General features: G+C 38.7%; 2 pseudogenes; one reads left to right on the plus strand and one right to left on the minus strand.

Moving 5' to 3' along the window:
- Nucleotides 1-45,794: 45,794 nt before the first annotated feature.
- LOC116635743 lies at nucleotides 45,795-46,679 on the minus strand (annotated as a pseudogene).
- Nucleotides 46,680-48,358: 1,679 nt separating this feature from the next.
- LOC116635744 lies at nucleotides 48,359-49,080 on the plus strand (annotated as a pseudogene).
- The last annotated feature ends 23,009 nt before the right edge of the window (nucleotides 49,081-72,089 follow it).

Genomic DNA, 72,089 nt, shown 5'->3' on the forward strand with positions numbered 1-72,089 from the left:
TACCATAATCAATATGGGCACAGGGAGAGACAAATAGTTTGAAATCTCAAGGTCTATGAGAAGTTTATATATTATGAGTGGGGGTTCAATTTAGTGGGAAAAGGATGGATTATTTAAAAAATGGTTTGACACAATTGCCTATTCAACTGGAATGGAAAATATGGGGTTGTCTTTAGTTATCCAGTCTGTAGCTTTTCAAGTGGCAGACCAAAAAGCCAGGCCATTGGCAACAGCCCAAGAGTTAAAAATATAATGAAGTTCATTAAAAAGAATATTGGCTCAAGCCATGAGAATCTGGAGTTCTACTTACTCAGTGGAGCAACCATGTCCACTTTTAGTTTGCATAGCTGGCATTGAGGTTGAAAAGTCATGCAGCCCAACAGACACTATTAGGTTTCAGCTTACCTAAACCCTTAGTCAACTAGGTTCAGGCACTTAGGTGAACCTCCTTGAACTGAAGGTGCCAATGAGCCAGCAGTTTCCTTCAGGTGGGAAAGTAGGGGATAAAGTTTCCCCCCAAAGGAACAGCTGTTATTCTTTTTTTTAAGGTAAAGCTGAGATGTTACTCAAGCCATGCTAGATGTGTTCTTGAATATACCATTTCCACGTGAGAATCAAGGCTTGTTAGGCCCTTCTTCTGTTGTTAATTGAGTCATCCTCACCCCCAAATGAGACTATCAGGCTGTGGGGAGGGTCACAAGGCCTCCATGGGTCAAGTGTTCAGTTTCAACAAGTCCTCAGTAGCAAGCTAGCATCCTAATGGGTATGTCAGGGAGATGACAAATTTAAAACTAAAAGAGGCACTTTTGGGTGGTGACTGCCTCTCTTTACCAGAGGCTCAATTGAAAAAAATCATCAGTAACAGAAACTTGTAGCTCAAAGGTGTCTTTGGGATGTGGGGCCAAAGGTTGAGAGCGTCGCACAGCTTGCCAGACAACTTCCAATGCAACCTGTTCATCTGGGCCCCCACCCCATGGATACTAATTTGTGAATTAGCTGATATAAACACCCAAGTGGAATGCCCAAGTGAGGCACATACTGTCTCTAGTACTGAAGAGTCAAATAAGATGTTGATCTCCTTTTTGGTGGTTGGAGGCCAGAAACAGCAGTTTTTCCTTGACTGCCAAAGGGAATGAACATTGTGATTCCACCCACATAGTCCCAAGAAACTTTACTCAGCAGACCCTTGAATTTCATCAGTGTTTATCAGCCACCCCTGCTGGCAGAAATGTGATAACATTGCAGTTAGAGTAGCTGAAACTGAGCCTTCTCATTTATCAACCAAAGGATATTATCTACCCAGTGAAAGCTTTGGATATCAAAGGGTAGAAGCATTTGTCCTGATCCTGACTCACCCACTGCTGGCAAATGGTAGGGGACTTTAGGTAGTCATAAAGATATTCCCAAGGAGAATATTGTAAATGTATGTTGAAGGATATGCTACTCATATGAATGTGAATTGATTTTGGCCAAAAGGTACCAGTGAGCTAGAAAAGAAGGTGTTGTCAATGTCTAAGACATCATACCAGTTTGCACAGTGGCTTCAGTTATAGTCACAATGTCTGTAAAGCCAGTGCATTGGGAACAGCAGTTGAAATCAGTAAGTCTGAAGCTCCCATTAGCCTTTTTCACTGGCTATATAGGGTTATTATTGAGATATATTGCATCTCTTACTACTCCTGCTATCTCTAAGTCAAGCCTTCGGGGCTGTCATTTCCCTTTACCCCTGGGATCTTATAACTGTTTTTGTTGGACCATGTGGGAGGGGACAGGGAAATGATATGAAGAGAAATGTAAGGGTCTTGTTATTACTTCTCTCCATGTGGCCATTTGCAATTGGGAGACTTCCTCGTGGCCTTTATGAGATGGGGAAGAACAGTGATCTAACACCTCAACTCTTGTTATATATTCAGATATAGAAGAAATAGCAACAGTACATTGAATTGGCCCAAAAGTTCCCCAGGATGCCACAAAATCTGTTCTTTCCCCACCGTGAACCCAGCTCAAACCCCATTAGTGAAATCCAAGTGCCTTTTCCTTCCACATGTCCAAGTAGGATAGTGACTTGGTTGTCTATAGCCAAGACAGCCATACAAGTTTGAATCCCTCCCACTCTGAAATTCCTTAGGGTATTCAAATGGTTGTATTTGACCTTGATTTGCCTTTGGTGACCAAGAGTCCTCAGCATCACCCCTAATCATTTTTCTTAAAACAACTGAGGTGGGGTAGAGCGGGAGGAAAGGATCCAGGAGCACCTAGGAAGAGAGCTTTATGACTTTAAGACATTTATGTTTGGTTTCAAGCAGTGTAGCCACTGCTAGCAACTCAACCAGATGAATATCCAATGTTTTGCCTCCCGACCACCATCTCCTCCACAGCCCCATGTTGAGTGACGAGGTTCTTATTTGTGACTGTTTCTGTCTATTTCTGTCTTGAGGACTCCTTGATTTAGCCATATTGTTTTTAGGCTAGGGCTATGGGGTTTGCATATTTTGGTGACTTGTTCTTGACTCACACAAAATAATTCTAAAAAAAGAAATCTACTTTAGTCTAAGTCACTTGCTGCCCCATTATTATGCTAACATTACTTAAGTTTTTGCCCAATTTTAACAAAAGAGCTAAGGGAGTTTTCCAAGGCAATGAGGCTGACAGTAAAAATATATCTAATGTCCTTTGGGTTAGTTTCTCATTCTCCATTGATTCACTTTCATCAGCATTGTAACCCAATCTGGGCAGTAAGAGCCTGAATACTCGTCAGTGACTCAGCTGTAGTTCCCCTAAGAATTTATCTCTTTCAGAGAAACCTCTACGTGAGGGTTAAAGATCACCCAAAGCCAGCCAAGACCCACTGCAAAAACTCTGAGACCTTTTTCTATCATCTCTGAATGGATCTAAGTTTGGATTGAGAGCCTGCAGAAGGAAGTAAGAAATAAGGTGTCCCAGCTGTTGCCATTCTTTTTAAACAATCATTAAGTACCCCACCCTCTTGTCTCCCAAATGATCCAGGCAGAGCCCTAACAATTAGCTGGTTTCTGCCACAGTTTCTGCAAATTTGCCTTCTCTCACACCGCGTAAATGCTCATCTCTGTAACTGTTGGGATGGAACTTTCTGCAATTCCAGGATAAATCTTAATACTAGTTGTCACAGTGTGGAGGACTTAAGGTTGATAGCCTAATTGTTGAGAAAGCATACCCATCTGGATGAAGGTTCGTAACAACCTAGGCACCTTTTGGGCAACTATCTTTGTTTTTAAAATGTTTTTATTTTAATTCCAGTTAGTTAACATACATTGTTATATTAGTTTCAAGTGTACAATGTAGTGATTCAACAATTTCATACATCACCTGGTGCTCATCATGACAAGTGCACTCCTGAATCCTCATTGCCTACTTAACCCATCCCCCACTGATGTCTCCTCTGGTAACTATCAATTTGTTCTCTCTAGTTAAGAGTCTGTCTTGGTTTGTGTCTCTCTCTCTTTTCCCCCCTTTGAATTAACATTTTTATATTCTTTGGATAAATACCCACTAGTGTGATTGCTGGGTCATAGGGTAGTTCTATTTTTAACTTTTTGAGGAACCTCCATACTGTTTTCCAGAGTGGCTGCACCAGTTTGCATTCCCACCAACAGTGCAGGAGGGTTCCTTGCAACAGCCTCACCAACACCTGTTGTTTCCTGTGTTGCTGATTTTAGCCATTCTGACAGGTGTGAGGTGATAACTCATTGTAGTTTTGGTTTGTATTTCCCTGATAAGTGACACATTTTCATGTGTCTGTTGGCCATCTGTATGTCTTCTTTGGAAAAATGTGCATGTCTTCTCATTTTTTAATTGGATTATTTGTTTTTTGAGTGTTGAGTTTTACAAGTTCTTTATATATTTTGGATACTAACCCTTTATTGGATATGTCATTTGCAAATATCTTCTCCCATTCAGTTGGTTGTCTTTTAGTTCTGTTGATTGTTTCCTTTGCTGTGCAGAAGTTTTTTATTTTGATGGAGCTCCAATAGTTAATTTACTTTTGTTTCCTTTGCCTCAGGAGACCTATATGGAAAAAAAATTGCTATGGCTGATGTCAGAGAGATTACTGCTTATGCTCTCTTTTAGAATTTTGATGGTTTCAGGTCTCACATTTATGTCTTTAATCCATTTTGAATTTATTTTTGTGTATGGTGTAAGAAAGTGGTTCAGTTTCATTCTTTTGCATATAGTTGGCTAGTTTTCCCAACACCATTTGTTGAAGAGACTCTTTTTACCATTGGATATTCTTTCCTGCTTTGTTGAAGATTAACTGACCATATAATTGTGGGTTTATTTCTGGGTTTTCTATTATGTTCCATTGATCTATGTGTCTGTTTTTGTGCCAATACCATTCTGTCTTGATCACTACAGCTTTGTGATATAACTTGAAGTCCAGAATCGTAATGCCTCCAGCTTTGCTTTTCTTTTTCAGGATTGCTTTGGCTATTCAGGGTCTTTTGTGGTTCCATACAAATTTTAGGATTGTTTGTTCTAGCTCTGAGGAAAATGCTGTTGGTATTTTGATAGGAGTTGAATTAAATGTGTAGATTGCTTAAAATAAATATTTTAACAATATTTATTCTTCTAATCCATCAGTATGGGATGTCTTTGTTTCTTTGTGTCATCTTCAATTTCTTTCATCAGAGTTTTAAAGTTTTCAGAGAATAGGTCTTTCACCTCTTTGGTTAGGTTTATTCCTAGGTATCTTTTTGGTTTTGGTGCAATTATAAATGGAATTGTTTTCTTAATTTCTTTTTCTGCTGCTTCATTATTGGTGTATAGAAATGCAACAGATTTCTGTATATTGATCTTTGTATCCTGTGACTTTACTGAATTCATTTACCAGCTCTAGCAGTTTTTTTTGATGGAGTCTTTTGGGTTTTCTATATACACTAGCATGTCATCTGCAAATAGTGAAAGTTCTACTTCTTCCTTACTGATTTGGATGCCTTTTATTTCTTTCTGTTGTCTGTTTGCTGTGGCTAGGACTTCCAGTTCTATGTTGAATAAAAGTGGTGAGAGTGCACATCCTTGCCTTGTTCCTGACCTTAGGGGAAATGTTCTCAATGTTTCCCCATTGGGGATGTTAGTTGTGGGTTTTTCATATATAGCCTTTATTAGGTTGAGGTATAGTCCCTATAAACCTACTTTGTTGAGGATTTTTATCATGAATGGATGTTGTACTTTGTCAGATGCTTTTTCTGCATCTGTTGAAATGATCATATGGTTCTTATCCTTTCTCTTATTGATGTGATGTACCACATTGATTAATTTGCAAATATTGATCCACCCTGACAACCCAGGAATAAATCCTATTTGATTGTGGTGAATGATTTTTTAAAATATATTGTTAGATTTGGTCTGCTAGTATTTTGTTGAGGATTTTTGCGTCTATGTTCATCAGAGATATTGGCCTGTAGTTCTCTCTTTCTGTTGGGTCTTCATCTGGTTTTGGTATTCGGGTAATGCTGGCCTTGTAGAATGAATTTGGAAGAGTCTTTCATTTTCTATTTTTTTGAAATAGTTTGAGAAGAATAGGTATTAACTCTTCTTTAAATGTTTGGTAGAATTTTCCTAGGAAGCCATGTGGTCCTGGACTTTTGTTTGTTGGGAGTTTTTTGACTACTAATTCAATTCCTTTGCTGTAATCCATCTGTTCAAAATTCTATATCCTCCTATTTCTGTTTTGGTAAGTTATATATTTCTAGGAATTTATCCATTTTTTTTATATTGTTCAATTTGTTGGCATATAGTTTTTCATAATCTCTTATAATTGTTTGTATTTCTATGTTGTTGGTTGTTATTTCTCCTCTCTCATTTGTGATTTTATTTATTTGGGTCTTTTTTCTTTTTTTCTGGATAAACCTGGCTTGAAGTTTATCAATTTTATTGATTTTTTTCAAAAAACCAGCTCCTGGTTTCATTGGTCTGTTCTATTGGTTTTTTTAGTTTCTATATCATTTATTTCAGCTCTAATCTTTATTATTTCCTTTATTCTGCTAGTTTTAGGTTTTGTTTGTTGTTCTTTTCTAGCTCCTTTAGGGGTAAGGTTAGGTTGTTTGAGATTTTTCTTGCTTCTTGAGATAGGCCTGTATTGCTATAAATTTCCATCTTAGAACTGCTTTTAGTTCATCCTGAAGGTTTTGAAACGTGTTTTCATTTTCATTTGTTTCCATGTACCTTTTTATTCTTTTTATTTCCTGGTTGACCTATTCATTGTTTAGTAGCATGTTATTTAACCTCCATGTATTCGTGGTCTTTCCAGTTTTTTTCTTGTGGTTGACTTCTGGTTTCATAGCATTGTTGTCAGAAAAGATGCATGATATGGCTTCAATCTTTTTTAATCTGTTGAGCCTTGCTTTGTGGCCTAATATGTGATCTGTTTTAGAGAGTATTTCATGTGCACTTGAAAAGAATGTGTCTTCTGTTGTTTTAGGATGATGGAATGTTCTGAATATATCTGTTAAATCCATCTGGTTCCAGTGTGTCATTCAAACCATTGTTCCCTTGTTGATTTTCTGTTTAGATGATCTGTCTATTGATGTAAGTGGGGTGCTAAAGTCCCCTACTGTTATTGTATTTTTATTGATTAGTTTCTTTATGTTTATTATTAACTGTTTTATGAATTTGGGTGCTCCTGTGTTGGGTGAATAAATATTTACAATTGTTATATCTTCTTGTTGGATTGTCCCCTTTATTAGTATGTAGTGTCCTTCTTTGTTGTTACAGTCTCTGTTTTAAAGTCTATTTTGTCTGCTATAAGTATTACTACTCTGGCTTTCTTTTGATATCCATTTATATGATAAATGTTTCTCCATCACCTCACTTTCAATTTGCAGGTGTCTTTAGGTCTAAAATGAGTCTCTTTTAAGGAACATATAGATGGGTCTTGTTTTTTTATCCATTCTGTCACCCTATGTATTTGATTGGAGTATTTAGTCCATTTACATTTGAAGTAATTATTGATAGATATGTATTTATTGCCATTTTATACCTGTTTTGTGGTTGTTTCTGAATATTTTCTCTGATCCTTTCTTGTCTTTCTCTCTTTTGTGGTTTGCTGCTTTTCTTTAGTGATATATTTAGATTTCTTTCTCTTTATTCTTTGCATATTTATTAGTGGTTTTTGATTTGTGGTTAGCATTAGGTTTGTATATAACATCTTCTGGGGGCACCTGGGTGGCTCAGTTGGTTAAGCATCTGTCTTCAGCTCAGGTCTTGATCCTGGGGTCCTGGGATCGAGCCCCATGTCAGGCTCCCAGCTCATTGGGGAGTCTACTTCTCCCTCTGCCTCTGCTTCTCTCCCCTGCTCATGCTCTGTCTGTCTGTCTGTCTCTCTCTCAGGTGAATAAATAAAATCTTTTAAAAAAACCTTCTGCATATAGCAGTCTATACTAAGTTGATGGCTGTTTAAGTTTGACCCATTTTTTGCTCCCCTCCTCCCCATGTTTTGGGTATATGGTATATGTTGTCATATTTTACATCTTTTTATTTTGTGAGTTCCTTGACTGATATTTTATGAAAATATTCATCTTTACTGCTTTTGTCTTTCCTACCTTTATACTGTCATTTTTAGTGTTTCCTTTCCACTCAGAGTCCCCTTTAATATTTATTGAAGGAATGGTTTAGTGGTCATGAACTCCTTTAGTTTTTATTTGTCTGGGAAACTGTTTCTCTTTCTGTTCTGAATGATATCCTTGCTGGATAGAGTATTCTTGGCTGCAGATTTTTCCCATTCAGCAGGTTGAATATATCATGCTATTCCCTTTTGGCTTGGAAAGGTCTGCTGAAAAAACCCCTGCTAGCCTGATGGGGTTTCCCTTACTGTCTTCTTTTGTCTTGCTGCTTTTGAATTTTTTTCTTTATCACTATATTTTGCCAATTTAATTACAGTATGTCTTGGTGTAGATATGCTTTTGTTGATTTGTGTTGGGGTTTTCTGTGCCTCCTGGATCTGGATATCTGTTTCCATCCCCAGATTAGGAAAGTTTTTAGCTATTATTTCTTCAAATAAATTTTCTGCCACCTTTTATTTCTCTTCTTCTGGGACTCCTATACTATGAATGTTATTACATTTGATGGAGTCACTGAGTTCCCTGAGTCTGTTCCCATTTTGCATAATTCTTTTTGCTCTCTTTTGTTCACCTTGATTATTTTCCATTCCTCTCTTTTCTATGTCATTAATTCCTCCTCTGCTTCCAGCCTGCTGTTCCTTGCATCAAGCATGTTTCTAATCTTGTTTATTGCCCTCTTCATCGCTGATTAGTTCTTTTTTTATCTCTCTGTGAAGGGTCTCACTGATGTCTTCTACTCTTTTCCCAAGTGAAATGAGTATCTTTATGATCATTGTTTTTTTTTTTTTAAGATTTTATTTATTTATTTGAGAGAGAGTAGAGCGAGAGAGAGCGAGAAAGTACAAGTGGGGTGAGGGGCAGAGGGGGAGGGAGAGGCAGACTCTCCACTGAACAGGAAGCCCAATGTGGGGCTCGATCCCAGGACCCTGAGATCATGACCTGAGCCAAAGGTGGACGCTTAACCAACTGCACCACCCAGGCACCCCATGATCATTGTTTTAAATACTCCATCAGACATGTTACTGATACCTGTTTTGCTTCGATCTCTGGCCATGGCCTTTTTCCATTCTTTCATTTGGGACAAATTTCTCTGTCTTCTCATTATGTCTAAGTCTCTGTGCCTGTTTCTGTGTGTTAAGAAAGTCAGTTATGTCTCCTGTTCTTGAAGGTAATGGCCTTATGAAAAAGAGGTACCATAGTGCCCTACCGTGTAGTGTCCCCTATTCCCCAGTGCCTAGCTCTTCAGAGAGTATCTCCAGTATATGCTGTGTGTGCTCTGCTGTTGTGTCCTGGCCACTTTATCCTTTAGGCCAGTTATCTTCGAGCCTCTCTTTGCCTGTTGTAGGCAGTGTTTGGTACCTGGCCTGAATGTGGCATGTTTTAACTATGTATGCTCTGGTCTGCTTGTGAAATGAGACCTGACACCACCACCACCAAAACTCCTGGATCAGGAAAGACTTTGTAGGCAGGGGTTTGTGCCTGTTTTCTGGAGGAAGGGGTCCATTGCACTGGGACTGAGGCAAATGTGACTGGGAAGAGCAGTTCCACTGGAGTGTGTGTGTGTGGGGGGAGCTTGGTGTAAGCAAGTTAGGTAACAAGTGTCTTCAATGCACTGGTTCCCGCAGGTGGCCCTGTGGTTATGCTGAGGGGTGGGCGAGGGAAATGGTACCTGCCTGTTCCTTTGTTCTGGGAAAGGTCTCTCCATGAATGCTACCTCTGTGGGACATGCTCCAAGATGAGCAAATAATCACTCTACTGTGTGCCCCCAATCCTCTTCAGATTGCCATTTCCACACTGAATGTCCACAGGCTGTTTGCCCTGCCTTTTCTCCAAGAGCAGCCCCAGTGCCTCTAGGCTCTCCCTGACCCAAACACATTGACATGTAGAACTCTAGACTTTAAGCCCCACTGGTTGCAAGAACTCATGAAATTCAGCCCCTCTCACTTTCCAAGCCAATTGCTATGGGAGTTCATTTTCCCAATGTGCTCCCATGTGTGGTTAGTCTGTCTCTCACCCTTCTCCATGACCACAGTTCCCTCCCCACCACAGTGGTCACAATCTATGTCTCTCCCAAACTGTGTCTTCTTTGATGTGGCCTCTTCTCTACTTTTAGTTGTAGAGTTTGTTCTGCCAATCTTCAGGTTAGTTTCTGGGGTATTTAGGATGAGTTGATAGTTATCTAGTTGTATTCATGGGATGAGGCAAGTCTAGGGGCCTCTAACTCTGCTACCATCTTCCCTTCTGGGGAGCTATCTTTGAACTGATTTCCCAGTACTTAGTTTACAACCATCTCCTCAATTCTTCCTCATTAACAGGTGATGAATTGGAGGATCATTTATTGCCAGTTGACTAAATAAGTTATGGGCTTCCCTCAAATTCCTTTAATTGACCCAAAAAATTCTCCCTCCTTTTCTTCTACAAATTCATGCCTCTATCAGCATGCTATTCTCATCACACCAGCTAGCAAGAACTCTGGCAAAGTCTGAGTTTGACCTTATTTTCAAGCTCAAATGTTGGCCTGCCAGTTTTATGGATGGTGCTAGAAGACATGAGCCTCCTGGGTCAGAGATGAAGGACAGTTTAGTATTTATAACAATAGTAATAGCCAGAGTATTGAAATTTTTGACATTAATTCCCTGAGCCCCAATTCATATCTCCCAAATCATCTCATATCTGATGCAAAGAGCCCCAGAGGAATACTGCACCCACAATGAGTTGTATTACAGGAGAGAAATCTTGATGTTAGAGGGCCTGAATCTTTTATAATGGGCAGTAAATATGCCTGAATTTTGCTTCAGAGAGAGATACTATTTTTATTTTCTAATACTGTCCTCTGCTCTGGAGGGAGACATTATCTCTATCTTCCAAGGCTGTTCTTTATATAAGCATACTTGAAAAGGTAATCTAGAACAAAAGATAGTCACTTGTCACTCTGAAGACATGCAATAATGTGGGATACCCATGGAGAATTGTCTTTTAACAATGAATTTATATTCTTTGTCAGAATGGAATAAAATTGAGGAAAACTAAAATTTTGTAGCATCTAAACCAGCTGGAACTTTAAAAAGGATCATAAATTTAGAGAACTCATTTGATGAAAACTACTGTGACTGACAGAGAAGAGTCAATTGAAAGTGTCAACAATTTCAAATATGTAAACTGAATAAATTATGCATCTTGAAGATTGCAAGCAATTTCATGAAAAAGAAATTCTAGGATATTGATTTTTTTTTAGAAAAATACTAGCAATACAGTAAGTATTTAGAACAAATACAGCTCAGACACTGGTTGATTATTCTGCTTGTTTTTGAATATTCAGATTATCAATACAAAGTTCTGAAAAATTGGCTTTAAATATACATGTCTTTTTAATTTTCATAAAGAATTTTAATTTTGGAAATAGCTTCTAAGTACAACTATTTATAAATCTGCAATGAAATTTAAAAAAACAATTTATTTTCTGTAAATAAATGTTTTTCAGAACAATATATAATTTCAAATTTTTGGTCCCCTTTCGGTATCAAAAATCTCCTGGTGTGGATGACAAATTGTTTGTTCATCTAAGAATGAATGAAAGTTACCTAGTGAGAGGAAGGAATTCTGAGTAATTGTAGGAGACTAATGGGGAGTGGAGAAATTTTAAAAAGCTTCCATGAGAAATGTGAAAGTGATCTAATATAGTATATACACAGAACAGTGCTGTTCAATTCATTTATTTTTTCACCAATGATTCTCTGAATCATTTGATTCAGATAGAATGAAGGATAGAAGGAAATTCTATCCTTTTGAGAGGGAAGGAAATTTAAAATTCATTTATTTTAATGCTCAACTTAATGCAATGTCTTTTTACTCACCCTTTAAAGATTTAATTTTTATTTTAAAAGCATTAATTATATTTTTAAATAATTTAGGGGACATGTGAAAAATAATATGTCAGATATATTCAATATAAAAGTATATTCTATTCATGCTGCTACTGTTCAATTGGAAGAATTAACTATATTCTCTCTGAGGGTTGACTTTCCTCCTTTCAGCTGAGTATAGGTTTGTTTGACTCTTAATTTAAAAGCTGCTTTAGTTTGGGGCATTTTCTACACCAGCAGTAACATCAATTTCTTGATGTCTTCTTTGTTTCCATAAATATTTCCTATTTTTGGTTGCTGTGTAATTTAGTCACAAAGACTAGCATAATGGGAATATAGAAAAGTTATTAAAAGCTGGGTCTCTGGGGCCCCTGGGTGGCACATTCGGTTGAGCAGCTGACTCTTAGTTTTGACTCAGGGCGTGATCTCGTGGTCATGAGATCAAGCCCGTGTTGGGCTCCACACTCAGTGTAGAGTCTGCTTGAGATTCTCTCTCTCCCCACCCCCCCTCTGCTCATGCTCTCTCTCTCTCTCTAAAATAAATAAATAAATCTTAAAAAAAAATGGGTGCTTTAGTCAGTTGAGCATCTGACTCTTGATCTCAGCTCAAGTCTTCATCTCACAGTTGTGAGTTCAAGCCCCATGTAGGGCTCTGCCATGGGTTTGGAGCCTACTTAAAATAAAATAAAATAAAATAAAAATAAGAAAAACATTTAATTAAAAAAAAAAAGCTGGGTCTCTGGGGTCAGTTAGAACCGAGTTTGCAGTCCAGTTCCACCTCTTACAAGTCCTGTACTTCAAGTTATTTGATCCTTGTAAGCCTCAACTACCTTCCCTGTAAAATGGGGATAATAATGACAATTCACTCTCTGCATTGTTTTGAGGATTAAGTGAGGTAGTCCAGTGCCTGGCAGCTGGTTCACATTCAATAAACATTGATGATGATGAGTATGATGACAATATTGACATAATACAAAAACCAGGAGTCTAAAAAAACTCAGTGTAATCTTAATAAAAAGAGGCCATTGGTATCAGAACCTAATTCTAACTTTGTCTTAGTTACTGATTTAGGTATCGCCTCACATTTCATAAAATTATTTCAGAAGGGGTGACCTGATGACATCCACCCTTAGGCTATTTTCTCACCTGAGAGAATCTATTATGTGGGAGAAGAGAATGAATGCTTTGAGTGGGAAAGGATGGTATTTAGAAGGATGGGCAGAATAAGTACATCCTTTGCTTGAATGTGATTTTTGCAGCCTGATGATTTTTGAAAGCACTTTGCAAAGCTGGGATAACTAATCTGAACCATAGCCCTATTAGTAAAGTCAATATTTTTATCCCTGTTTTACGGATCGAGGAACTGAGCCAAGACATGGTAAATGTCTTTGTCAAGGTTATGTAGAAAGTCAGGGGTAGAACTACACATTTATTTCAGAGTCCTGATTCTAAAGCCATAGGTTGTATAATTATGGCAATGTGCAAAACAACTAAAAACACACTCTATGTGGTAGTTCTTTCTAAAATAATGCAAATATCATCTTCACAATCTCCAGATCAAAGTCACAGCTGGGTAATCATTTATTTCTAACATTATTGTTTATGCCAGTGGTAGTTGAAGCATGAAAGAAAACATATTTGCGAAAAGAAACTACTAATTATATTGATAAAGCAGTCTTTGCAACACAGAACTGGAACTAGAGAGAGAAGTACTATAGAAGAAGGAGTTGACTTAATACATTTAACAAATGTATACCTGGTGCATTTTAATATTGAACTGAAATTCATGGAAAAAAAAAAAAAAAGGTGGGATTTCCCCCTGACATAATGGCAGTTCTGAATTTCCTTCCCCTTCTGCAAAGTAGACCCAGCTCATCTGGGTCTGTATGGCTAAGTGAAGGAAAGAGTCGGCAAGCCAGAGTGAATTCATCAGAAAATGTAGTAATCCTTGTCCAGCAGAAAAGAGCTATTTATTTCTTCTGTATGTGTGCATAGACACCTTAATTAGAAGCACATTTCGATGCAGGGAATAACTACATTTCCTTTCTCTATTTTGGTCCTCTGTCTTTTGCTGAAATGTGTGATCGGGCAGCTCCTGGGAACCATTTTAAATTGGCATAGATGGATCTTCCTTGGCTAAATTTAGTAGGATAGTCAAAATTTTAGTAGTCTGTCTCACCCACTCTAAGTTAATTTCCCATTTAGCATTTGTGCCTGCTCGCCGGCTGTTGTTTATGTGGAAATGTATAGTTTTGCTTTCGAAGAGAAAGGAGGTGGGGGTCGGGTATAGTCAACCCTGGAACAGTTCCTATGCCAGGATTAGATATTATTTTCTTCTTCAAGGGGGAGATAAGCCAGGCAAGTACAGGCAAGCCCTATATGGAAGGCCGGCTCGGAAAAGCCCTCCAAAGAACATATCTACTTTCAGTATCGCTATTTCAGAGAAGTTAACATTCCTAAATGTATAAACATTGTCCAGTTGCTAAATTTGGTTTAAAAAAATCATATTCCATTTGGATGGTGGATAAATGGCTGTCATCCTTGTGACATCTGATACAATAAAAAAGTCTCATGTGGATTGCTTAAGGAAAAAAACCTGCTGTGCTTGGGGCTAATTTCAAGTACGGCTTTTGTGCTTGAACAACAGTCATATCAGCAAGCCAGGTTCTATCACCACCTACAATAGGAATTTGAAATGTACTTGGTCAGGAAACCTGTGCTAGTAATGATCACACTGGAATCCGGATGGTGTGCTGATCTTTTTTCTCATTAACCAGATGATTTCATGAATAGGAAGCCGCCCCCATTCCAGCTCCATGATAGATAGAGGCCCTGTGTAGTCTGGTTCCCACCTCCCTCTTAGGGTTCATGTTCCAAAGAGGTGTCCGCGGCCCACCAGCTGACACTTCTTGAACCAGCCACATCCACCTTGGCTTGAGCCTGCAACGGGACTTTTTCCCTTCCCCTGGGGTAGTTCCTTCAGGTGGGTTTCTGGGTTGCACCCTCATAGTCCTTGTTTCTACTCTTGCTCCTTTTTTTTTTTAATCTCTGTGTAATTGTATCTTCTTTGGTAACAGTATTTGCTGAATCCCCTCTGCCTGCCCCCAGCTATAATCTCTTTAAGAACAGAAAATATCATTGTCTCCCTACCTCTTAGTTCAGTGAGTGGCCAGCAGCAATAGAGAGGAAACTCAGAAAGTACTGGGTGAGTGAATGACTGAGTAAATGAATTTTAGGAGAACTTTCTCCAAATCAAATGTCAGTAGAATGCAGAAGAGCCACCGACGTCTGGAGCCAGGATCAGTGAGTGGCCTCACTGACATAACGGGAAACAGAAGAGGCTAAAATGTTGAAGACAGATTTCTCCAACCTCACAATTTTGCTTGAGGGCTCACTGTGTTACCAAGTGCCCAGGTGCCTTGGGACAAGTTTACATCATTAGTGTCAGATTTTGAAGACCCTGATCTATAAAAGAACTGTTTCTGCAGGAACTTCCCAGATAAACGAAGTGATTTTTTTTTTTTCCCAAGAGTGCTTGATAAACTTAACTACAACCCAGAGTTAGAGAACTGAAAGGAGCCCCAAGAGAGAGGCACAGCCACATGGAAATAAGTTTGGCGTGGCAGTGCATCCATGAGATTTGAATTACAGGGTCATAATATGTAGAAAGTACGTAGGATGTAGAAAGTATGTAGGATGCCCATCCTAACTGGCAGGCCTAGCTGGCTTCCTGTTCCTTTGCTCCACTTCCTCTCTGTGATGACTAGGGTCAGGTCTGAGCAGTCATCTTTGGTCCCAAACCTCTCCAAACCAAGACAGCAGCAGCAGCACAGTGGCGGTTGAGATCACGTGCGGAAGATAAGTGAAGGTATGCAGCAGGAAGGAGATCTCTGGCAAAACACACAGTTCTCTTTGGTAGCTGCCCTTTTCAAGACATAACCCTAAGAGTGCTGGCATGGGATTTACCCTTGTGCTTTTAAAACATTCAGATTTACGCCTGCCTAGCCTCAGCTGAACCAGAATTTTCTGTTGGTGGTGGCGGTGGGGGTGGTTACTAGGGAGTTGTGTTAGTTTGCTCAGGCTGCAAAATACTACAGGGTGGCTTACAACCGCAGAAATGTGTATTCTCATAGTCCTGCAGGCTAGACGTCCAAGAAGAAGGTACTGGCAGGGTTGGTTTCTCTTGAGGTGTCTCTCCTTGGCTTGCAGATGTCCGCCTTCTTGCTGCCTCTTCACAGGGTCGTGCCTCTGTGATTATGTACTCCTGGTGTCCTTCTGTGTGTCCTAATCTCCTCGTATGAGGACATGAGTCAGGTTGGATGAGTGCTCACTCCAAGGACCTCGTTAATTGTTTACATATTTGTCTTTTTTGCCAGCTAGTAAATTTCTTGCAACCAGGAACCAACACTAGACCTTATTGAGCTTTGTTTCTCTAGAATAGTGTCTGGCATAAACGTTTTAAAAATGAATGAATGATGAATTTGCTTGGGAACTCTTTGTATTTGAGATTTGTCTGAAGAGGTACTTCCTTATCCCTTTACTAATCTCACTAAATTACACGTTTCATTATTTTAAATTTCTGTCTATGGAGGTGAAATATGTTTAACAGAAAGCATTTTATTCCAATATTTAATATAATATGCTGTATTATATTTTTATTTTTAATAGTAAACCAGTAAGATAAAAGCAAAGGAATAATCCTATTCTGGAAAACACAATATACCTGTATTAGTCATTTACCTTGTTACCATGGGCTCAACAGAAATAAAGTGGCCCTCGAATGGGATGAGTCAAATCTTCGAGGGAAGGGGTGCAGAGCCCCCAGCCTTCTCCCTCTCCTGCCACCACATGCAAACACCACAGAGTGATTTGTCTCTAAAGAGGGGGCTGCTTCTGGAAAAAGGATCTCTTTTCTTTGAAGAACCCATCTATAACAAGTGTTATGGAGAAAAGCTGGTTACTGAGAATTTCCGGGGTGTGAGCATATTCTTTCAATGTGCTGCCACAAATAAGCAGGTCTTCATTTGGGACTAGGATTTTTTTTTTATTTCTTTGTGGGAGTTTCTCATTTTGAGCTATATTTGGGCTTTTCATTTGCATGAAGTAGAATCTTTAAAAAGTTATATTTTGAAAGCCATTTTTTATCTTCTTAAAACAATGTCTTTTTAAAAAATATTTCCAGTTTAAGACTGAAATGTGAGCATTTGCTGGAGAGATAAAAATATTACAGAGAGCAGGCAGAGGACTCAAAAGAACAGAGTTATAAAAAGAGTGTCTTAATAGTATAATATCTCACTAATGGGGTCTCCCATGATAACGAATTTTGATCATTCTGATAGAATTGAAACTGAAAATATCTTATATGCTTCTATAGTGAAAACCAAGATTTTTCCTTATTAAAGAGAGCATAAATACAATAGTTCAGAAAGAATACATAAAAACCTATTTGATGAACACACCATTTTCAAGTAACTTAGAACCACAAACCTATGTATACACGACGTAATAAATTGTTCCTTTTACCTCTTTTATTCTTTTACCTCTTCATTAAAAGTGGTGGTGAGTTCTTCCAGAAAAATAATGCAGTAGATCTTGCCTTGAGAAGTGATGGGTATTGGCAAAAGGAGGGTCTTTTTTGTCTTTTACATACCCTACTCTGAAAAATAAAGAATCCACCCTTGCTCTCCCAGAATGGATCCAGGAATGGCTTTGCGTGGCTTTGATAGCAATGAGCAGTAGCTGAAAGAAGCTGAGATTCTATGGGAAGACTGTGGGAAAATAGATTTTTGGGTGCCCAACTGTGGATAATGCTAAATAACCTAACAGGGACCTAGAGAACACAGTAAAGGGATGCTGTGACTGTCTTTTGGATTTGGCAATGTTTGGAATTGGCTGCTTACAAGATTGTGTTCTTTCTGACTGGGGATTTACTGGCATGCCTTTCTAGGTAACTGGTCATGTAGGCAGGATTGCATTTACCTCTTTGTTAAAGGTTTCATTTATTGCATAATTCTCTTTAATCACCCATAAACAATAAAAATGTATTTCTTTAAACATATTTTAGGAATCAGACTTTTAATTATTTTTTACTGGCCTTCATTCCAGTAAGCCCATCTCTGACATCCTCTTGCTCTGATATTTTCCAACAGTTGGCTTCTCTAATTTTCCATGTCTGGTTACCTGCTCTGGTTCTGCTGTTCGATTGGGGTCAAGTTCCCTCACAGTAACAAGGGGACCTTGTTTTACATTCCTCTTATAATCTCTAAAGAGTAGAATATAATACAGGAGCAAACAAGTGCTTAATAAAAATATATTGCTTGTTTGGAATTTTAAAATACTGATTGCATAAATCAAACAAGGTTCTTCTGATTTCAACTCAGTCTTTTCTCAGCTTTTCTTAAATCTCTTCTTGACGGTTTTTTTTAAAAGCTATGAATATTAAAGTTACCAGTTTCTTTCTTTTTTTTTTTTTTTTTTTAAAGACCTCCCTTTTCTGCCAGAAGCAGACATGTTATAAACAGTAGCTCACTGAGTCTTCTTACCCCATCACTCAGGAGATCTTGTTTGTAAGTTAGTTTCAGGCTGAACTCTAGTGCTGTTCAATTGACTAAATATGGGACATATTTTGTGTTGGCTACAATTACTCAACAGTTTTTCATCTACTGTGTGTTCTTGATGCATATCAGCCGCCTTTCCCCCAACCCCCATCTGAGAACCTTTATAACAATTACCACCCTGCCTGTCCTCCATCCATTACTTACCGTACAGCTTTAGGAAATAGTAACTCTCATTTTAGAGAAGAAATGGGTAGTTCTTTTTTCCCTTCCATTCTCCATTCTTGGTGTTCCCACAGGGCTAGCCTGCCACTGGTCATCCAGCTTACTAATGTGAAACCACAGCAGTACCTTTCAGTCATATTCTTTCACCATCTGCCCTGTGTCGTAATGAATTTGCTTGAATATGTACACCATTGCTCTCCAGAGGAATATAATGGGCCTGCTTAAAAATAACCACTCTTTTCCCATGCTGTGCTAGCTCATTCTCAGTAAACACTCTACATTACAAGAGACTTTTTGCTTTTGTGATGATTGTTGGAGGAAAGATCTGGCAAACACTGCATATTGTCAAGAAAAAATATGGAAATGAAGTTAAATTTTTTCCTAGTTATTAGATAGGCATGAAATTGAACAAAAAAAGTTAATAGTAATATTACTGGGCTGTTAATGCCAATAGTCTTAGGATTTTTTTGCTTGTGATAAATTTCTTGGCAGATTTATGTCATGAAATCACAGAATTTTAGAAATAGAAGTAACCTTATAAACCTCCTATCCAACCCCATCAACTTAGCTTGAGAAAAAGTTAAAAGAATAAAAGAATAAGTGATCTTAATATCATACTTAAACATTTTTTTAATTAAATAAACTTGTAATTTTAGAATGTCAATTCATAGGAAGTTGCAAATATAGTACAAAGAATTCCCACATACCCAAACATAGTTTTCCCTATTATTATCATCTTACATTGTTATGGTGCTTTTGGAACAATTAATGAACTAATATTCCTATTATTTACTAAAGTCAATATTTTATTCATATTTCCCTAATTTTTATCTAATGAATATCCTTTTTCTGTTCCAGGATCCCAGCCAGAATGCTACATTACTTTTAGTTGTCAGGTCTTTTTAGGCTTCTCCTGGCTGTGCCAGTTTCTCAGACTTTCCTTGTTTTTGAGAGTTTTGAGGAAAACTGGCCAGGTATTCATTCTGCAGAATGCCCCTCAGTTGGGATTTGTCTGATTTTTCTATGATTAGGCTGTAGTTACGAGTTTTGGGGAAGACAGAGGTAAATTGTCATTTTTATGACATCATATTAAGAATATATACTATCAACATGACTGTTGATGTTGTCCTTGATCACCTGGCTCAGGTAGTTTTTCAGGTTTCTCCACTGTAGTTCATGGGTTTCCCTTGCTCCCTACTGTTCTCTTTGTGGGGAAGTCACTATGTGCAGCCCACGGTTAAGGAGTGGAGACCTATGTTATCCTTCTTTAAAACTGGAGTGTCTACCTAGATTATTTGGAATTTTTTTGCATGGGAGATGTGTCTCTTTTCTTCCATTTGTTTATTAATTCAGTCACTTCTTTATATCATTATGGACTTGGGGATATTTATTTCATACTTTGAGATGGAATCCAATACTTCATTTCGTTGGTTAAACTGTTCCAGCTTTGACCATTGGGAGCTCTTTCAGTTGACTCCTATTTCTTCTGATGTAATTCCACCATTGTGGGTTTTGTTTTGTTTTTAAGCATTTGCTAACTTTCTGGCACTACTAGATGTTGTAGTAGTTCATCTTGCATGTTTCCTGCTCCAGTCCTAGAATCAGCCATTTTCCCAAGTAATCTTGGCTCTTTTTATTGGAGAGTGGTATTAGGAAAGATCTAGATGCCAGTTTTGCTTGTTGCTACTGGAGTATTGTTGCTTCTAGGCACTATCAGCTGGCAGAATAAGGGAATATATGAATATATATACCAACCCATGTGTATACATATATCTATAAATATTTTTATATGTCATCAATTGGGTCTATATTAAGCTAAACATAAATTCATATTGATGTCTCCCACTCTAGTCCATTACTGCATGGATCATTCTAGACTTCTCTCCTTGCTTGTGTGTAACCTCCCACTCCCATAGTGAGATACCCTGCTTTTATCATCTGCTATCCATTTATTTAATTATTCAGTTCCATATATACTGATTTTAGAGTTTTTAACATATATCCCTGTGTGAAACAACTCTATCAACTGTAGAGTAGTGCTGGGGCACAGTTCCTTCTGTCTTTAGTCTTATAGACTTCCCTTATTTCCAAAATTACACAAGTAAGCACCTCTGATCCCTTCAGTGAGTTTCATACATTTTTAATACAGTTAGATTCTTTTGTCACAGTCTGCATTCCATCCTGTGATCCTCTGACCTCTTAAATGATTTCTTTTTAATGTGCATATAATAAAATTCACTCTTTGTACTGTAAAATTTTCTGGGTTTTCATAAATACTTTGTGTCGTGTATCCACTGTTATGATATCATACAGAATAGTTTCATAGCCGTAAAAAATCCCCTCTGCTTCACCTATTCAGCCCTTCCCCAACCTTCTCCTTCCTAAACTCTGAAAACTAGTGATCTGTTTATCATCTCTATAGTTTTTCCTTTCCGGAATGTCATATAAATGGAATGATACAGATTGACCTTTTCAGACTGGCTTCTTTTACTTAGCAATGTATATTTAATATTCATCCATGTCTTTACATGGTTTGATAACTCATTCCTTTTTACTGCTGAATGATATTCCATTGTGGGGGTCAACCACAGTTTATTCATCCAATCATTTATTGAGGAACGTCCTGGCCGCTTCCAGTTTGGCGGGATTATAGTCATTCTTGTGCAGTCCAGTGTGTGTTAGAGTGAAGAAGTGGGAGCTCTTCTCCATACAACCTTTTAACCCAGGTTGATAAATAATCTGTCATCTTCAATGTGTAGCTCTCAAGTTTTCCCTGGTTGTTGACGTCCAAATGGCAGCGGTGGGGAAGGGGAGAGAAAGTAGAAGATTCTGCCATAGATTTTATGAACTAAGTCTGAATGTAGTGTTTATATCAATTCTACCAATATTTCTTTGGTCAGCACTGTTGGATGAGCCTATTATCTGTGAGGGAGGCTGGACTGTGTGCCTTGGAAGAAAAGGAAATGTGTTTGGTGAGCACAGCATTGTCTTTTCCTTAGTACTCCCATTTGGTTACCAAATATCTGTTTTACTATTCCTTCTATACACAGCTGCACGACCCCAAGCTACATAATCTACAATCCTATCCAGCCACTGCCTCCACTCAAAGTCTAGGACCTCAGGCTGGTATGGGCATATGGATGTGGCATTTCGTGACGTGCTGACTTTTGAACTCTAAAGACACCAGGCAATGATAAAGCCGGGGGAGGATGGCAGTAAACACTCCCATTCTGCAAAGGGAAGAACGGAAGCCACAGCAGTCACTGGTGCAGAGCAATGTGGTAATCCCTTGGGGCTGGTGTTATGAAATTTTTCAGGTCCTCATTAGCCCCTGATTAAACTTGATTCTGCTTTCCAGTAGGTACTTCGTGGCTCCTGGATCCATTCTCTAGGGGATTCTTCCTTTTTATTCTTCTTCTTGGCCACATCTAAAAGTGGCATTTGGTAGGCCTTTGTTGGAAGCTGTAGAGCTCCCTGCATGTGGAAGATCAAAGATTCAAGGATTATTTTAAGTCCTAAAGAGTCAAAGACATTCTAAGTCCATGCTATGTTTCCTTTAGTAATGAAATTCCCTTAAAAACTTCAGTAACCTCATAACAAATTCTTTACTAGATATGATTTGCAAATTGTTTTATTTCTTGGATTCCCCTCTATCCTTCCCCAATCCTTTCGCTCTCAATTAAATAGTGAATATTTTGAGGCCATTAATCTCAAGAGGGAAGGCCACATTCTTAAGGTGATTTTGCTGTGGGACTGGGTTTTAAAGATTTCTTTGGCTCAAAGGCTGTTTTGAGCTTAATCCTCAAATCTTAAATTGGGATAGAAAAGCAGTTGGCTTTTCCAATCCTGGCCAAATTTCTACACACTGGCCAGTTTTCTCCTATGTACGTCTTTTTTTTTTTTCCTTAACTTTCCTACCAAACCCAGCCAAGTTCATCAACACACACTAATCCACTCATTCTTTCTAACCATTGCCTCCAGAATGGCCATGTTAGTAGGCAAATGAACTGTTTTTAGTAATATTGCAATTTTCCCAAATGTTTTGCCACAGTATAATATTGATTGCCATTCTTCTGGCATGTTTAGTTTCTTTGCTAATGCCACATATTTTGTGTTACAGCAGCATCTTGCAACAAAAGTATTAATTTCTATATTAGGCAGGATAATTAACACTGCTATTGGTTCTTAACAAGAATCCCAACATAAAAATATCATTAAACATATATTAATTGCTCTCATCACATTGTAGTGTGGGTCGTCAGAGGGATCTTTTTCTATATAGTCATTTAGAGAACAAGATTGACAGATGTATCTCCTGTCTTCAGCACATGGCTCACAAGGTCATCGTGGGCATCAACATCCAGCAAACAGATAGGAGGAGAGACCCCACAGCTTCCTATATTTCATTGACCAGAACTCACTTATGTGATCTTAGTTAAGCACAAGGCAGGGTAAGAAACATGGTCTAGCTATGGGTCTGTATGTCCAAGAGGATATTTCTGTTTCTAAGTCTGATTAATATAGGGTGTTGACTTTGCCACAATATCCTGGAGCTTCTGTCACCTTATCAATGAAATGAGACCATTAATAACCTACTTTGTAAGGTGTTGTATGTGAATGCTATAGTTTATATGAGCAACATTTGAGTTCCTGGTATATTTTCTCATATTTGAAAAATGGGAATAATCCTACTTGCCACCCCCCAACCTTCTCTCCCTCCCTTCTTCCCCACCCCTACCTTTCTTTGGAAAAAGTAACTTTAATTGTGCCCTTCAAATTATGAAGTTAGCACTTGGTGATCTTATACTGTGCATCCTATGATCGATGGCATTAGATAGTAGCTGGTAATAATTCAATAGTTAAATTTGTTTTTGCCACTCTTTTGGTGTCTCTCTTCCTTTAGCTATACTTAATCCAAAAAACTTGTGAATTTTTATCAAACTAAGCTTTATGTACTGCAGTTTTCTGATATATGGGTATTAGAGATGAAGAAGAACTTCCTGGTCTTGTCTTAGATCATTGGATTTTTGTCCTCATCAAAAATCATTAGGGTCCTGGAATATAAACTATCTGTAATTGAATTCACTAAGACTTTTATTAATTTATAAGCCAAACACTGAAGGTAATGATCATCCTCAGATCATCACTCCAGATATGTCAGGCAGCTCCTGGTGATAGGCTGCAAGAAATTACTATCTTCTCCCACGGTAGGTACCAACATGTCAAGCTCTTTTAAACTAATACATCATGATAATCAGTGCTTTAAAAAAAAACACTGAGTGCTGCATAATGAAGACACAGAAACACTGGAAAGTCTCAGCGATGCTTCACCCTAATTGTCACACAACTGAAAGCCTGGGATCCCCCAACAGCTAGCATCTGCTGCTATGGAAACCTTAATGTTCCATCATCTGAGAGATTAAAATTTGAGGCTATTAATGGACTCAACAGTAGTTTGCACGTTTCATTAGTAAAAAAAAAAAAATGCCATTATTCTAGGGCTTACGGGAATTGGATTTTTGGATGATGTTTTTTATTCTCTATTAAAATGATCCAGGCATAATTTGAATGGTATAACAAAAGAAATAAAACAACTGAGGAGGAATTAGGACATTTCGGCAAATCAGTCCTTCCTCTTCTCCCTGATCTTCCCCTGCTGGCTGATTGTTTAACTGCGCACAGGTGAGGTTTGGAGGATGGGCAGGAAATGAGAGAGAAGCCTATTTCAGCCTCCATTCAATTCCAGGGCAGGTTCTTTATGAATCCCAGGCTCTTTTGTTTGGGAGGCAGCATAATTAGTGCAGTGTTTGGAAAACGAAGGACCCCAACCCATTACTGAGTCAGAAAATAAATTCAGTCTCAATCAGCATTTCTTAAAAGCTGAATGGAAAAGGATAAAAAGAAAAATACTGAAAGGTATTCCCAATTGTTAGGATAAGTATTATCTTTAAAATTCTTTCTACTAGTTTACAGGATAGTAGTACTTTCTACTGAGTCATGGCCAAAAAAAAGTTTGAAAAGCATGGTTAGAGTGCATGATTAAGAGGCCAGGCTATGAAGCTAGGCTGTCTGAATTTGAATCTTGATTATACCACCTTGCTAGCTATATAAGCAAGTCATTTAACATCTCTGTGCATCCGTTTGCTTATCCATGCTGCAGGCACGATGGTAGTCGAATCATAAGGTTGCTGTAAAGAGGAAATAATTAAAACAATACGAAGTACTTGGAATACATCTATCGCAAAGAAAGTGTTCAAGTGAGAGTTAGCTATTGAAAAATGTCATCGATTACTTGGAGGAATTACATTTTTAGATCACTGAACATGTCTATCTTCCCACATTTGTATTTCTAAAATAGGGCCAATTCTTGCCAGTTTAGAAAAGCATCATTATAAATTGTCCTGTTAAACCACACAGTACATCACCTCAGTCGCCTTGCTCTTAATACCATTGTGCCAGTTTTATTCCTTTCCCTTGATACCAGAATCATAATGGATTCTACTGCATCATGGGGTCAGTAGAGAACTGTTGTAAAGACAAATGCAAATATTAAGGGTCTTTTTTTCTAGGAAACAACAAAGTTTTTGGCCCAATTTCTCCTTAAAGGCAGCATCATATCTGAATGGACCACTAGGGTACTATTTAGTGCATCAAAACATTAATCCACTAAATGGTGCCTGAAAGGTTAATGCAGCTTCTGAAAATGACTGACCTGCTCCCAGAAGCCTGTCCTGGGAGAACAGGGTTCTCCAAGTCAGACATGGGGCATTGCTCTGGAGAACCAGTCAGAGGAGAGCAACATAAAGTCCGGGAGACAGACACATGGACTTTGCTTGTAATGGCACCTTTGGGATCTGAGTCTAGGGGTTGCCTTATTTCCTAAAAGTAAAAGATGTCTAAATGGCTCCCAATGTCCTCTTTTAACTGATTGACACTTTGCTAAATGGAACTTACTGGGGATAGAGGTGTTATGAACACTAATATGTGATCATAGTTTTGTGTGTTTGAAATTCTTTACCTTCATCCGATCACTAGATGGGGGAGAGTTAACTCAAAAGGGCAATCACATTCTAATTTCCATGGGTGTTGCGTAAGTACCGGTCAAGAGACCTGTGGCCCAGAGAAATTGAAAGGGCGTTGGAAGGTGGTTTATTATTATAAATTATTTCATTTCCTGAGCACTTACTAAGTACCAGGCTCTTCAGGGAATGCTTTATATACATGAACTAATTGAATACCAACCATGGCTCTGTAATGTAGGAATTCTTACTCCTATTTTCCAGAAGAAGAAATTGAGACTTTGAAAAATTATTGAATAATTTACTAAAAGTTAGAATGCTGGTACCTACTCTAACACCTGCATGTCAATGTCTGATAATAGAGACCTTCAATCCATTGATTTCCATGCTTCTTTACTCTCCATCACCCGTCTACCTGTATCCTCACTTCTCTCCTAAGATTCTAGGCTACTTTTGAAGATTCACCGTCTTGCACAAGCCCTGACTCTTGCCCATCTCTCCTCTAATGTATTCACCTGGGGAAATGCCAACACTGTTTAAACACCACCTTCTGCCTACACCCAGGCGGTCTTTGAGCAGCCCTCCATCGTCTCACACATCCAGTTCTTCCATATAATATATATCGATCTTACTCCAATGTAGAACCAGAATTCATCCCATTCTCTGGCTCTCCGTTGCTGCCACCCGAGACTGAGCCACCATCATCTCTTGCCTAACTGCTGCCATAGGCTTTAAATAACCTCCTTGCTTCCACTCATGTTCCCTACACTATTCCCTGAACAACAGCCAGAACAGTCTTTAAAAATATTATTCACTTCATGTCCTCCATGTGCTTCAAGCCCTCCAGGGGTTTGCCATTGATTATTGGATAAAACCCAAGGCCCAATGTGATCAACCCCCTGTGTGCTTTTGGACCTCAGTTTGAATCATGCTCCCAGCTGCTCACGATGCCCTAGCCCCGTGGGCCTTCTCCTTGTTCCTTGAACACTCTGCACTTTCTCCTGCCCCCAGAGCCTTTGCAATTGCTATTTGCTCCATCCTGCAGGCACTTTTGCCAGCTCATTCCGTACCTGGTTCCTTCTTGTCACTCAAGTCTCAGTTCAGATCTCCCCTCCTCTCAGAAGCCCTCCCTGGATACTTGGTTTAAGGGGCTTTTCACGTGGTAAAGAGAGCAAAGAAGTCCCCAGGATGGCACAGAGAGCTAGTGGCTTAGTTGAGGCCAGAGGACATTTTCTACTCCTGCGCTCATGTTCTCCCCATTATCTGGTGCTATCTCCAAAGGTTTGTTTTGTTTTGTGGGAACATAAACAACCTGGTCCAAATCTTTCAAATTATCACTTTGATAAGGGATTATAAAATTCCAGTAGCACACAGGCAGGATTTCCTTCCATGACTTCTCGGTATTGTGGCCTGGGCTGTTGACTGTGGCTGGAGGTCAGGCCTGCTCCCTGGCTGACGGGCAGTGTGGGGGGCCAGCTATACAAATACATGTAAATACTGGGCACCTGGGTGGCTCAGTTGGTTAAGCGACTGCCTTCAGCTCAGGTCATGATCCTGGAGTCCCAGGATCGAGTCCCGCATCGGGCTCCCTGCTCAGCGGGGAGTCTGCTTCTCCCTCTGACCCTCCCCCCTCTCATGTGCTTTCTCTCTCTCTCTCATTCTCTCTCTCAAATAAATAAATAAAATCTTTAAAAAAATAAAAAATAAAAAAAAATAAAAAAATAAAAAAAACAAATACATGTAAATACTGTTCCCAGTGCTGTGTGGAGGAGAAACTTGGTGCCCCACTGAGGCATCTGCAGTTTTTATATTCACAGGGTCAACTATTATGTCATAATGACCAACCACGCACTTTGTGTTTATATATACATCGTAAAAAATGAATGCTGCCTTTTATCAAAGGTCTGCTCTGTGCCAGGTGATTTTATATATATTATCCCTAAGGTTCCAAGAAATGAAAAAATCGTGTTTAAGTTCCCGTCTGAGTGACGCCAGAGCCTGTGTTCTTTCTGGAACATCATGTTGCCTTTAAAATACTATATGTATTTGATGAGCTTCCCTTTAGGCATAATTTGCAATTAATGCTTTCCATCTCTCTGTACCACCCCTTTCTCAGTCCTAGCATCCCTGACATAACTAGCCCCTGTGGCTTTTCCCTGTTTCTTAGCTACTCAATATGTAAACCTCACAAATGTATTACTTGATATGGCCCACTCTGAAGTATTAAGTGGTTGAGGGGAAAAGTGGGTTTTTGAAATTTCATTAGGGAAATGAAGCTTAGTCATGTTGAGGAGGGACTTTGGCAAGAGGATGGAGGAGATTTTAATGAGTGTCAAAGACCCTCAAATAAATGGATATGTCCCTACCACATTAGTGGCCACCTACTTCTATTTACGTGCTAATTCTTTCCAACCCATCTACCCACATCCTTGTCTGAATCCAGCTGCACCTGATCCTGCAAGTGTATTTCTCATGTGAAAGTAACCAGCCCAGTTAAGACTTAACTCTGTATCTTACTTTCATTTGCACAGATTCTAACTAGAACTAACTGCTTCAGACCTAATATCAGGACACAGTTTTGGTAATGTGTGTCTAGTAGCTGCTAAACATCTGAATGAATATTCTCCTCACATTGGTTCTCAGGGCCCTTTGAGTACAAAAAAATATTTAAGAACTAGGTAGGAAAAGTTTGTGACTTGCCTTTTTTTCTCTCCTGACTGCATAATGAGGCTGTGCTGCTTTGCCCCTGGTCGTGCTTTCCCAAGGCTGCTTTATGTATCTTTTGGGCAATAATCATTACCCATTATCATTTTCTTGGCATGGTTTTTATTTGCTGGGGAAGCTATTCACAAGCTTCCACACCCTACTCAGTGACCCAGATAGATAGGGGGGGATCGACACCTCTGCAGTGTTCATTACCAAGACAGCAAACTAGTGGCGTTGATTAGTAGCCTGGATAGAGTGGCGTTTTAAAATTCTACTGCAAACATTAGAATTCTCTCATTTTAAAAATCCTTTTAAGAAATCCTCCTTGGAAACTTCTAATAGAGTCTGTGGTGGTGTTCGTGCCAAGATAAACACGAAACTTAGCTGAAACAAAATCAACTATCCAGAAACAACAAAAAGTGGGCAGGAAAGAGAACCTTTACATTTGTATCTCCCAACTAGAAGTTGAATTAAATTATCTTGACGACCCTTCAATTCTGATCTGATCATGGGTCTGAGCAGGTGTTAGTGTCTGTGCTATTTACTTGCTGTCCCTCAGCTCCACGCCTGTCCTTGTCAGCTCTGCTCTGTACTGCTGGGACTGGTAGTCTGCCCACTACACTCCCTTTCTCTCGGGTGCTGCCCATGGGAGGCACTGGGGGAAAATCAGAAGGCTGAAGGTAGAGAGATTTCTGCCTTGGGCACCAACTCCATGGCAGGGACTGGCGGGTGCTGGTGGTTTCTGGGGATGGGAGAGATAATTGTGGGCTCCCCGGCAGCACATCTCTGCAGGTGTCCGGTCCTGAAAGCAGTAGTGCCTCTGGGGCAGTTCTGGCCCCAGTCATGGTGCTTTTAGCCTTGGCTGTGGTGGCAACATCTCTAGCAGCAAGGGGCAAGGGTGAGCGGGCGGGTGCCAGCCCAGGGCACATCACCAGCTTCCTGGTCTCCAGGGGTCCCGACGCCTTCCTTTTTCTGCTGTGCTCACCCTGCCAACTCCTTTGTAGTCAGTTCCCGCTATTTGAAATCCTCAGTGTGGTTTCTGTTTTTCTGATTGGATTCTGACTGATATATTTATGAACAAATTAATGAAACACTTCTTACATTTTATTTCTAATTGTCATCTAATGGGGCTTTTATGTAAACATTTGTAGTAGAAAATTAAAATCATTGTAGCAAATGATAATAAAGATGGCTAACCTTTAATTATCATTTACTATGTGCTGGGTGCTGTTCTCAGCTCTTCAGATCTTATTCAGTCCTTACAGTGACTCTGTGAGATACATACTATTTTTATCCCCTTTGATCCTGAGGAACATAAAAGTCAGAAAGGTCAAGTAGATTGTCAGTGCCCACTACCCACGCAGGGGGGAGAGCCAGGATTTGACCTAGGACAACCTGACTCTATAGCCTGAATTCTTAATCATTATGGCATATTGCCCCTGGCCGGTCTATGTTCTAACTGATTGTACCTATATATTGTAGACAATGAGGTCTTTGGTTAAACCACAGTCTTTTATGACAGGTTTTGCAAATGTGCACCTTGAAGTCACTTCAGAAGTTGGATAATTCTATAAGTAATGTAAAAAATGTAAATTCTAGTCACTTGTAGATTGTAAGCTCCATGTGGCCAGAATTGATTACCTGCCACGTTCATCACTGTATCCCCAGCACCTGGCATAGTTTCTGTCACATCTGAAGCTCTAATATGTTTATACAATAAATGTTTATGTAATAAACAATAAATCATATATAAAATAAATTACACATACCATATACAATAAATCGATGAATTGATAAATCGAAGACTGCATGGGCTTGAGTGTGGTTAACTTTCCACAGCCAGAAAACTTTTTTTTATTGCTAAATACTTCCTTTTGGAAAGAGATCTACATAACAGGAAAAGAAGGTTTTAAGTTCATTTTCTCAGCCAAAATACAACACAGTCAAAACTCAGGAGAGTACATTTTCATAAAGGCAAAAATAACATCCCAAGAACATCAGGGATGAAAAGTAGGAAATTACTTTATGATTAAATATTATCGTTAACAATTTTTATAAGCCCATAAGAGGTGTATAAACAAGTTATGGAGATAAAATAATACTAAGACATAAGGGAAATCTAGCAGCTCTTTAGGGTTATAGAAGAGGCAATAAAGAACAAACTTGACCCCTCTCTATTTCCTTGGGAAGGAAAGTGTACAACATTGAGAGTGAACAGGTACAAAAAGTCTTGAGTCTTTGCATGTTAGCTTCAGCAATATCATGAAAGAAGAAAGAAGATGCCTTTGGGGAGTCATGCACTGACACTACATTGGGAGGGAGATGAATGGGATACAGGTGGGACTCTAAACATGGTGTCCTATTGAGCTGGCCATCCAACTTGAGCTGGCCAAGAATTCAGAGAAGTATGTGTAGGTCCTAAGTAAGGAATGTTTGTGCAGTAGGCTTCTCTGAAAAAACTGGATAACATCATTTGATCTATGGATGGAGGTGGAGGGAATGTTTCAGATTACTGTATGAGCCTGGGTCCATCAAAATTGCAATCCAACATCATTAAATCGGAAGAAGTAGCTTATCAAATTTGGGTGAGTGGGATCAATCTACTCCAGATACAAGCAAAAAGAGGTGCGTTTTGTATAGGGAAGGTAAAAACAATAACAGAACCATGAACGTTGATCTGCTCTGCTATTTATTATCACTATGAGCCTGCAAGTCTAAACACTCTCAGTGGAAAAATACTCCTCCCTGAAAAAATTTTTGTTAGCTGAAGATCTAAACAAGTATACCAGTTACTGTTGTGTTTTAAATATATATGATATATGATATATATCATATGCTTCAAATTAGCTCCTTTTAAAAGACTTATTCCTCACTGAATATTGTATTCCACTTGTAAATTACTTTAGAGAACTGCCAGATGTGAAGTTACCCCCTGACACATGAGACTCAGCTACATGTATTTGTTTTAAGAGTAAGTTTGTAATGATTTAGAATCATTGGTGTTCCCATCTGCCATAGTTTGTATCTTCACATATTCCTGTGTTTAAACTGGGGGTTTTAAATAATAGTTGTAAATACAATAGAACAGAACTTGAATTATTTCAAACCTGTCATCTTATGTGACTACTTGAAGTTTTTTATTTGTGTTTAAGATTTTTAAATTTGCAGAAACTAAAGCTCAAAAATAGAAACTGTAATGGTAATCATTCATGACAAAACAACATAGGTATGTTTTTCTTTTTTTTTCCCCCCAAAAAGTATCTAGAGTAAATCGAGATCACAAGAACATAATCCATTATTTTCTTCCTTTTAGAACCGAATGTTCATCCATCCATCCATTCGTTCATTTCTGGTATGATTATGTTTATTAAGGTGAATAAAGAAAAAAGATTCAGTCTACATTTCTTGACATTCTTTTTGTTTCATGTCATAGTTAATACTGAAAATAATTTTGTCGTGTAGAGGAAAAAATGTTTTCTGTGTATCAAATATGCTAGGGATGTCACTGGTTGGAAATATATGAATTGCTGTTGAATGCGTGGCAGACCTCTCCAAATTGTTATTGCAAATGAAGCCCATGAGACCCTGGGAAAAGAAATGCTATCAATTTTGTCCATCCTGTGCTTGTTAACTGACTCCAATGACAGGCAAGAAGAGTACTGCTGGCCTATGTTTTGAACCTTCTTTCATGTCTCATGAAATTCTTAATGATCTATCCACTTAAGACATTCTGGTGAATCCTTTTAGGTTTCCTATATGACATATAGCATTTCATTCAGAGAGACTTTCTTCAAATGGATATGATGTCTGTTAGCAGTGTATTCCTTTTCATTCTCAGAGCTAATGAGTTAAGGACAATTTGCTAAGGGTGTGCCATCAGTGAAGATTTTTGAGTTGGATACCAGTTAGAAGCTAATAATATACTTGTTAATTATCTATACTTTCCATTGCTAGGAAGAAAACGCTAAAGTACAATAAAGAAAAAAATATTTCCTTTACTCAAATAAACATTGGCATAGCAACCAATAGACTTCATATTTACCTTCCCTTCAGGATTTAAGCGTCCAGGTAGAAGTTTTCATTTTGTATTGTGGAATAAAGCAAAGGTAATAAAAATGAATTTGTTGCATACAATTTTTTCAAAAAAACTGGAAAAATGTAGACACATCATATCTGGTATCTGAGTTAGATTTAGCAAGTATGGTGAGAACAAAGAGGTTTAATATAGAAATTAGGGCTTCCAGGAATATAGGGAGAGTTGAGTGGGTTCTTCTGGTCACCTGGTCATGCTGATCTCCTTCTTATACACGAGTGACATGATCACATCAGTGGGTTCTGTGGTAAGTGATGAAATCTATAATGAGCACAGAACTCAGACCTACTGCAGCTATCTCTTCAACAGGAAGAGACAAGCACCACCAGGTTATCAGAATAGTCTGGCCAACACCCTCCTGCCTGGATACTGTTTGGGTGGTCACTGCCAAGACCTGACTCTGTGATTCTTCTTTTTCAAGCTTTCATGGCTGACCAACACTCTCTTAAGTGGCACCATCTTTCCTTTAAGGTGTAATCTTTAATCAAATGATCACACTGTTGATTCTGGATTTTACCCCCAGTAAAACTGTGTGGGCCAGTTTGCATTGATTTTATAATTTCACCCTCAGAGGACAATCTTATAATTATTATTTTCTGGCAATTTATTATTACATACCAACTAGAGTGACCATAGGGAAGTTTGCCAATCAACCAAGGGTTTTATGAATCTCTCTTCAGTGCACTCACTTCTGAATTTATAGACAAGTATGAAGAATTGGAAAGGGTTCAGAGGAAAGCCATGAAGATGATTAATGAATGTGAGAATGATATGAAAAGACCAAAAGTACTGAGGGAGAGAAAGCTGAACATGAATTTAATAATAGTATCCAAAACTACTGGATTGTTAAACATAAGAGACCAAATTATTTTGCCACATAAGGGAATTAGGCTTGACAGAAAGAAGAACTTCCTTATGGTGAGAAATGTGACCATGAATGGCTACCAAAAAAGGATTGAAATCTGCTCTGCAGAGTTTGAAAAATGATGTATTTTCACTTTTTATAGACTGTAGTCCTTTCTGAAGGCAGAGAAATAGGCCACATAACATTTCCATTTTTTTCAAGATCTGAGATTCATAGGTTAACTTTCTCTGGAATAAGGTAGTGAATCCTTCCACAGTGAAGTGAACCAAGAACTAAAAACTTCAGGTGGTGACTCAAACTAAATTACAAAGAAATTCCTTTTTTTTGTGCACTGGTTCTAACTTCTTTTTGGCAAAAGAACTCTTTGAGATATTGATAGACCACCACATACTTACCTGTGCATGTGCCAAATTTGCATACAATTTCTGGGTACTCATGGACTCCCCACAACCTATACAAGGAGCCCTTTAAGGGTCAAGGGACCCAAGTTAATATATTCTTCTTCAGAGGGGATTTATTCTTTTCTTTTCTTTCTTTTTTTTTTTTTTTTACTGGCTGCTTGTAGTTTATTTTCCACTTGGTGCAAGACACAGGGTTACAGAGTGTCAGGAAGGCTTGCGTGTGGCTTGGCTAGTAAAGAGTGGGGTTCTCTCAACTTCCTTTTTGCTATTTTGCTATTTTGATATAAAAGAACCCAACTGCTTCTGCTTGGAGCGGCTTGCCTAGTCTGCGGGGAGGGAAGGGGAGGAAAGGTGACGGGCTCTCCTGAGCCTAGCACCTCCTGAAGCCCCGTGGTGGCCACTCAGGACAGGAGCCGGCGTGGGCTTTGCCAGGCTGGCCTCCAGGCTGCTTCTTCGTGGCTTCCAGAGCCATGTTGCAGGTGATCGTGCCTCTGGAGGCCTGGGGAGATTCGGAGCGTCCTGGGGACTCTAACACTGTAGCCGTGAACGGGAGAGTGGACTTGCCCCAAATGAAGTTCGCCCAGCAGTGACCTGGGTAGGCCCTGGGGAGACGGGGGTGGTGAGGGATGGCTTCCCCAGGGTTCTCTGCACTTCCGCAGGGGCTCTTAATGGAAGTGGAGCCCAGGTGGTGCCGGTAACAGCCGTGGCCACAAGCCAGCTGCGGGAGGGGATGGCTGCCATGCTGGTGCTTGTAGGCTGGTGGAACCCTCGGCGGTGACCCCTTGCGGGCTTTGGTGCGCGATCACGGGGGGTGGGGCCCCACCCCGACGCTAGCCATGAACCCATTTGCAGAGGAGTCCCATGTTTTCCCATTTCTTAGGATTTTAGGTCTGAAGGGTCTGTAAAATATGGAAGCCCTAAGACTGAGGCGTGGGTGAGATCTAGAGGAAATTTATTCTTATCTCAGACATGGCCAATCCCATTTTTATAGAAAATTTCTTCTGGAATATTCTTGGTCTCATGAATTACCTTCACACCACAGGAAATGTCTGATTGGAAATACCTCTTTTCTTTCTCATCTTTTTTTGTTCTCCTTCCTGTTCTTTTCTCTTCCTTTGCGTGTCCCACATCCTTCCCTGGTCTTCTCCTTTGTTCCTTCCTTTGTGTAAAGGTCTATTAGTTGCCCCCAGGACATAAGGTAACAAAAAGATTGCCTATTAAAGCCCAGAATCTGATTAAAATTACATGATAAACAAAGATCACTTAAGTCCACTCGCATAAGTTGGTCTAAGTCCTTAGTGTCACTCATACTTTATAGTTACCTGTGATGGAAGAACTGTTTATAAGCACAGACTGTAGAATCTGGAAATGGCTCTTGTGCTCCTGGGATTCTTAGAAAAATCTGGGAAGTGGGGTGCCTGGCTGGCTCAGTTGGTTGGGCGTCTGCCTTTGGCTGGGCTCATGGTCCTGGAGTCTAGGGGTTGGGCTCCCTGCTGGGCGGGGAGTCTGCTTCTCCCTCTGCCCCTCACCCCACTCGTGCCCTCTCTCTCTCTCAAATAAATAAAATCTTAAAAAAAAAAGAAAGAAACAAAAATCTGGGAAGGGGGGCCTGGCTGGCTTAGTGGGTGGAGCATGCAACTCTTGATCTGGGTGGGGTTGTGGGTTCTAGCCCCACCTTGGGCATAGAGATTACTTAAAAATAAAATCCTAAAAAAAAAAAAAGAAAGAGAAATCTGGAAAGTCTCCTCTTTTGGTTGGGGTCTGAGGCACTTAGGGAAAGCAAATTTCTCAAACCTCTCCACATAATTGGAATCAGGTTCCCTTAGAAAAGGTTTACATGAGAGGCGCTTGGGTGGCTGAGTTGGTTAAATGACTGCCTTCGGCTCAGGTCATGATCCCAGAGTTCTGGGATCGAGCCCACATCGGGCTCCCTGCTCAGTGGGGAACCTGCTTCTCCCTCTGCCTGCTGCTCTGCCTACTTGTGCTCTCTCTTTCTCTGTGTCAAATAAGTAAATAAAATCTTAAAAAAAAAAAAAAAAGGTTTACATGAAAAGCCAAGAGGAGATTAGGGTAAGACTCACGCTTTATCCCTAACACTTTTTTTCCTGCCCTTTCCCAAGAATGAAATTATGTGAGAAATCATTTTGCCTCATGTTACTTTGCAGAATTTCCACTTCTGCGCAGCCCTTTCTTCTTTGCTGGTTTCTCTTTGAGGAGCTGTTATGGAAGCCATTTTCCTGTGGATCAAGGACAACACATTCATTTAATACTTAATCAAGTGTTTATTCATGGAACTCACCTTCCCCAATTTTGTAGCATTCTATTGCTTGTAGGCCAAAGATGTCCTCGCTGGGATTCAGTTTGAGGAAAATCTTGCTGTAAAATAAACTTTCCGGAAGTAAGAGTATTTTATATATGAGATCTAGAAGAGGAAATAATACCAGGAGACATATTTGGAAGATTTTCTCCTACTTTTAACTTAAAAACATCACCAGAAAGAAGTAAAAAATTTAAATTTTAATTTGAAGTCTTGACCAAGTATCTGTTTTAAAGCATGAGAAACAAAGAAAAAATAAGCTATACTTTTCTTTTAAGCAATGAGCTGGATTTACAAAGGAATCTTTTGCTGTATAGGTACTCAGATCATTTTAATCTAAAGATGGCAAAGTCAAGGGGATGGCATTTCTTTTTTTTTTTTTTTTTTTAAAGATTTTATTTATTTATTCATGAGAGACAGAGAGAGAGAGAGAGGCAGAGGGAGAAGCAGGCTCCCAAGGAGCAGAGAGCCCGATGCGGGGCTCGATCCCAGGACCCTGGGATCATGACCTGAGCCGAAGGCAGACGCTTAACCATCTGAGCCACCCAGGCGCCCGGGGATGGCATTTCTTATTGCCAAATACTACATACTGAGATGCTGTACTACCTTTTTTTTATTATTTTATTTTTTTAATTGAGGTATAATTGACATATAACATTATATTAGTTTTAGGCAAATAGCATAATGAATGACTGGATATTTTACACAGTGTGAAATGATTACCACAGTAAGTCTAGTTAACATCATCACCATATAATCATATTACATTTTTAAGGTTAGCATCAGGTCGATTAGAGCCTGACCTATTTCAGTTGTTAAGTATTTTACATATCACCCCGTGTTATGGACAGCATGAATTCCATAGTTCACTATATTCCCCTTCCAGGTTGGGCAACAGGGGAATCCAGAATTTGCTATGTGGTTTCCCTTATCCCTATGCAGAACCTTGAGGCATGCATTTCTGTGAACTCTCCTGGGCTTTTCTTTTTCTTCTTTTCACTTTGCTCTGATTACTCTATCTTTAGAAAAGCATCTCATTGTGCTACTTCTAAGTCCATAAATGACCTGAGATCTATTTTGTACTATGGTAGGGCATTAAATAAATAACACAGATAATTTTATGATGATATAATCTTGAAACTTAAAATTCAAGAGGAAATCACACCTTTGAAAAATGAGTGAGTTGACAAGTTCTATTTCAGAAAATGTGAGTCAAAGTAAATTGCGCGAACCTGAAGTTTCTGCATAACTCCCCACAATTAAGCCCACAGCAATGACAGGCTCTTGAATAAAAAATATTTTTCCAGGTCCAGATTTATGTCATACCAACAGGTACGTTTGGCAGAACATCATCTATAAGTAGTTATACAGAATTTGTAACAAAGTCCCATGTTTTCCCATTTCTTAGGATTTTAGGTCTGAAGGGTCTGTAAAATATGGAAGCTGTATAGTGGATCTTTAGTATTTTTCCATGGAACTTGGTCATGGAAGAATACTTCTTGGTAGCACTTAAGGTTCCCTGTTGCCATTTCTGGTGGAGCTCTCCAGCTTCTAGAGCCGCTGCTGGTTTTGTGCAAAGGCTGGATAGTCCCCTGGAGAACACAGAGCAGAGTGGTTGAGCAGAGAGGCTGCTACACAGCTGTGGGTGCAAGCTGCAGTAGAGGGCTCACCACAGTTTAGGAATGAGTTTGCTTATTTGTTGTAAAAGAATAATTTGGGAGGAGAGGGCACTTCTCCTGAACAAGGTGTGCAGGAGTTCTTCCAACCATAGCACTTTGTTTTTCTGTTGTCAGCACTTGGCTGCTTATTTATGTATTTTTCTTGAGCTTCACAATTTTCAACTTTGCATTTCTCCTCATAACCCGGGAATCAAGGAAATAACTCTCTTTACAGTCACTTGACTATTCTTTGGCAGATCTCATGGTATCCCAGAAAGTGACAAAGGAGAGGGAGCGTGAAGAGTTGAAGGGAATCACCCAAGAGGATGAAATGAGCAAAGAAACTGAGTTTCTTGTATTCGTCCTTGGCCCCGGGTGATGGAAGAACTTTTACTTCTTGAGACTCCAGCATTTTAAGGGACTCTTCAGATTATGGCTAAAGCAATTATAAGTTGGGAGCCTGGTTAAACTTTAAAAATAAGCCTTCTGCTACAAGACATAATCTTTTCTAGTTTCTGAAATCTTTTGGTAGAATCTTAGAAATACATTTTCCCATTATGTTCTGTCTTTTCCTTTAAAGAATACATTAAATGAACTGAGTTCTGGAAAATATAAGGTGACAAATAAGATCACAAAGACAGGTAACCTAAGGTCCCATTCAGATAAGAAGAATGAATAACTGTGTCCTGCCCTTTTCCTGATGGATGCTGAGCATCCACAGTTACTCTTGTTATGTGCTGGTCATCAGACAGCAGAGTATAGGGAAATGAAGCAATAATACAGGAAATCAGGGAACTCTGTTGGTCCTTGAAGAATACGACTGGAAGACTGTATTTGGGAGCTCTGACATTAGACAGATTTGAGGTTATATTGGGCAGTTACTTCCCCTCTGTCTCTACTTTCCAATATGTAAACATGTCCTAATCTGTAAATAGCAGAACGATGCCATTAAATCTAGTTAAATAAAATACTGTGCAAAAAGCGGAATTCACTCATGTTTTTTTCCTAATATTTACATGGTTTCATATATTATGTTAAGATTCCTGATCTATTTGGAGTTTGCTCTGGTATGTGGAGTGAGGTATGGATCTAATTTTATCTTTTGCCAAGTGACTACCATTTATTAAAAAACCAATCTTTAAAAAATAAAATAAAATAAAAACTCCATCTTTGCCCCACTCATTCAAGATGCACCTTTATCATACACTAAACTTTCATGTCTTTGGATCCATTTCTATTCTTTTTATCTGGTCTACTTGTCTATCATGTGCTCCCACCACTATGTTTAAATCACAGAAACCTTACCATAGGGTGTGCTTTAGGTAGAGCTAGCTTCCCCTTACAGTTTCCTTTTTCAGTGCTTTCCTGATTACATGTTTGTTTTCATATGAACTTTAGTATCATCTTGCCTAACTTCATAAAAAAGCTTGTTGGTGTTTTATTGGGATTGTTGTAAATTTATCAGTTAACTTGGGAAGAGCTAATGTCTTTATAATGTTGATCATTCTATTCAAGAACAGGGGAGGTTTCTGCATTTGTTCTACTTTGGTGTCTATCAGAAGAATGCCATTAATGTTTTAATCCAAAGAAGAGATTAATGATGAAAGATTCAGGGCCCAAGGAGTCACTAGGCACCACCATCAAACATGACGTGGTAGTGATTGCCTCCTTCTCATAATCCATTCAACTAAGATGTAGTGAGCACTTACCGACCAGATGGTAGACTTTATGCTAGGTCCTGTGGATACAAAAGTAAAACAGCTGGTGCCTGCCCAGGAGGCACTCACAGTCTAGTGGGAGAGACAGGTTATTAAATTGACGGTAGCAATTACTCTTCCTTTCTGAGGACAGCCCAGTCCTTTCACAGAGGAGAACTAGATTCAGTGTCCATGAGACATCCAAGAGGATGTTGAAATTGGTTGTATGAAACCTAGCTGGAAATTTGTTTCTCAATTTCATTTATGCGTTCGATAACTTTCACTTACAACTGCGTCTTAGAAGATAATTTAAAAGTCTCATTGTAAAGTGTTGAAGCCCCTCTTGTTCATGCGTGTGTATCTAGTGAGATATCAAGTGGAATGTTGAAATTAGTTGACTCCAGCAGCAGCTGGTACACAGCAAGCTTCTCTCCTCCAATCACTTTATTTTCCCATGGTCATTAATAATTTGCCTAAAAAGGAAGCAAATCCTTTAAGAAAATTGTATTACTCTCCCCCAATTTTTCTACCAGTGCTTGCAATTTAACATTTGGCTAGCACTTTCGGGGGGTAATGGCAACATTGGGTATCATGTTTATATGCTTTTAACAAAATAGAGTTTCTCCCTCAGCTGAGCTAATAGTCACTTCGAAACTTTCTTACTGTGACTCCTTCAAGATTAATTCAATCTTATTTTAACCCTATGGAGAATCAAGCAGAATCTTGAGTCAAGTGTGATCCTGTGGGAAATTACTTAACCCTTTCAGGATTGTCAGTGTTCCTGGAAAAGAGACAATTTACTTTCTGAGCACTTTCTGGCCAAATATCTAGTATAAAATTCTCAGTCACATTCTCTTGTTAGGAAACAATTCTAGGTTTCAAAATGGAAATAAGATAATGGTGACCTGTGGCTGCATGCTTCTAACTGCAGAATTAGAGGTAGCAATTGCTGATACTCGGGGAAGGGGATGTGGTGGGAGAAGGGAAGTAATCATATGCTTTTCAATTTTTTCTCATCTCAGCTTGAAAGTAAAAGGAGACATGTTCACTATAGCTTTTTTTTTTTTAAGATTTTATTTATTTATTTGAGAGAGAGAGAGAGAGCAAGAGTGGTGGCAAGGGGCAAAGGGAGAGGGAGAAGCAGAGTCCCTGCTGAGCAGGGAGCCTGATGCCGGGCTCCAACGGGGGCTCGATGCGGGGCCCCAATCCCAGGACCCCGAGATCATGACCTGAGCTGAAGGCAGACGCTCAACTGACTAAGCCACCCAGGTGCCCCTCACTATAGCTTTTCAAAAAGCAAAGCCTGTTTCTTCGGGGAAACCTAAGAGTCCAAGGGGGAAAGGGATAGAAGGTAGTCTGAGAAGCCTTTCGGAAGGGGAAGGAGGCAGCTATTATTCAAACATAAGCTGAAAGTAACCTTAGATGGAATTTGCTCAGGTAACTCCTAGAATTTTACTAGTGGGTTCTGTTTTCTTTTCTTTCTTTCTTTCTTTCTTCTTTTTTTTTTTTTTTATTAATTTTATCCCTCCTGTTTTCTGCACAGCATTGTAGTCATTCAGCTAAATCCATTCATTCCCCATCCTCCATACCAACCCCCACCGGGAACCCCTTTCTCCACCCTCACTTGCACCTTTGCTCTATCATGTCATTCTGGAGTGTGCTACGGGAGAATTACATGGTCTCTAAGGCTCTGTGGTTTATCACCATCCTCAACGACCTCCACAGCTGTTCTTTTTGATTCTTATCCCACTTGCCCAAGAACATGTTACATCCAGAGATCACCTGAAATCACTGGTCAGACCAACTAATATCACAAGTTTTCTACTAGTCATTCTTCCATCAAACAAGAGTGTCCCAAAATAATAGGCAACACTTACATAATAACACAATTTATGATCAGAAAATTTCAAAAACTTAAGAAAGCGAGGCTACCATGCCAAAGAGTCATTAAATACTGGCTGACAAGCTGGGAAATGTGAAATATGGAATGAAATAGGAATTTTCCCATTTAGTCTTCTTATAATTATATAAGATTAAAACATCTTTGATCTTTTTCCTTTCTTGTCGTCTGCTTTGTTCAGAGTGTTTGACAAGGTACCAGCAGGAGAGGAAGGCATGCCAAGGTAGCTTGCCAGTAGTAAGCTTGCTCCCCCTTTCCCTCCTGCCAGTGTGGACAGAACATCCCCCCAGCCCATGAGAATCTTTTAGGAAGAACAGGAATTTCTCACCACCATTTAGGGACCTCGAGGCTGACCTAGAGGTAGTGTTTAAGCCTCATCCAATGCAACCACATCCACCAATGCACTTCATAGATGAACTTCTGCTCCTTGGACTCCTTAGCCTCTCGCCACCTGGTCACTTCCATTTCATTCCATGTTCAGATTTGACAGAATACGTTATTAAAGGGAGCATTTCCAGATTTGCTTGTTATATCACTGCTCCTTTCCCTTCAGTGGTTTCAGTTTTGTGTTTTGAAAACGTCATGCAGAGAAAACAGAGGGATTATTTGTAAACTGATTAAATGAAATATTAATGTTTAATATTGCTTCCATGCCCTCCCCTGCAACCTCCACTTCCCCCAGAGATTCAGAGTTTGGGTTTTATCATGTTTGGACTAAAAAACAGAACAATGCAGTAGTTATTGGTACTTACTGGTTCATTGTCTTCCGTGGATTTGGAAGTTACTACACCTTGAGTCTTAGAGCAAGTGTACTATGATTTAATTATTGTAATTCAGGACCAACCATGCTTCCAATGGACAGCACTGTCCACATACCCACACCAGTTCTTGCCCAGGGAGAGGTGGAAGGGAGAGAGCAGTTAGAAGGCAAGAGAGAGAGACTCCACTGTGAAATGAACACTTTGTTGCTAAGAGAAAAAAACAACTTCAAATTTTTTCCTGACCCACTTTCTCTCCTACTGGGACTCCAATTATATTTGTGTGATATTATCTCACAGTTACAGATCTGTTTTAAAAACTTTTTTTTCCTTTTTATTTCAGTTTGGGTAATTTTTTTTTTTTAAGATTTATTTATTTGAGAGAGAGTGTGTGTGTGTGAGTAGGGGAAGGGGCAGAGGGAGAGGGAGAGAGAGACTATCTCAAGCATACTCCGCGCTGAGGGCAGAGCCCAACATGGGGCTCAATCTCATGACCCTGAGATCATAACCTGAGATCATGGCCTGGGCTGAAACCAAAAGTCAGACTCTCAACCAACTGAGCCACCCAGGCATGCCTGGTTTGGGTAATTTTTATTGACTTGTTCAAAATTCACTCATCTTTTTTTCTGCAATATCCAAGCTGCTGTTAAGCTCATCTAATAAATTTTGACTTCAGATATTGCATTTTTAAGTTTTAGAACTTCTATTTGGTTATTTTATAGTGTTTACATTTTTCACAGAAAATTAAGAGAAAATTCCATTTGTTTACCCACAATACACATTTTCTTGTAAATTCTTTGACAAATTTATATTAGTTGTTTCAAAGTTCCTGTCTACTAATTTCAGTAACTAGGTTATCTCTGAGTCTATTTCTGTGTCATCCAAATTTTATCTTATCACATTTTTCTGCTTCCTCAGATTTTTGAGAGAGAGATAGTGCGAGCCTGAGTGCAAGCATGACTTGAAGAGAGAGATTTCCAAACATTGTGAATGAAAGAACGTTGGAGCCTTTTGATCTTGAGCTGGGAGGGGTGGACTGCACTTTCAGATATACCGGATTCACTTTGGGCCCTGAAGGCCAATCACTGTTTAAACGCCCAGGACCATGTGATTGCCCTTTGCTCACCAGCCCAGTCATCCAAGAAAGGACTGACTATTTCCCCCTCACCCCACAAAGTCTTCCTATCTCTGACAGCTCACCTAGGGCCCTGGATCCAGGTATGGAAGCTGCTGCCATTCTCTGCTCACCTGTGATGGGCTCATTTCTCTCTGGAATATAGTTTATCAAGGCTTCTTTGCTGTCAGTGTTTTCACTAACCTCACAGAGAAGTATGGTTTTTATTTTGTCTGGTTCTTTTCTTGTAGTTACTATCAAAGCAAAGGTCTTTTGCATCCTTCTACGTCCTAACTGGAAGCAGAAGTCTAAGCTACTTCTTTAATTCAACATTTATATACCCTAGTAAAGGACACAGGACAGTGAGGGATATCCATAAAGTCATCAGAGAATTTCTGTGGCATCAATGGCTTCTGTTACAAAGTAGGAAAAAAAGGTAGAGAATGAGATTTCTTGAGAAGATATAATTTATAATTATCTTTTCTAAATGAAATGACAGAGAGAAGTGCAGAGAAAGGGATGAATAAGCATAGGATCATTAAGTGCTCCACATCACAAGATCAGAGAGTATAAAGAAACCACACCATTACAATCACAGTATTTTAGAGCTAGTAGAAAACTTTAGGTGGTCTAAAGTCCAAACTCCTTACTTATAGACAGCAGTATGTTTTTGGGTTCACTTGATAGAATGAATGTTTGTTTTGCTTTTTCCAATGTATTGGACAACCTGTGACTAAACATCAGCATTTCTTCCTCAGGCCTATAATGAAAGTCAGTCCTCCCTTGTTATTTCTCATAATCAAAAATCACAGGAAGAATATATCTTTTCCTGAGCTCTCAATTTGAAGTCTTTTTTTTTTTTTTTTTTTGTAAAACATCAAACTTAGACCTTATACGTCAGGGGAAAATTACACCATCTCTGTATAATAGAAAACAAGTTGTGGTAGGTGGTGGTATCATCTTTTGACAAAAGAAAACACCTCAACTTAGTTTATCTGAAGCAAGGCAGGATGAAGGATCAAGGGCATTTTGTGATGCATATGAATCTTTCAAGATATGTAGGATATAGAAAAATACGTTAACTAAGAATAGACCCCAAACCCTTTAATACTGACTCACAGGCTCAGTGACGAAAAATTAATGCTTTGGGCATATAAAAACTAAAATTAGAACTCATAGTAGTTGAACTATTTATCCATAGTCTAAGGAGTGATGTCTCTAATGATTCTTATCAGAATATAGTCAATTACTTTGTTTGGTTTTCAATTTGAGCTGGGGTTTGTAACCTTCCTTTCTTAGGCAGTGTTTCTCAAAAGTTTTAGGAAAAGGTGCTTGAGAGTCATCTTTGTGTTCTAACAGATCAATAGTTATTTCCTAAGGGAATTTCATAGTTCCGAACAGCTTAAATAATTCAACCAGAAATAGCCAAAGAAGAAAAGAAAAACTGTACCAATGAAAAATACCCTGTTGAGTCAACATAGAATATAAAAGAAACAGAGAACTTGGGAGGTGTGCATATCTTTAGGGAGGAAAAGAGTGAAGTTTGTGGTTGATAGAGGAGCATGGTCTATGACTGGTTACATCAACTATGAAATGGAAAATCATTCTTTCAGAAAATAATCTGTTTATTGAATATGGCCAGTGCATTCTTCGGAATTTATGGCACTACCATAAACCAAACATCTGTGAACATTCTTCCTTAGTCTCTCACAGAAAAGGTAATTTCATTATTGTAAGAACTTTTAAAAATAGAGATTAAACTCTGCTAGCTTTAGAGTAGCTCGCAAAGGAGATGATTTGGAAGAGCCTTAAAAATAATTTTGATAGCTTCCTCCAACCATTTTCAAGGTTCTTAAGGACGCTTTGTAGTTTGCTGACAAAATGCATTAAGTGTAGAAGTTTTGTTTGCAGACTGTATTCTCTTATCTTGACTTGAGTTGTGGTTCCTTCTATTTGATTTATTTTATTTTGCCTTATTTATTTATTGTTATTATTTTAATTTTAAGAAGATAGTCTTAACCTTCCCTTCTAGTGGTGAGTATTCCAGAAAGCATTGCCATAACGCAAAAGTGGGAAATGGGAAGACTTATAACACTGAGATTTGTGTTTCAGCAACTTGAGGCACACAAGGAAGAGAAAAAGTAGCCCCCGTTTCTTCCTACCCCTGACTGCCAGTGCCCTCATTGATCAAACTCAGCCAGAAACCAGATGGTACCAAAGCCTTTGAAATGCAACCTACAAGGGTCAACATCTGACCCTTACCTCCCTAGAACAGAGCAGAGTGTGGGAAGGCAAAGAATGACTAAAAGAAACCATGCCCAGGATCAACTCAAAGCCAAATTCATAAGGGATCTTATCACTGAATGACAATATGGCGTTCATAGTAACAGTTAAAGATTGCTTAGCTGGCATCAACCAAGAGCTCTTGCTATCCACCCACTTCACATCCAATGTTGTGGGGGGTTTATTTAAAATGGGAAGATTTGTTTATAAACTAGGGTTTTCCAGCAGGATTTAAAGAAAGATAACTAAAGATTAGTAGTCATCATTGTTTTACAATATGTGTTTATTTATTTTTTCACTGTTCAAAGTTTATTTAGAATTTTAGTTGGTGTGACACATGGCTAGTTGCATTGTTTATATACAGATCTTTCTTTTACATTAAATGCATACTATATTCTGATATCTACAGTGCACAAAATCAGATCCTTTAGAACAGTTGTGCACAATACCTGCAATACTGGATTTATGCATCGGATCCCAGCATGTGATTGGAGAAAAAAGTTGGACTGGGCATGGTGGGTGAGGGAACCAGGAGTTCTGTAACGCACAGTGAACACACATCTGCTTCAAAGAGCTGCTGCAGCGGATGCCATGTTGGCAGCGGTGCCCCTGAGGTGGTGGAGCCACTTCTCATTGACCCATCTAGGACCGCACCAGGTAGGGATCATCCAGCATCGGGATAGAGCTGCAGGGGTGTGTGAACCAGGCCTGTCTGTAACTCTAGGAAACGGAAGGCCATTTCAGTATTACCACTTGAGCAATAACAGATCAGATAACAAGGACAATATACACAACCTCCAACTAGAATCCTGCTGTGGTCTAGACAGCGAAGTGGGACGCCACCAGGAAACGTTAGAACTGCAGCTCTTTGGGATCCCCCAGAGTGTACGTGTGCTCTCCTTCAAACGGGCCTCTTCCTCGGCAGTCAGAGTCACCTTCACAGCATCTGAGATTCTACTATTCCATCCCAAGGTGCAAGGAACACTAAGGAAGACATCATCTTTTATTCCACAGAGACCCTTAATCATGGTGGAAACTGGATGCACCCGCCTAAGGGTCTTCATTATACTTTCTGCAAAATCAGCCACAAACAGTCCAATGGCCAGGACGTGCAGCCTTTCAGGTGGCTCACCTTGTAGGCATTGCCAACCACCTGTTTGTGAACCTCTGTCTGCTGATCCTTATCTGCATCAGCGCCTAGGTCAGGGTGCAGATTCTTCAAGGGGACACCAGCAACACTGACTCCACTCCACACAGGCACGCTAGAGTCTCCACGCTCCCCGAGGACCTGCCCACGACAGCTCAGTGGGCAAACTCCCAGCCTTTCTCCTATCAGGTAATGGAACCGGGCTGGATCCAGATTGCAACCACTTCCTATTACACAGTTTTGGGGAAAGACACTTATCTTCCAAGCCGCATAGGTCAAGATACCCACTGGATTGGAAACAACAAGCAACTTGCCATTTGGGCTCTATTTCACAATATTAGGAATGATGAATTTAAAGATGTTCATGTTAGGCTGGACCAAATTAAGATGGCTTTGTCCCTCTTGCTGATGCCCCAGGTGTGATAATAAGCAGCTTGGAGTTTGCAGTCACGTTATAGTCTTTGCCAGAGACAATTTTTGGTGTTCATCCATCTATGGAATTGTTATTGTGGATACAGTGATGAATAAGCTGCAGGGGGTCCCTGTTCTTGGGCAGATAAAAGTCACATTAAGCCAAGGGAGTTTTGAGGTATCTGTGGTTGAAATAAAGTAATAAACCAGATGTAATGGCAAATTTTATGTGTCAATGTAGCTGGGCCACGGTGTGCAGATATTTGGTTAAACATTATTCTAGATGCTTCTGAAAGAGTGATTTAGATAAGATTTACATTTAAATTGGTGGACTTTGAATAAAGAAGATTGTCCTCCATAATGGGTGGGCCTCATGCACTCATACCAAGGCCTGACCTTCAGAACAAAAGACCTAACCTCCTCTGAGCAAGAGAAGAACTCTAGCAGATGGCAGATTTGAACTGCAGCATAGGCTGTTCTCTGTGTCCCCAGCTGCCAGCCCACCCTGCAGATTTTGGACCTGCCAGTCTCCAAAATTACATGAGCCAATTCCTTAGAATCTCATATGTAAATATATGCACACATAGATGTATATATACACACGTACCTACACACACATCCTATTGGTTCTGTTTCTCTGGAGAGCCCTAACTAGTACAATAAAGTAAGCTAAAATAAAGTTGCACTTTAGGTTACACTTCTGATTTTATGAAGAAGACTTTACAGATTTTCAATTAAATCTTCTAGTTGGAGCCAGGTTGTTAGGGTCCAACAGGGGGACTGCCAAAAAGCAACTTTCTGCTAAAGGTGCTGAAACAGTAACGGTGGGTGATCCACCTGCCAAGGAACTGATGAGTTATTTCAGGAGGATAGGGCATTTCCTAGGGGAACTACCCCTCCAACTCTATCATATAACCTTGAAAACAAGGAGTATATCTCCCATGGATTGTCTTATGCTTTTTAAAAAGATCATTATATATTTTATTAGAGAGAGAATAACACTCTTCCAGATTTGGGAGCCTAGCAATTCTAGAAACCCAGATAATCTGAGGAGGGTTCCAGCTAGAAATTCAGTGAATTAGCAGGGCCAGGCATTCTCCTCAATTAATGAGGGCCAACTCTGTGGCAAAACCATACATGGGGCTGAGGAAAAGTATAAAGGATACAGTGTTTAGTGAGCATAAAACCTTCTTAGAGAAAAAAATGTGTGACTATCCAAATGTTCAAGAGTTTAAAAATGAGGGTGGCTGGGTGGCTCAGTTGGTTAAGCAACTGCCTTCAGCTCAGGTCGTGATCCTGGAGTCCCAGGATCGAGTCCCACATCGGGCTCCCTGCTCAGTGGGGAGTCTGCTTCTCCCTCTGACCCTCTCCCCTCTCATGCTCTCTCTCACTGTCTCTCTCTCAAAAAAATAAATAAAATCTTTAAAAAAAAAAAGTTTAAAAATGATATAAGACAACAATATAAGGCAATATACCTACCAACTCTCAGGTGAGTAGTTTAGATAAGAAGGTCAGTAGAAGGTCAGGAAAAGCTCTCTTTGGGCTGTAGTGCTCTGGAGAAAGTGGAGCTTAGTCATAGCCTTAAATGGAGCTTGTAGTATCATGGGCTGGCCTTTACATGGAGATGGACATATAAGGTAGCCTTTCAATTAATATGACTTGACATGTGTGTGCACATATAAAAATATATTTTTATATTTATATATATTTTAAAATGTATTTATATTCATATTTAATTTTATATAAATATATATGAATTTTTTATGTGGCTCTCAAAAGTGTGGTAGAAGTAAAATAAAAAACTATGCCAGTAGCAAAAGGCTATGTTGTAATATTGTGAAATAGAGCCCAAACGGCAAGTTGCTTGTTGTTTCCAATCCAGTGGATATCTTGACCTATGCGGCTTGGAAGATAAGTGTCTTTCCCCAAAACTGTGTAATAGGAAGTGGTTGCAATCTGGATCCAGCCCGGTTCCATTACCTGATAGGAGAAAGGCTGGGAGTTTGCCCACTGAGCTGTCGTGGGCAGGTCCTCGGGGAGCGTGGAGACTCTAGCGTGCCTGTGTGGAGTGGAGTCAGTGTTGCTGGTGTCCCCTTGAAGAATCTGCACCCTGACCTAGGCGCTGATGCAGATAAGGATCAGCAGACAGAGGTTCACAAACAGGTGGTTGGCAATGCCTACAAGGTGAGCCACCTGAAAGGCTGCACGTCCTGGCCATTGGACTGTTTGTGGCTGATTTTGCAGAAAGTATAATGAAGACCCTTAGGCGGGTGCATCCAGTTTCCACCATGATTAAGGGTCTCTGTGGAATAAAAGATGATGTCTTCCTTAGTGTTCCTTGCACCTTGGGATGGAATAGTAGAATCTCAGATGCTGTGAAGGTGACTCTGACTGCCGAGGAAGAGGCCCGTTTGAAGGAGAGCACACGTACACTCTGGGGGATCCCAAAGAGCTGCAGTTCTAATGTTTCCTAGTGGCGTCCCACTTCGCTGTCTAGACCACAGCAGGATTCTAGTTGGAGGTTGTGTATATTGTCCTTGTTATCTGATCTGTTATTGCTCAAGTGGTAATACTGAAATGGCCTTCCGTTTCCTAGAGTTACAGACAGGCCTGGTTCACACACCCCTGCAGCTCTATCCCGATGCTGGATGATCCCTACCTGGTGCGGTCCTAGATGGGTCAATGAGAAGTGGCTCCACCACCTCAGGGGCACCGCTGCCAACATGGCATCCGCTGCAGCAGCTCTTTGAAGCAGATGTGTGTTCACTGTGCGTTACAGAACTCCTGGTTCCCTCACCCACCATGCCCAGTCCAACTTTTTTCTCCAATCACATGCTGGGATCCGATGCATAAATCCAGTATTGCAGGTATTGTGCACAACTGTTCTAAAGGATCTGATTTTGTGCACTGTAGATATCAGGTGCCTCACTTGGAGGCCATAGGGGCACATACTGAAATGGATCATCCTAAATATGTAATCCATAATAAAAAGATTTCTACTCATGACACAGGCCAAATCATATTACCCTACATTGTCACAGGGACAGGAAGTGTGTTTGTTACTTGATAAAGGAGACTCTACTTCCCTTAGCACACTGTAGCTTTTTGATACCTGTCTTCCTGCTCCTCTCCCTTGTCACTTGTCCTTTACAACACACATGCACCTCCTCCTTCCTTTTTTGCCAGATATTTCTCTACCTTAGTATTTTCCCCAAGTGTGGAATGGGAATAATGTTCATTCTAGAATTTGAGCAGCTTTTTTGTGAACTTCTTGTGGACAGTGAGGACTGTCAGTTGATCTTCTGCCTCTTGCCCTGTTCGTACTCACAGGCTAGAGCATCACAGCCAGGCAGGTGGTAGTCATGATGCTCGTGTCACTAACCTAAATGAAACAAGGCAGTAGACCTACAAGTCACTTACTGTGCCTTGTCCCTCCTGTTGCCTTCCCTCCTGCTAGTTTTTTCAGATCTATATTTACAGATGGAGTCTGAATGTGCAGACCAGGTGATTTTGCTCTTGAATAGGAAATAGATGGAAATATTTGCGAAGAAAAGATTCATAATTGTTGGACACTATTTGAGTCTAATGACTTCGGAGAAAAATGTTTATGCTGCACTCTGTTGTATGTTTTCTTCTCTATGAAAATAGTGTAACATGTAACAAACTCAGAAACAAGTTTGTTAGTGAATATTTTTATCTATGGGCTGTTTACTTAGTTTTCTTGCTCTGAACACCAGAATCTTGACTAGACAAATGATGTATGACCTGCCCAGTTCTGATTTTTGTCCAGAATACTGGTTCTTGACCTTTTAGGGTCACAGTTCTCTTTGAGGGTCTAAAGAAAATCATGGACCCATTACCTAGGAAAATTCACATATTGACATGAAATTTTATGTAGATCTTTAGTCTTGATCCAAATATCCCTGCAAGTCTACCCATGTGATTCCATTTAAGACTCTTGATCTATGACTAGGGATTTTGCTTACTCCAGATTTTGTAAAGGATTAATTGAGAATAGCGGAACCAACTCATATTCTGAAAAGAAGCTGTATATTTCACTAAATTATTAACCTAACAGTGAATCTCAAATGAATGGCAGTGGTTTTGTCACAGACTTCCCATTTCCTTCTCTAGGAGCTAGTCTCTGTCCTGGGGTAGCTCAGATTTCATGGTCCCTCAAGCTATAACAGGACCTGCTACTCTTCTTCTGGAGCCTTACTGGGGCATACATGTTTATAGTCAAGAGCTAACTCACTCTTCACTTATGCACTTGTACAAATTTCTTTTTAAGTACAAACTCTCTCAACTGTATTGCTAAGGAGTTCTTTTTCTCTCTTAAAAAAATGCCTGCTACCAGTAAGTTCCCAAAGGACTTTTCTCTCTGTTTGCAGGAAGCTGCAGTTTATGACCTATCTTTGTATTGAGTATGTTCCATCACTCTTTGTTCTGTGCTCTTTGCTATCCTTAGGGGCTGGAAGAAGTTTTCAAACACCTTTGGTTGAAAAAATGTCTTTGTAATTGAGGTTTGAGCTACAAGCAGATCCCTTGCCCCAAATAAGGTAGAAACATGTAAGCCATTATACCTCCTGTCCCTCTCCCCCAACCACTGGCTGAAGCATCTAGGCTGCCCCCCATTACCTTGTTATGCTCAGTAGGCAATGGCAGATTGAGTAGAGAAGGTGAGCAGAAAGTAAACTCACTTTATTTCATAGTTATCCAGTCTTATCTCACAACTTTAATCCAGATACTTTTAGAAGTTTGCTTCAGGCTGAGGTTTTAAAGCAAAATTTTATGTTGTGAAACATTTTGAATCCCATATCCAAGCAAATAAAATCCAAGAAGGCAAAAATTATTTCTAAGGCCTGTAAGTTTAAAGGCAGTTAATATATTCATTCATTCTTTAACCCATTAATTATATAGCATGTAGAGTAAATATGAAATAAGCCTTCTGCCTTCTCAAAAATTACTGAATGATAAAAATAAAGATTTCAGATAAGAGATCAACTATTAGCCTTGGATTGAATCTACATAATAGACTTTGTGGAACCAAACATCAATTTCAAGTTTCTAGTGATTTAACAATCTGCTCTTAGGAGCTGGTGGAAGCTGGCTCCAGCACATCCTATGTCAAGTATCCATCTTATTGGGTTCTCTATTCTGTTTCATTGGTCTATTTATCTGTTTCTATCTTAATTGACACAGATTTTTAATAAATATTGGCAGGCTAAATCTTTCCATTTTATTCTGTTTGGGGAAGGGATATTGGGTGTTTGTGGGGTTTTGTTTTCTTATAAAGAAGAGCCGTATTTAGAATCTATTGTTCAATTTAGATTCTGCTGAATCAATACTAACTCTGTTAGGAACTTGAAATGCAACCTCCTGCATGGAACTGGTCTTCTGGAAGGTAAAAGAAGAGCTGAAAGGAAAGAAGTAATCATTTTGCCCGAGAATATCTTACATCTCGCATTGCTCTTTTGATGACTTCTCTGGCCTCCACTGCTGGCAGGAGTTTGGTCTATAATGGCATGATGTTTCTTGACACTTTCAAAGAGAAGAGAAAAGGAGAAGTGCCATTGAGGTTTATTACATTTTAAAGGTTAAATTTCCACAGTAATTTCTAAAGTTGTGACCAGGTGGTGGGAAGGAAGAATTAAGTTGGTATGAATTTTTGACTCATCTTTATAAGTAGTGTATGAATGACAGTGGAAGATAGTTTCAGGTTGAAGTAATGGATCCATGACTTTCACAAAAGTCATTTCTCAGGTTACCTACATTTATTTTTTCTCTAAATACCTATAACCATCATACTACTCAGAGTTAAAAACATCTTTACCTAACAAAATTTTAAGTTTTCTTTTAGATTTTCTATATATAATATAAACAGGACTAGAGATTTTCCTCACAAAGTATATGGAAATAAATGTAAACTTTTTCAGTGCACTTTGTTAACATAAAGGTTTTGGTCATTTGGGGCAGGGGGGACAAAACCCAAAATACCCAGTGCAATCCTTAATTTTATGTGTCAACTTGGCTAGGCCATGGTAACCAGATATTTGGTCAAACACTAGTCAAAGTGTTGCTGTTGAAGATATTTTGTAGATGATATTGACATTTAAATAAGTAGTCTCTGAGTAAAGCAGATTACCTTCCATATTGTGGGTGGGCCTCACCCAAACAATTGAAGGTCTTAAGAAAATAAAAGACTGGTGATGTTTCCTAGGGGGGAGGGCCAGCAGACTGCCTTTGGACTCAAGCTGCCCCATCAAATTCTTCCCTGAGTCTCTAGCCTGCAGCCCTCACCTGCAGATTCCATTCTTGCCAACATTTACAATTACATAAACCAATTCCTTAAAATCAATCAATCATTCATTCAGTCTCTCTCTCCATATGTGTGTGAGTGTATATGTATATGTCTATGAATATCTATATATCTTCTTGTTTCTGTTTCTCTGGAGAACCCTGACAGTCCAACCAGAAACCACCAAACTTATCCAAGGCTTTATAAGGATGTATATGTATAGCTATGAGAGCACACTTTCATTTTGCTACCGTTATCTACTGTTATGCTCTTGGCCTCTAAAGTATAGTCTTGACGTGCTACTTGCTGATAGGGATCAGAAGTTACTCCTGCAGAGACTTATGACAACTCAGAAAAAGAGTTTTAATTTTAAACTTGTTGAAAAAGGAAAAGTTAATTTAAATTCTGTCCCCAGTGCTTGTGATACTTGGTAAAACTGGCACACACCTAAAGAGATTGGCAGTATACCTGGGTACAATATATTTGGAAAGCAATAAATATCAAAGGTGTATAAAAATGTTTATATCTTTTGACTTAATATTCCAAGTTCTAGGTTTTTGTTTTCAAAACTTATCTAGAAAATTAGAAAAACACTATGTGCATATATATGTATATATAATACATACATAGCAATATATATATATATTGATCTATAACTAGTTATCAGATATAGTTATATAGTTATATATATTATATATACTTAGTTTTTTAGTTGTGGGCTGGATCATGCCTCCCCCAAGTTCACATGTTGAAGTCCTAACCCCCTGTAGCTCAGAATGTAACCATATTTGTAGATAAGGTCTTTAAAGAAGAAATTCAGTTAAAATGAGGTCTTTAGGGTGGGCCCTAATCCAATAGGACTGTTGTCCTTATAAGAAATGGAAATTTGGACACAGACATGCACACACACACAGAAGAAAGACCACGTGTAGCCAGAGGGAGAAGCAGTCCATCTACAAGTCTAGGAGAGAGGGCTTAGAAGAAATCAACTCTGCTAACACCTTGATCTTAAGACTTCTAGCCTCCAGAACTGTGGGAAGATCAATTTCTATTGTTTAAACTATCCAGTCTGACACTTTGTTATGGCAGTGCTAGCAAACTAATACTTGTTTAAATACGTATGTCTCTACAGATTAGTTCTAAGACTAAATAAAATCTAAATAAGCAATAGCAGGAAGATATTTAGATTTAAATTGATGTATCACTATGTTGGACTATTATATAGTCCTTAAAATGAAAATTAAGAGACTTTATTGAAAAGAAATTACAATAGGATATAAACAAACAATAGCATATTATCCAGCAGTCAAAAAAAACAAAACAAAACAGAACTGCCTACATTCACATGCACAATGCTCCAAAACATAACACTGAATGATTTAAAAAAAAACAACAATGTGATTTACCATTTGATACCGTTAATATAAATGGGAAAGCACTTTCACAATGAATAGTTTATATAGCTCATGGATAGATATGCACTTAGATAAAGGTAGATAATATGTATTGGAAGAAAACACCTTAAGTGTATGAGCATGGGTCCCTGTGGGTGGAGTCTGGGACTGGGATCTACAAGGAAGGGAACTAGCCAGGAAACCAAATATCCTGAGGAGCCTGGATGAACTGATGCAGATAATGTGCCTGGAGGCAGAGACAGCCAACCAGGCTTGATTGTATCAATCCAATTCTGCCTCTGAAGTGCAACTAGAAACAAATAGATGGTAGTGAAAGACCAGAATGCAAAAAAGTCTATGCTATAGTGAAACCTCTATAACAGAATTTATAGGGCTGAACAAGAAATTAAAGAACGAGGGTGCCTGGGTGGCTCAGTCATTAAGCATCTGCCTCTGGCTGAGATCATGATCCCAGGGTCCTGGGATCGAGCCCCACATTGGGCTCCCGGCTCAGCGGGAAATCTGCTTCTCTCTCTCTCTCCCTCTGCCCCTCCCCACCACTCGTTCTCTCTCTCTCTCAAATAAATAAATAAAATCTTAAAAAAAAAAAGAAATTGAATAACAGAAAAATAGGTAAATAATGGTGGTAACATTGAGGGTAAATTTAGTTCTTTATTTTTGTGTTGATGAGAAATTTTTTTACTTTGATTATTATTTTGTCCTATAAATCAAATTCCTGAGGCAAAAGAAAAGAATGAAAAGTTGCCTTTAGTCCAAGATCCTCATTGTGGTATTCCGTTCTTTCCAGAGAAAAAAATAACCTGGCTGTTGTCATCAACAAAACAAAATAGATATAATTATCCAAAAATTCAAGCAAAAACTCTACAGTGACCTAAATTATGTGTGCGGTCGAAGCCCACAGTGAATTTGCCACTAGAGATATGGCTTCAGCTGAGTTTTGTCTTTTTCATTCTGTTCTCCTTATGGTTTCTTGTTCGCAGTTCCGTCTCCCTCTCTCCCGCTCTCCCTCCAACAAACACCTAAAATAAGCTTTTTGACTCCCTAGCTTCTCCTTGTACCCTGCTGTCAAGTGTAGTAAAGAGAACAAAGAAAAGCCAATTTGATTCTGACTGCTCTGAGACTTTCAGTAGTCATCTCAGTCACTGGGGGAGAGGAGAAATCCTGCCCACAGATGCCAAGTCGCTCCTCGCCCACGGGCACTGGCCGGTGCACGGAGCTGCCGCGCGGGCAGAATTCCGTTGAGTGGGCTCTCCGTGGCTGAGAGAACCCAGGGGAGGAGAGTCCGTCACGTGGAGGTGGCTTTTTCCTGTGTTCTGTTTTTGAGATTAGATCAAACTTCAAGCCTTTTCACTATAGTCAGCTATGATTTTTTTCCACCTTGAGGTGAAAAGCTTAAATGCTGGGCAGTGATTCTCAACTCCCAGTGCACGTTACAATCACCTGGGATGTTTTCAAACATATCCGGTTGTGCGCGCCAAACTCAGACCCAATGAGTCAGCATCTCTGGGGGTGGGTCACGGGTATTGGGAAATCAGATATGCAGCCAGCACCGTGAACTACTGGGCTAGAATCCTCATTTATTCAGTGTAGCTCTTCTGTAATAAATAGAGTCACCGTGTTTAGCGTCAGTGTCAGCCGTCTCCTGTAACAGATGTCAGCAGACTCTTACCTGTTTCTAATGAGACTGGCTTCTCTGTCAGCTTGGATATTGAAAAAGAGGAGCATAGTGATGGGATTATTTCTCTTTAGAATGAGAACTTATTATTCTGTTGTTAATGTGATTTAATGTTGAAATGAATGAATTTACAGGCACAAGGCACTCTTTTATTTTATATTGCTAATCAGAAGTATGTGACAATATCTCCCTCCCCATATTTCTTATTAAAAAACAAAACAGATCAGGATAATTTTTTAAACTGATTCTCTAGAAGCCTTTCAGAAATGTGGGAGTCGGTAGTAAAAGTGTAAATAAATATTCTTTTCAGAGTTTAACTTAGACAAGATGTCAGATTTTGATCTCAGTTGCATGCTTCTCCCCCAGTTGTATTAAGTAATTAATTTAGAGAGACAAGAGAAGGGACTCAGAGGGAGGTTGAATACCCTTCTTTCATGGGTACAAACCTGCTATGTCTCCCATCCTTAAAAAAAACAACAAAACTTCTCATTGATCCTATATCCTTTCCAAGTGACATCCCATATCTATATCCCTTTAGAAAGAGTAGTTTATAATTGTTTTTCATTCTCATTTTTTCCTGCTCCTGTTCTCACTTGAACTCTTTCGAGCCAAGTTTTGTCCTTGCATTCCACTGAATTATCTTTTGTAAAGGTCGCTAATAGCCTCCTTGCATTCAAAAACAATGGTTATATCTCAGCCCCATGTCTTACTCATCTCATCAGTAGAATGTAACAAGGTCATTAACTCTCTTGATCCTTTACTCCTCATCTTGATCCTTTACTCCGCCACTTTCTCGTGATCCCCATCCCATCTCCCGGAGTGCTCTTCTCTTTGCTGTGCTGGTTCCTCCTCATCTCCCTGATCATTCCTAGCAGGTTGTCTCAGGGCTTCTTCCCCTGCCCACTCTCTACCCTTCCTCCAGAGCCAAGGAGATTTCACATATCCTAAAATTCCACATATATTTTAATGTCTACCCATTTATATTTCCATCTTCTACCTTTATCCTGAAGTATAGATTCATTTGTCAACATCTCCTGTTGGATATTAGTATCATCTTTGGTTTAATACACAAAATGAACTCTTGTTTTTTTCCTCCTCCAAACTATTTCTCCCACAGTCCTCCCTATCTTAGTAAATGGCAACTTCGTTGTACCAGTTGCTTGGCCAAAAATCTTGCCTTCATCCCTGATTTCTTTCTTCAATACTCCATATCCAATTTATTAGCTAATCCTGACAACTCTACCTTTGAAATTATCCAGAATACTACCACCTCCACTGCTACCAGCCCCTTCCTGATTACCATCACCTGTCATCTGGATTATTCTAGTAGCCCACGTACTGTCCTTTGTGTTCCTATCCTTGCCAGCTCTTCTCCTCCAGTCCTCTCACCCCCACTGCACAAAGCAGCACACAGCTCCACACATAAGCCAGGTATATCATTCCTTGTTCAAGACCCTTGCAAGCCGGGATGCTTGGGGGGCACAGTCAGTTAAGTGTTGACTCCTGGTTTCCCCTCAGGTCGTGATCTCGGGGTTGTGAGATCTGAGATTGTGCCGTGTTGAGCTCTGTGCTTAGCATGGAGTCTGCTTAAAAGACTCTCTTTCCCTCCCCCCCCCCCCCCCCCCCCCGCCCCCACTCAGGCTAGCATGTTCGCAGGCGCCTGCACTCTCTCTCTCTCCCTCAAATAAAGAAATAAATCTTAAAAACAAAACAAAAGAAAACAAAACCCTTGCAAGCCTCCCCTGTGGTTCAGAATAGAGACTAAATCCTCATGGTGACCTCTGAGGTCCCACATAACTGGGCCCTACCACCTTTGGCCTCTTCTCTTAGAACTGTCATGCCTGCTCACTAGCCACAGCACACTAGCCTCCTTTCTGTTTGCAGACACTCCTAGCATTTGTCCTCCTTTTCTGGAATGTTCTACTTCCTTGCTCTTTCCTTTTCCAGAATGCTGTATTTCCAGGAGGCACATAACTTACATCCTTGCTTCCTTCTCTGCAAGTGTCACCTCCAGAGAAGACCACTGTGACCATCTCATCTAAAATAGCAATCTTCTTCTACTTCCCTTCCTTACCTTAATCCTGACCACTTTTTTTCTCCACAACACTTCCCAACTGACTTTATACATTTTTTTAGAATGTATTGTCTGTTTCCCCCACTATGTTGTAAGCTCCACAAGGCTATTTCGTTCACTGCTTTATCAGTAGCACCAAGAACAGTGCATGGCAAATGGTAAATGCTCAATAAATATGTACTGTCTGAATTATAACTCTGATTTCTTTAATTTTTAGAAAATCTCTTTCCCAGCCCATGTTCTGAATTTCTATTATTTGATCATTTATTCTTTGTATTTTTTTAAAGATTTTATTTATTTGTTTGAGAGAGAGAGAGAGAGAGAGCGGTGCAGGGGGGAGGGGCAGAGGGAAAGGGAGAAGCAGACTCCCCATTGAGCAGGGAGCGGGAAGCTGAGCTCAATCCCAGGACCCTGAGATCATGACCTGAGCGGAAGGTGGACACTTAACCAACTGAGACACCCAGGTGCCCCTATTTGTATTTTTAACTAAAATACATTAACAGAGTCCCCCAAACCCTGTGTAAATATCTCTTATTAGGTACATTTCAGCACCATATTTCACTGAATATAAGTCCTTATCAATTATAAGATGCATGATTATTTTATTTGCCACTAAGAAAAAAATGCTGCCATTTATATAACATGCTATTTATTATAAGAAACATCTTTATTGATGAATTATTAAAATTTAAAAAGTAAATGTCTCTTAGAATTAATGAAATATGGCATTAAGCATCTTCCATGTGGCAGACATTACTCCTCTAGTCCCTATATTAAGAGGTACAGAGATTGGTAAGGGGAGAGACAGGTGTGTGTGTGTTCTAATAATGTGGGTCATGGTGAGTGATATTAAAGAAGGGGGGGGTAGCCATAGAGATTGTTTTGCTGTGTGTCCTTGGTATGCTGGAAGGCAGGGTGAAAGCTGATTTTATCTAAAGGAGTCTCTTATTTTGTGCTTTTTTTTTTCTTTTAACCTCATTTTGTGGCTGTGGAGAAGTGTCTACTTCTTAAGGGATAGACATAGCTGATAAAAATAGCACAAAACACAAAGACCAAGACAAATAATTTTCAAATTAATCCAAACAATTTTTTTAAACAAATAAACAAAGCATTTAAGTTTCCCAAAAGGATGTTTCTGGTGAATAAAATGGAAATCCAAGATGAAAAACTGCCAGGTCAGTTATCAGAACATCTGATTTATTGCTGAGAGGCAGTTGACTTCAACTGTGCATGTCTGCAAGTCATTGTATCATCTGTAGAGTTTCTCTTGAATTCACTTGTACATAGACACTGAATCACTTTACATGGCAGCTGGTCATAAAGGATCCAGGGCTTAAGACACCATGCAATATTAGATTAGCAATAGTGTTTTACAGGGACTTTATCACCGAGAACAAACAAAGACATTGAAGGACAAAGAACAATTCCATTCTAAGCTACGCATCGCATCGGATTCCTATCCAATAAGAAGTGTTTTCAGTGTCTACAAAGAAAGCAAAATGTCTTTTCTCATAAAGCAGATCATTTTCCAAAGTGCCCTTTTATACTTAGCTCTTACCTCACATTTAATATTATTTATCATTATAATATTATTGATCTTCCAGTCCTGAGAGCCCTAGATTATGTACATTGAAAACTTGGGAGAAAGCAAAAAAGAAACTTAAAAGTATATGCAAAGCACTCTTCTCTCCTACCCGTTGAATCTTTTGTTGGACTCTTTGACTCCTAGGCCTTTATTGGACTGATCAGTATACTGTACTATGGGAAGAAAAAGAGTTTCCAAACAAGTGGAGTAAAAGGTTCTATGTAAGAATGGCCTTAAGCTACCTGGAAAGGGACATCCCAGATGAGGGAGGAAACTAAAGGTACACAGAGAAAGAAGGAGAAATGAGTTGGAATTTGACAGTTGGTGGCTGAGAAAAGGTTTAGGCAGTTTCCACAAGAAGTGGATCTTTGGGGAGGGTGAGAGCACTAAAGGAAAAGAAGCTTTGCTGTTGTATATGTTACACACTCACCTGTATTGCTGCTTCTACCTCTTGAAACTTTAGTGAAAGCCTATAATCCTTTCAGTGCTTTCTGGAGTTAAGTTTGTAAGTTTTTCCTGGGGAGGGGGATGTGATAGTATATCAAGATTGGCCATAGGGTGAATGCAAAGCAGTGTAAAAAGTCTAGCTTTATTTGAGTCCCATTTACTTACCTTCCCAAGACTCATTAGAACATTTCTTGGCTGAAATGCAAATTATGCCCAGTATGCTGGGTTTGTCTGATGTCCCTCGCCCGCCCCCATGCTTGCTCAGCACCTCCACTGAGGTGCCACCAGCTCCTGAGCTGCCCACTTGTACTGGCCCATGTTCTCACATCTTCCATCCCATTCACCAGAAGTACCATAACCCGGGTCCTGCTCCATTAGAGACACAGTAAGGGAGTGGCCAGTTAAAGAGCATGTTAGCGGAATGTAGTGGTTAAGAACATGGGGTGTGGAATCAAAGAGACCCAGGTTTGAATTGGCTCTGGCTCTTCCTAGTTATATGAGATTGGAAAAGCTGCTTGGTCTCACTGAGCCATTATTTTTTTCAGGTAAAAGAAAGTGAATGCCTACCTCTTGATGGTGGTGAAAGAATTAAATAAAATAGTGTTTGCACAGGGGACACTATTGTTCTGATTGCCCCAGCAGCCTGTCTTTCTTTCTTTCTTTCTTTCTTTCTTTCTTTCTTTCTTTCTTTCTTTCTTTCTTTCTTTCTTTCTTTCTTTCTTTCTTTCTTTCTTTTTCTTTCTTTCTTTCTTCTGCTGACAGAGTCTGTCCCCAATTCAATGCCTTATATCCCAGCTGCCGTAAGTCCATCTGAGTCTATCCCTGGGATATGTTTCATCCTGGGGCTAAGGAGAGGATAACCCTTTTGTGCTCTTGTCATGATCCAGACCTGCTGATGGCCATGTCTTCCGCTCTGTGGAAAGGCCAGGCTGAACAAATCAAGCTGAAGACCAGTTTGGAGTAATATGGCAGGTTAGTTATTTAGATCAATTCTTACACTAAAAAAAAAAAATGCTGTAAAATATTTTTTATTCTGTTTTCTTAAAATCATTGAGGAGCTAAAAAGATAGTAAGGTTACAATCTAAGAATAAGAATGAGGGAAAGCTGCTTACAGCCATAGAGGATTGCAAAACTGAGCTTCTGTTTTAATTATGTCAGCTGTACAGGGGCATAAATCTAATCCTAAAATTCATCCAAGTTGGAATGTTTAATAGCAGACTGGTCCCCATAAAGCTAAGGCCCCAAAGGACTATGAACTTAGAGTAACAGTAACTTGGAGTAAACCTAACTCCCCCATCTTACTATCACTACCCACCAGAAGAGACTGCAAAGACAAGGTCCCTTGGAATGGTGCAGAACAGAAGCGGGAAAAGTCCCTGAGAATTTATAACTACAAGCTAGCCTTCCTGCAATTTGCAGCCCCAAATCATAACACCTAAATAGCCAAAAAAACCTTAGCCCAAATTTAGCTTAAAGTGGTCCTGGGCTGGTAAAGACATGTGGCAAAAGCAAAAGAAAATCCTCACTAAAGAAATATTTATTTTAGGCCTTAAAGACTTCTCACAAATGATTTTTCTAGTAAAAAATAATAAAACCCACAAGGAAACAAAGCAATATGAGTGAAACTTCCAAATAATAAGCCAGAGAAACAAAACTAGAGACCTCAGATGTTAGAATTAGTAGCCAAGGATTATTTTTTAAAATGTGTAACATGGTTAAGCAAAAAAAGGCAGGCTTGTAAACATCAGAAAGCAAATTTCAAAAGACTGAATCCATATGGTGCATGTTCTTGGACCACAATGCAATTATAAATTTGAAATAAAAATTTAAAAGACAATAATAATGTCTCTATGTATTTGATTTTTAAGAAAAACATTATAAATTAATAGAAAAAACTATGGGCATCAGAAAATATTTTTAACAGGATGATATTGTTTTCAAATAAAACAAGCAAACAAGAATTGTAGGATATATTGAAGGTCAAATTTGAAGGAAATTTATAGTCTTAAAATACAAATAATTACAAAGAAGTAAAGATTAAAAATTAATGAGCCAAGCATCCATCCCAAGAAGTTAGAAAAGAGGAAAATAAAGCCAAGAAAGTAGAAAGAAGGAAAAAATAAATATGAGAACATAAATAAATAAAATATAAAACAAACATGTGATAGGATTCAACAAAATCAAAAGATGGTTCTTTAAAAATACTAATATGAATTATAAGCCTCTGGTAAATCTTGTGAAGAAAACAGATTTCTGAGTCCGAGATGGGGCATAGAATCTATGTATTTTTAAGAAGCTCTATGGCTTAATAGACACATGAAAAGATGCTCAGTATCACTCATCATCAGGGAAATACAAATCAAAACTACAATGAGATATCACCTCACACCTGTCAGAATGGCTAAAGTTAACAACACAGGAAACAACAGATATTGGTGAGGATGCGGAGAAAGGGGAACCCTCCTGCACTGTTGGTGGGAATGCAAGCTGGTGCAGCTACTCTGGAAAACAGTATGGAGGGTCCTCAAGAAGTTAAAAATAGAGCTACCCTATGACCCAGCAATTGCACTACTAGGAATTTACCCAAAGGATACAAACATACTGATTTGAAGGGCTACAGGCACCTGGATGTTTATAGCAGTACTGTCAACAATAGCCAAACTACAGAAAGAGCCCAAATGTCCATCAACTGATAAATGGATAAAGAAGAAGTGATATATAATACTCAGCCACAAAAAGGAAGAATGAAATCTTGCCATTTGCAATGATGTAAATGGAGCTCAAGAGTATTATGTTAAGCAAAATAAGTCAAGAAAGACAAATACCATATGAGTTCACTCATATGTGGAATTTAAGAAACAAAACAAACAGGGGTGCCTGGGTGGCTCAGTCGTTAAGTGTCTGCCTTCGGCTCAGGTCATGATCCCAGGGTCCTGGGATCGAGCCCCATATCGGGCTCCCTGCTTGGCGGGAAGCCTGCTTCTCCCTCTCCCACTCCCCCTGCTTGTGTTCCGTCTCTCGCTGTGTCTCTCTGTCAAATAAAGAAATAAAATCTTTAAAAAAAAAAGAAAAAAAAGAAATAAATCTTTAAAACAAAACAAAACAAAACAAAAACAAACATGGGGGGAAGAGAGTAAAAACAAGAAACAGACTCTTAGCTATAGGAAACAAACAGTGTTGCTGGAGGGGAGGTGGATGGGTGGATGGGTTAAAGGGGTGACAGGTATTAAGGAGGGCACTTGTGATAATCACTGGGTGTTATATCTAAGTGATGAATCACTAAATTCTACACCTGAAACTAATATTACACTATACTAAGTGGAATTTACATAAAAACTTGGAAAGAAAAAGAAGCTCTATGGCTTAACAATTCACATCATGTCAAACAAAGACCAATTATAAAATTGTGATTTATTTATCAGCTTTTTGAAAGGTTAAGGTTTCAAATCAACATATTTACAATAAAAAAAGATTAAGTCTAGGTGGTGATTATTTATTCTTCCATGATCCCTGTTGTCTCTTAACCTCTTATTTAGGTTATTCTTATTCTAGGGACTTCACAGATTTGAAAGTGGAATAGCCAGTATGACGGGCCATTCTCCCAGATTTTATCAGCTGCTTTTCCAAAAAGGCTCTCTAACTCCCTTAGAAGCCATGGAACTGTGGGGCTCCCAGTCTTCTTCTCTCAGAAGTGGTAAAATTTGAAAGTAGGCAAAATTTGCCTTGAGGACCATCTCTCTTCCTTGAAGTCTCCCTCTCTCCTCCACATGGGCCCAGCCTCCAAGATGCTGCCTCCACCTGTTGAATACCTTCTTTTTACAACACCCTAAACTGTACTGCTGTACTCAAATAATTTCTGGGGTTCTGGACCTCCTTTGATAGTCCCATTTCTAGAAGGATCCTGATCTCAGCTAGCTTTTTTGATAAGCTAATTTGTTTAAAATACTAATAACCAAAATGATTTAAGTATTACTTCCTTGAGGCTGGCAGTTACTCAACTTCTAGAGAAACAAGGTTGGTCTGAACATTTCTAAGGTTTTATTTGGATCTTGAAAAGAATAGTGTTAAATGACCAATTTCATCTTTTCAGACACTTGTGGATACGGAATCTTCTCAGAACTAAGGCTAGAAAATGTTCTGTCTGCCATAATCAAGAATGACTGAAAGAAATCTAATGAAGTTTAAAGAAACCATCTCAGTGGTTTTATGAACCAGAAATGTGTAATGATTTACTTTTCTTGTTTAAAATAAGCATTTTGGGGATTATATAATGTTGGTCCATAAAAAATCCCTAGTCTGATATTATAAAATTATCATGACTTCAGTCTTTACCAAGAATGTGAAGTATATACAAATAGGACAAAAAATATTGTCCTAAGAAAGATTTGAAGGTTAGTGTAAGTGAATAAAATAGAAAGTCTTTGCAAGACTGCTCACGTTAGTGATAGCAATAGATTTACTCTCATATAAAATCACACTGTTGCCCCCAGACATTTGGGTCGCTAAAAGTGACCTTTGATGGCCAAAGTTAATATACATGCACATGACTATTTTCTCAGTTGTAAATAAGGGTTAAAATGCTAAGGTATACTAAGTTAACACTTTCAGGTATTTTATTTATTACGTTAAAAAGAAGATGAATAAGAGTCTTTAATTTCATGAATACGGAAATGGAGACACAGCAAGGCAAAGTGACTTTCCTATAGTCGCAAAGGAACATGGTGGCACATTTCCAATATATTTGATCTGTCTCTTCTTGCTAGCCTATGGTTCATTTAACCAGCTAAAGCACAGCAAACTCTGGGATTTGCTCACATAATTTTTTCTTTTTCAAAAAAGGTGTGAAAACACTCAAAGTGTTAAGGTTGGGCAATGAAGCCAGATGTGGGCAGATGGCAGACTATGTGTGAATAGCCCTGACTCTTGCAAGGTCAGTGGAAGGCTGTGGGGCATTCATTTGACATTCTATTCAAATCTGTAATCTCTTAAGGCACAGTAGGAGGGAAGAGCCTCCCTACTTTCCCAGGACAACCCAAGATGAGTGAAAATATGTGTTTGTGAAGGTCAGCGGAGGACCTGGAAAGTGAAGATAGTGAGTCCTGCCACTTGGCATTCTCTACTTCCTGCTATCAGTTAGCCCTTCACCTGCCCTTTGATCATGATCGGGCATGTAGCTTCACATGTGCACAAGGTCACATATACAAAGTTATTCATTTTAACATTCTTATAATGGGACAAAGGAAGTAAGCTTGCTGTCCATCAGTAAGGTTGTGGACAGATTGTGATTTATTCATTAATAGGGAAATTTTAAGGTAGTTAAAGTAAATGAATTAGATCTATAAGAATCATTAAGTCTTAAAAGCATAATGTAGGAAAAAAAATGAAATGGAAGTTGCTGGTATCTTTTGACACCATCTATGTCGCCCCCTTTTTGGTTGTGTGATCCTAATCAAAGCCAGATAAAGATTTTCCAAGAAAATCTGCATCATTGAAGTCTTTGATTTTATATTTTCTAGCATATCCTTTTATAGTAAAATAATCTATTACCGCTATTTATTAGAGTAATTGGTTTCTTTTCTACTGTATCTGTTACTAATACTGCTAACTCTGATAAATCCTATGTGCAGAATTCCCACGAAGATGTGGCACTGGACTACGTACCGTGTATGTGTTTAGAAAGAGAACTTAGGGGCGCCTGGGTGGCTCAGTTGGTTAAGCGACTGCCTTCGGCTCAGGTCATGATCCCAGGGTCCTGGGATCGAGCCCCGCATCGGGCTCCCTGCTCGGCGGGAAGCCTGCTTCTCCCTCTCCCACTCCCCCTGCTTGTGTTCCCTCTCTCGCTGTCTCTCTGTGTGTCAAATAAATAAATAAAATCTTTAAAAAAAAAAGAAAGAAAGAAAGAGAACTTAAATGTAAACTCATTATTATAAGACACATTTTCCAATTAAACTTTTATGCTTTTAAATTAATAAGCAATACATGTAAAGAATTCAAGCATCAAAAGAGTATAAAACGGCATACAGAAAAAGTTTGCCCTCCCCGATCTTCTGTCTACTCAGTTTTTCACCCCTCCAACAGGTAAAAACTGTTATTGTTTTTGTGTTGTAATAGATTTTTAAGCCAGTTGAAGAGATGTGTGATACCTATGTGGTCCTACTGATTTGTTTATTAGGAAATTTATATGAACATATTTATGGAGAACCTGGTGTCCATAAATCAATAGCCAGTCCAAGAGATGTATGACCCATCTTCTTCCACTACAGAGCCTATCCTCTAGGAAGGAAAACTGACAAATTCAGTTGTAATAAAAACCCCAGTATGATCAGTTTGTGGTTCATCGCATTGTCAGAATCCACAACAGATCACAGGTTCTGATCTTTATTCTGAAAACATGGTCATAATAGCCATAACCAGTTGTATGAATAAAAGAACACAGAATTACATCTGACTTGTTAAAGGGAAGACACATTTGCCATAACCTCAAATGATGGCTATGATATTGACATTGGGAGAAAGGCATTCCCAGCAGAAGAAATCACATTAGCAGATATCTAGGGGCAGGAGAGTATGGGCACACTTAAAGATTTATAGGTAACCTGTTTTGTTTGAAGGGTAGTATGTAGCTAGCTGAGATTTTGTTTATATTTTGGGAGATAATGAAAGGCAAGCCAGGAAATTTTAATTTGGGAGCAGCCTATGGGAAATCCCCAAGTCCTGAGGTAAGCAATTTGTGTTTAAATCCACATGGATCATGAAACTATTGAAAGTTTTTGCACAGGAACATGGCATGATCAGTCCTGGCCTCCAGAATGAGGAATTTAGTGACAATGAAAACTTGAGTTGGAGAATGCAAAAACTGGACTCAAAAAAGATGAGCTAGGGGTAGGAGAAGCATATATTGGGTTGATTGTAGTTTATACTTATTCTCCGTATATAATCATTAATAGCACATTATTTCAATCTCAAAAATATTTTGGTCTGGATGATAAATTAATATGCTCCCCCCACCAAGAAGACTTTTACAACATCCCAGGCACATGAAAGTTGGAACTGGAACTTGGGAAGCATTTGCAAGATATGGGAGTTAATATTTGTGATGCTTGGTAATGAGATACGGGGGAAGCAGAAGAGTCTTGTCAAAGAACCAGTTTTAAAATTTTGAGTCCATTAAGTGAGAGGGAGATTTGTGGTACCAAGATATAAAATAGGACTGTTAGGGGTAGGAGCTAATTTAGAGGTAATGTAAGAGACATTTTTGGTGGCCTATCCCAAGCTTTCCCTCACCTCCACTTCTTTCTCATTAGAAGAGATCCAAATTTGACTAGTTACTCACTTTTTTGCTATGTAACTATATTCCTAGGGGAAAGGAACCTAGGTTAGTCTAAGCTAATCATGGTAACTAGTCACTACCAGTGATTGGCTTGGGAACGGTCATGTCACCTACTTCTGGCCAATGAGATGCTGAGGGGAGGTCTAATGTGAGGTAACACATCTGGAAAAGATTTATTAGTTCTTAAGAAGTCTAAGGGAGAAGTGGGGTCTCTATTCCTGCCATCAGACATTGGTATGAAAAAAGTAAGATGCCTGAAGCTGCTAGAGTCATCTTGGGATCTGAAGTGTATGCCTCGTGATGTGCTAAGACAGGCAGAGTGGTAAGATAAAGGGATGCCAGTGATACTACTGAGCCACTGAATTAATCATTTCTGGATCCCCTCTGCCTTGGGACTTCTTGTTAGATGAGGTGACAAATCCCATTTAGAACGTTTTGAATTGTGTCTTCTATTACTTATATTTCCGAAATTCTCTTAAGTGATACAGAGGTAAGTGCAGGGATGGATTAAGGAAATAATAATGTGACTTCTGATTAATATCTCAAGCTGAAGTAAACCCTTTATCATCTAAACTTCCAAAGCATTTCATCTATACATCTCATCTGTCTCTTTTCCCTTTCTAACCAATACTATAGCCATCAAAGTAGATGTCCTGTGTCTTCCTTGAGATTGTAAACCCTTCTTCCTGTTGTATCTTTGCAGCACAAAGACCAATGCTTATATAATGGAAGTCCTGAATAAGTAGGTCTTCAAGTAATTAATGAGTACATTGAACAAAACTAAGTAAGGCACTTAGAAGGTAGACTGCCCCAGATGTCAAAAATGTATGTGTTTTTTAGGCAATATTAGAAAGTAGGCTATTAGAGATGTTTGAGAAAAGGTTATACGTATATCTACTATTTTGTAGCCTGAACTGTCTGGATAATTTTGTCACAGAAATGTTTTTTTCAGAGTAATTGACCAAAATGTGTGAAAGTGTTTTAATAATTAGACCTACTTTGCTGAAGAAGTATAAGAAACATGAGGCTTAACCTCAATAGAATGGGCACAATGGGCTTTAAAATCTACTTCACTAGAAACAATGAGGATAAGTAACTTAATGTATGTGAAGTCACTCTGAGTTCTTAGGAAACTGCTATATGAATCAAGTATATTGTAAATACTAATGATCCATATTTGCAGTCTGCCAGATTGTTAGCAGTGTTATATTGATGCCTAAGTTTCAAGAATAGAATTTCTCTAATCCCAGAAAGTTAAAAAACAACAACAACAATAAATAGAATGACAAATAATGATTATTGCTTCTCATAATTGTTATTTCTTAGCATAGTTGTTAATTATTGCATTACCACAGAACTCTAACGCTTCACATTATTTTGTCCTTGGAGACAATTTCATGCTTACTAACACTTGAAGCTACTAACACTAACACTTGATACAGCAGAAGTTTGGGTTTGTCAGATTATAAATATGAAGACTAGTGGAATTCTAAAAGAAGCAATCTAGTAGTAGCTTCCTGAAGTAAAAATTGATTTTTAGAGGTTTAAAGGGAGAGAGGTGAACTTGAAGATGATTATAGACCAAATGTGAAAAGAACCATAGATAACAAGATTAATTCATTACCTAAATCAAGAATGTGTTTTACGTTAAAAGGGCTCAATAAAAAATAAATGAAAATATATCATTTTTATAATATTTATATATTGGACAAAAATTGATTTTATAATGGACTATAAAATAGTTGTATTTAAAACATTTTTGAAATAAATATATTTCTTATGTATATACACATATATATGAAATATATTTATACTTATAATAAAATTTTAATATATTTAATACTAAATTAATATTTTATTATCAATTTATTTGTTATGACAGCTGTTATATTTATTATTAAATTTGTTTATGATATTTATAAATTTAAAATCTATTTATAAATCAAATAAAAATATTAGCAGCCATCAGCATACATTTAATAAAAATTTCAAAAACCTTCTTTATATCAATTACCTCAACATTAAAAATACAAAAGCAGGTAATAGTACCTATAATGTATTTATATACTTTCTCTAATTCTCTTTATTAATAGCATTTTCTGAAAAAAAAAAAACCACGTTTTTTCAATGTAGTCCTTTTTTTAAATCAAAATGCCTGAATCTTCTTCAGATTCAAATTATGGTTAACTGTGTTTTCATTTGATTCATTTCTATAGACCATGATCTTTTCAACAGAGAAAATACTATTTCTCTAGGTGCTGATGTAACTGGTAAATTCAGAGAAAATTCTGACAAATGGAGGATAATGCCAAATACATTTTTTTACATTACATGTCAGAATATTTCCTCAAGAACTTATTGCCTCCATTTAGATTATCTTTCTTCAGCAAATTTTTTATAAGACAAAACTCATCAGTAAGCTGCCTCTACTCATTATTCATGTGGATGTTTTGCCAAATTTAGATAGTACAATATCTTTAAGTTTTGTTAATTTTATTTCTTTCCAAGACAAAATATAAATTTACATGATTAAAACATAAGCTACATCAAAAGTTTCTTTTTAAATCAAGATATTCCAAAGTACAATTATGTAATTTCAAAATTATATCTTGTACATTGTTAGAACTCTCTTGGTTTAATTTGTTCATTTCCTTTTTTGCTTTTCTAGGATACATTAAATATTTCATATTTATAATTTTTTTTATTAACTGAAATTTGCTAAAAACTTGAAAGGTAAACTTTATTCACTCCATTTGTTGATTATTTGAAAAAAGATGTTTGATTCTGAACAAAATACAACATTAATTAATATAGATTTGTTTTCAAAAAGGTCTAATATCATGGTAGAACATTAGGTTCACTTAAAAATCAGTGCTTTAAAGGGTCAAACATTTTAAAAATCCAATTTTTGATGGGCAGCCAAAGAGAAATTGCATACTACCATGCTAAATTATTTTCAACATCAGCTCTGAACCATGCCTCCACCAATTCCAAGTATATTTCTGATCTATAGATTTCTTAATTGAGTAAAAATATTGTTTTTTTCACAATGCCTTATTCACCAAAATTTTATTTGTATTTCCACTACAAAAGCAATGAATTTTCCTTCAATGATGAACTTTTAAAATGATTTCACATTCACAGTAATGAGCTATATTTTATTTTTGACAGGATGAAACTATAAAATACTATAATTTCATGAATTAGATTAAAAAAACAAAATTATTAGTGAATTTAATTGATTTTCTATTGAAGCCTTTGATGATAATGATGTTATGATGATATCATTTAACTATTTGCCCTTCTTTTTCTATTACTGGAGCCAACATGTTAGCAATTAATGATTCATTTCTCAGATGTGAACAAAAACTTGGATATATGAGTGAAGCAGTTATTTGATCTAGATGAAAAGTCATGCTTTATGAAGTCTTATGTAAACTTAACACCTGCAACTTTGGGTGTTAAATCATTATCTGTGAGCACAGTATTTCTAAAATCCTCCTGATTTTTAGGTAGATACTGATGCTTTTTTATCATATTTGTATTTTCTAGTTCTGAAATAGTCAGTGCTGTCATTGTGGCTCCAATGTTGTTAAATGTGAGCAAGTATCTTGTACAAGTTCCATATTCATCATAGTCATGAACTCTTTATTTTTTATTTTATTTATTTATTTGAGAGAGAGAGAGCACAAGAGGTACCAAGATACCAGCTTGTGCTGGGGGAGGAGCAGAGGGAAGGGGATAGAATCTTAAGTAAACTCCGTGTTGAGTGCAGGGCCTGACACAGGGTTCGATCTTACCACCCTGAGATCATGACCTGAGCTGAAACCAAGAGTCAGAAGCTTAACCGACTGAGCCACCCAGGTGCCACAGTCATGAACTTTTTAAAAGTTCATTGCTTCTTAAACAATTTATTGGAAAAGAGAATAGTGTTATCAAAAATTAAATCAATATTTTGTAGAACTGCTTAGCTTCTGTTTTCTACACATATTTCATGCTTGCCTAATCTATTTTGTCCATGTTTCTCAGCAAACCTGCTGGGTAGAGGTCCAGGAGCTTTGTGTATCTCAGAGTGGCCAGCAGAGTTAACAACATCAGATACTTCTCTCTCCACCATTAGAGAACAGAATGAGGCAGGTGTCCCCAACTACTTGTGTCTAAGCGTACTTCAATTTATCAGCAAGAGCTATATGTGCTATCCTTTAAAGTCAGGTGTGGTAGATCAGTATAATAATGGCCTCCAATGAAGCCTGCCTTTCTGTGTCAATGCTATTCTACAATGGAATACTGTCACTCTTCCATCAAGAGATGGGATCTGTTTTTCCACTCTCTTAATCTGAGTTGACCTTATGTCTTGCTTTGACCAATAGAATGTATTAGAGGTGATGTTGAGTGAATTCTGGAGCCTAAGCCTCAGTAGGAAGTCTTCCAGCATCTACCTTGGAACACTGAGACCATTACACTATGAAGAAGTACAAATCAGAAGCCACACAGACCAAAGCATGCCAGCTGACAGCCAGCACCAAGGCTGCAGACATATGAGTGATGCCATTTTGGGTATTACAACCTATCCCAGTCACCAGCTAAAAGCAGCCACACAAGTAAGCCCTGATGAGATTAATAGAAGATCCACCAGTCAATCCACAGAATTGTGAAAA

Source organism: Phoca vitulina, unplaced genomic scaffold, assembly GCF_004348235.1.
Source record: "Phoca vitulina isolate PV1807 unplaced genomic scaffold, GSC_HSeal_1.0 scaffold11, whole genome shotgun sequence".
NCBI lineage: Eukaryota > Metazoa > Chordata > Mammalia > Carnivora > Phocidae > Phoca > Phoca vitulina.